Genomic DNA, 68,972 nt, shown 5'->3' with positions numbered 1-68,972 from the left:
ACATTGTCAAATGTGAACCAGCAGAAGAATTTCTGTATTAAGTAACATTGAAAGAAAAATAGTAGATGTCCGGACCGAGTGCGTACGAGAGTGAGACAGATAAAGTACACAAAAAAAACATTTTAAAATAAAAACTAAGAGCAATTCAGTAATTTTTAATATTTATTTTTGTTTATTCTCCCTTCGATCTTCATCAACTCTTCCATCCTTGTCTCTGTTCCTTTCTCTTCTTGTTATTAAAGAAAAAAAATTAATAACAAACATTATCAAGATTCAAGGTGCTAATTAAACCATCATTTTTCTCAAGAAAAAAGGACCAAGTAAAAAAAATTGATACTAAATAGTTTCACATGAAATACAAATGCTGAGATAATTGAAGGGAAATGTCCCAGTTTGCACATACCACCACATCACGGCTCTCAAGGAAAACAGAGATATTAAAAAAAAATAACTTGCGCGACGCACCAACCAACACGTCACACAAAGTATGTTTACGCGACGCCCCAACCAATGCGTCGCACAAAGTATGTTTGTGCGACGAACAAACTGTGTCGTGCAAAGGGTTTTTGTGGTCCACTAGTATAAATATTTTAGATTGATGATCGAACTAGTTCACTGTATTCATATAGGATCAAGGAGTGTAGTTGTAAAAAATCATCAAAATCAGAGTTAAAACTACAGTTAAATCATGATTTTTCGTTTATAATCGTCAAAAAGTTATGTCTCGTTACTTGATCTCCGAATATTTGTTTTTTGCAAGTTTTGGCGTATGCGATCTCGAAGTATATACAAACAAGTTTGAGGGTTGGATCATTGAATTTAGTTTTGTAGAATGCGTATCTCATCAAAACAATAGATTCAATAACACTTAGAGTTTATTTATATTTTTATTAAGTATAACATAAGATTTTGTGGTATCTAATAGTGTAAATATTTTAAATTGAAGATCGAATTCATTCATTGTATTCATATAGGGTCAAAGAGTGTAGTTGTAAAAAAATCATCAAAATCAGAGTTAAAATAAATATTAAACAATGATTTTTCGTTTATAACCGTCGAAAAGTTTTGTCCTGTTACTTGATCTTTGAATGTTTTTTTTTTTGTGATTTTTGGTGTATGCAATATTGAAGCATTTACAAACAAGTTTGACGATTCAATCGTTGAAATTAGTTTCGTAGAATGCATATCCCATCAAAACGATAACACTTAAAGTTTATTTATACTTTCATTAAATATAACATAAGATTTTGTGGTATCTACTAGTGTAAATATTTTAAATTGAAGATCGAGTTCATTCATTGTCTTCATATAAGATCAAGGAGTGTAACTGTAAAAAATCATGCAAATCGGAGTTAAAACTACCGTAAAATCATGATTTTTGGTTTATAACCGTTGAAAAGTTTTGTCCTGTTACTTGATCTTTGAATGTTTGTTTTTTACGATTTTTGGTGTATGCAATCTCGAAGCATATGCAAACAAGTTTGACGATTGGATCGTTGAAATTAGTTTCGTAGGATGCGTATCCCATCAAAACAATAGATTCACTAACACTTAGAGTTTATTTATACTTTTCATTGAGTATAACATAAGATTTTGTGGTATCCACTAGTGTAAATATTTTAAATTGAAGATCGAATTTGTCTATTATATTCATATAGGGTCAAGGAATGTAACTATAAAAAATAATCAAAATCGGAGTTAAACTACCGTTAAATCGTGATTTTTCATTTATAACCATTGAAAAAAACAATTCTCGTTACTTGCTCTCTGAATGTTTGTTTTTTGCAATTTTCGACGTATGCGATCTCAAAGTATATACAAACAAGTTTGAAGATTGGATCATTGAAACTAATGACGCATCCCGACTCGGATTGTCCACTAGGATTTCAAATTGAGTTGTGCTGGCCGACACCTGGAAGGTGACGAAGCCATAAAGTATAGTGATGTGGAATATGTGAATAAATTTAAACCTAAAAGTGCCTAAATACGAGAGTGTCCTGTGAGCGGAAATAAACTCATTTCACACGTGACGTCAGAGAATAAGTAAAGTACATTAGAGTGGATTGAAAATCATACCATCGAAGGTAATTTCCAATACCAAGATTTACCACAAATCCTCATAGATATGAAAACTCTGCTACTAGAACCTAGAGGGATAAAAAAACAAGAGTGAGTGGGCCTGAAAATAACGCTTTAATAAAGACCTTTTAAACGTTATAATCCTTCGCTGTAATACCTGTATAGTTTGCAAGAAATCATACTATGTATAAGTATGAAATCAAATGTAAATCAATAGTAAATCCAGGAATATTCTAAATCACTACATATCGGCAGCAGTATATATATAAAAAATCAGGTGATCATCAATCTATGATAACACACGAGTCGAAGTTGCCTAACGCAACCTGTACGACTCATAAATATATATAAAAAATCAGGTGATCATCAATCTATGATAACACATGAGTCGGAGTTGTCTAATGCAACCTGTACGACTCATAGGCAACCTGTACGACAGTGTCGGAGTTGCCTAGTATTGTAACTTGTACCACAGTGTCGGAGTTGCCTATTATTGCAACAGTGTCAGAGTTGCCTAATATTGCAACCTGTACGACAGTGTCGGAGTTGCCTATTATTACAACCTGTACGACAATGTCGGAGTTGCATAAAACATAAATATAGTCAAGCCATAACTCAATCATTTCAAATAATACCATAAACTCACCTGAACTTACCTGCTTGTCCCGCGTTCACCTTAGCACTTCCAAGCATTCACAACAATTGTATGCAGGTAATATGCATATGGATATGCCATGATGCAATCTAAAACTCAACCATATCATAGTATTTTAAAATATATATTAACATGGCATAAAATGCATAAATCAATTTAAAAGCATTTGTGAAACTATCAATCATATATATACTATAAAAATGAAAAGACTCACTCACCTGAGGTCCGCGCTACGATTCCTTAGCACGAATATCGAGACGTCACGAACGATCATCACCTAGAACAAATATTGAATCACGTCTCAGAACTCTTATCAATAAAACACGTAACTTACATAAAACACATCCCAAGGACTTTCTAGAATGATTTGAGACCCATTGACCAAAAGTTAACCGTCGGTCAAAGATTAACGGTAAGGTCCACAACCCTACGCAACTCAATCCGGAAGCTTTGTACCTCGGATTTCCGATCCGTAACTTCCAAAGATCCTCATTATGATTCTAGAACAACATCCTACAGTTTCGGAACAATTTAACGGTCGGATCTTCGCCAATTGCTAAAATTAAGTGGCAGCGGATATTTTATTTTACAAACTTACAAATCTGATTCGGAAAGATCCATACATCGGATTCCCGATCTGTAAGTTCCTATGGTCCCAAATATTACGTACTATAAGGTATTAATGTTTGGTGACGATCCAACAGTCCGATCATCAATTCATGCAAGGACCCCGTGACGGCCAACTAGGTGGTCAACTACGAAACTACATTAAAACATTGTAATTTCACTAAACGGATGTCAAATATAGAATTGGAGCATCCAAATTAGCCAAAGATGGTCAGTGGGGTCTCGGCCTACGCGTTGCCGCACGCGGTGGTTGGCCGCCACGGTTCATCGGAAAAATTCCACTATTTCTAAAAATTCTCAAATTTCACAGAAATGAAGATCTCAAAGAGAGGAACAATTTCATACTGGCCACGAGGTCCAAAAGTGGACGGAAGATGGTCAATTTTGCCCACAAAGCAGGCGGGTGCCTAAAGCTTCCCGGCATCGATTCGTCGTCTACGGTGGTCCAACAGGGTCAAGGTTGGTTGGAATTTTCTCCTGGGATGATGGGCTACAAAGCTCAAGTGGTTGCATCGGCCATCGGTTTGCCGATTCGCAGGAAAATTGAAAAGAGTAGCCGAAGCATTGTTGATTTTGTCAACTTTCGTGGCTTCAAACCACCACATACCGTGGTTAATCAAGGTGGTTCTTGGGTGGGTTTTGTAGAGGGGAATGAGAGCTTTAAGATGGTGGTGGTGATGTCGAAAAACTCCACCGGAGTTGGCCGGAATCGGCCTTGGAAAATGGGAGGTCGAACTGGGTTGCGTGGTGTGCACGGGTTGAAAAGGAAGGGGATGAGGTTCTTCGCTCTCCTTCCTAATTGGTTGATCCCTTTCTCTAATTTCTGATTGGCCCTCCTTCTAACATATCTAATTGCTTGCTTAAACAAAATAGCCGATTAGTCCCCTTATTCTTGCTTAAAATCTGATTGGTTTCTTTCCCACAAGGTGGGAGTTCAATTTATTTATAGCTAAACTTTAAATAACCAATTTCAAACGTCTTATAATCCAGAGTCAAACGGCTTTTGCCTATGCGTTCGTGGCAATGATTACTATGCAAATACTCCAAAAGAATGACTCATACATCTCTCTAAACAATGGCCAACGGAAGTCAAAATTCTTGCCTCTAGGGCATTTTCGTCAATTCACGCTTTTAAAATTTATAAAACGTAAAATTAGGGACAGGTTGTCACACTAATTTTGTAGCATGCATATCCATCAAGTTGAATGATATATATATATTTATTAAGTAACTTTAAATTTATTTATTTTGTATTTATAATACTTAAGAAATTGAATGGTATGTATATTTATTAAGTAGCTTTAAATTTATTATTGTAGTTTGGATTGGGTTTTTGTTAGAAAAATAGATTATTGTGGGTTTTATGTAAAAAAAAATGAATTTGAAAGGAGTAAAGTCACATTTTAGTAAATTTTATAATTTTTTTAAAAATATATATATAACTGGCGCGATGCGACAGTGTGGTCGTCGTGTATTGGATACATGCGTCGTGCAAGGGGGTAAAATTTTGGTTCTACAATTGTAAAAATTAGGCGCTCTTTTGAATTGGACAAAATGGCGTAAAATTAGGCGCTGCAATTTTCAATTGTCCTAATACCTCTCTTTCACTCGGTCTCTTGCTTCCCTTTCTCTCACTCCGGTTGTCTTTGGCGTCCTTCATCTGCCACTTCCTCGCGTGATTTTCGAAGATGATGGACATCCACGTCATGCAATACAGTGCATAAGGAATTCCTCGCCATTACCCACCCATCGTTAGACGAAGACAAAGGTAACTAGGTAATTAGGGAACCCCAATTATCATATATACACTTAATTTAGGGTTTTATTTGCTGTTACTTTGTTTTTAATTTAAGTGTAATTAGGGTTTTATTTGGTGAGTGTTGCAGGAATCTGTGTTTGCTTTAATCCTAAATTAGGGTTTTATTTGAAAGCTCTGTGTATATTGAAAGCTCTGGTTGCAAATCTGTGATTTTTTTAATTGGTTGCGGGGCAAATGCAAAGGTAACTGGGCTCAGGAAAATGGTATGAAGGAAAGCTCTGATATTAGATATTGCTATGATTATGAGCTAGAAACTACAGTACCCTTTTGTTCCTCCTCTACACACTTTTTACAGCTGCTTATTAATCACTTATTAATAACTTAAACATGCTTAGCAAACCACTCCTTTGCACACATTTTACAGCTGCTTCATCTTCAACATTGTACCTCATGGTCCAACTTTTGGAAGTATCTTCACATAGCTTGTTTTAGTTTTCAGACTACATGCTAATTAATGTAAGATAGAACTTGTAGAAAGTGGCTTGATTTTGTGCATATTTAGCATAAGCAAAACCCTTGCAAAAGATGGCATATAATTAATAGCACAAAGATGCATCTCTTCTGGTGTGATTTGATTACTTACTAGCGTAACTGAACCGGCGATGATGGGGTTGATTAGGCTTTGTTGTCTTGTCAAGTCAGCCAAAGGAATTTGTAATCCTTTTAGAAAAACATATGTATATAATATAATACATGTAAAAGAATTAGTGCATTCCTATAACAAGTTGGAGATGGACTGGAACCAAAAGTTGTTATGTTCCACTATGAGGAGAAATAAATGTATAACCAAACTCTGTAAAGCAAGCAAATGAAAATTACTAAATGAGAATTTGAAAATAATAAATGAGAATTTGCAATGCGCCTATGTCGTAAGATACACTTTTAGGATTTGTAATTGGATTAAGGCAGATTTCCATTATATAAATCATGTACCAATTGCTAATTATGATGACCTTTTATCCTTTCGAACTTTCTCTCTACCTTAGCTGGCTAGCTATGAACTTGATGATATTATCATGATGTCAATCGATTTAATCATTGAATTACTGCTTTTATTTCAAATGGTAGCTACAAGCCAAACTTGATGATATTATCATGATGTCAATCAATTTAATCATTCCATGTACTTAAGCTTTCAATTTGCTTTGAGAACTATTAAATGTAATGAACTTTGGTATTGCCTTTGTTACCTTAATCTGTATATTGCCTTTGTTTCCTATATCTTCTTTGCAACCCATTGGAGTCTAAGTGAGAAATGGCTCATTTCTTACATTATATCACACGGCAGCTCATTTAGAACAAAAAGGGTGTGCTTTACCACAAAGATATTTGTCTTGCAAAGTAATACTTTCCCATCCAAAAGTTTGGTATGTCCTGGAGTCCTCTCATGTTTTCAATTGCTCTAATTTATTATTACTTGGTCTTCTCTGAGTTCTATTTCCCTCCAAATTGCTAATGCTTTGCTTTCTAATGTTTCTTGCTTCGAACATTACTAGTGAACAATGACTGATTCCTGAACATTTCTTCAACTATCAAGGGGGGCGCTTAAGAGGGTTTGACATGTAGGTGTTGATATATATGGTTGAAAGGTATTGAGATGTAGGTGTAGATATATGTGGTTGAGAGATATATGTGGTTTGACATGTAGGTGTAGATTTTTTGTCCCCCAGTGTCTATCTTTGCTTTCTCTTTTTGAGAAGAACTTGTTGCATTTCAATGATCTAGTATTGTGATTGATGGGAGCAAAGCAAATGTGAGGGTGAAATGTAATTGCTATTTAATACTTGTTTGTGACATATGGATTACTAGATGTCACTTGGTTCCATTTTCTATTTTGGTTTGCTCTGCTTCTGTTTTTTTGTTGGTTAGTAGATATTGTGGACTGGGATTGGTTACACAGTGTAGACCATAACTTCCCTTATGCATTTGAGCTAATTTATTGATAAGGATTCCATATGCATACATCTCATTTCTGTTTCCCCACTCTAAAGAATCAGATACCTCTCTATGTTTTGGTACTAATTGGTTCAAACTAGTTAATGCCCTTGTTCACATCCAAGTTCTGTCTTGTATGTGAGTTGAAAAGGAATTTGTTGGGTAGCATCTGTTTTACTATTTTCTTCTTTCCACATGTTTCTTATGTGAACTTCACAAGAACCTCTCTTGATTGATTTTCTTCAAGTACTACTACCTCTATCTTTTTTGTTCCGTGTAATTTTCAAACCTAGACCTCATGCCATCACAATCACATGAATCATTCCACATGATTCATTTACTAGAATACTAGGATTTTCTTTGTGTATGAAACAAACAGAGAAAACATTGTAGGTTGAAAAAATATGAATGCAAAGACCTAGAATATTACTTTGTATTGATTGAATTGAATACCCATTACTTTGTATTTTTTCTTTTGAAATGATTAGTTTCAAATGCAAGAAAGGGATTAGTTTCTAATGTTACATTTTTATGGTTCAAAAAGTGTATAGATGTCACAGTTGATCACTTGTCGTCGGAGTGTGACCAATGCGCCTCCTGCATTATCAGTATCTACTGCTCCAGCCGTGCATGCTCCATTGATTTGGGAGCCTACACCCTTTACTGAGGCTGCCCCTATGGCGTCCCAGGTACCCGTATCATTGACGTCATCAGTGTCGGTTCAACCACTCAGTGCACGGCAGCCTCACCGGCATCGCCACGAGCCGAAGCCTTATGATCACACTTCCTCAACATCCAGAGTCAAGGTTGGGGCCTCCCTGCTAGGTAATTTTTTTTTTCTAATTCTCACTACGTTATATTTTTATTTTTTTCATTTTAAAACTATTATTTTTATGATTGTGAAAATTTGCTAGATTATGAAAATGTGTTGCTGGTTGTGAATTATTGTTATTTTACTGTTTTAAGGTTTTGGGAAATGATATACGGGAAGTTTTGCCGAATTTTTCGTAGAAATTTAAGTTTAGGGTTTTCACCATTTAAGTTTTTATGGGCAGCTAAAAAAAACACCAGAGGGCCTAATCGAATGCTGAAGTCGGCATAGAGCGTACTTATGTCCGCCTCCTTGATCAAGATTGCATATGACTTGCGACATCGTGGAACGGCTACCTCACAGCAGCATAGCAGCATCGCTTCTAGCTATGGTTATGTTATTCGGCATTGTTGTCCTATGCAATTGTAGTTTTTTTCTTTTTTGTTCAAACATCTTGTACTTACATTTTCATATATTTAATAATGAAATACTTTTTCATGGTTTATTAAATATTTTTTAGAATTTAATTACAATATTTATTAAAAATTAAATAACAAATATTTTTGCCAAAAAAAAAAAAAAAAAAAAAAAAACAAGGGTTTGCGCGATGAAGAAGGAACATGCGTTGCGCAAAGTGTGTTTGCACGACGAGGTTCCTACGTTGTGCAAAACTACTTTGTGCGACGCATATTCCTTCTTCATCGTGCAAAGTAGTTGTGCACGATGCAAGTCCGTACATCATGTGCGACGTATGTTACTTCTTTGTTGCGCAAACCCTGTTTTCACTACCTTGGCACAACGGTTGGTGTGCGACGAAGGTTTCGTTGGGCTAATTTTTGCGTGACTTTTTTGACTTTGAGCGACGAAGGACCTGCACCGCGCAAACTGTTTTTTTTTTTTTTACTAGTGTATGATCAAATTCAACTGTAAAAAAAAAGATCTAACTGTCCAAATTTAAATCCAACAGCTAAAGTAATTAAAAAAATTCTTTTATGTGTTTCATATTCCTTCATAGTGTTCCCAAGTTTCATAGTGTCAGTTTAGTGATTTTCAACATTTATCGGAATTTAAATATTTTTAGGTTAAAATGTTCGAAAAATTAAATTAGGCTAGTCTACGTAATTTTGATGGATTGGTGACTCAAGGTAAGGCTGGAGGGGGTTTTGTAGTGAGAAATGACCAAGGTTTGACGGTTGGTGCTGGGGCCGGCAATTTGGATGGGGCCACGATTTCGATTGCAGAGGCATTGACTCAAGGAGGGCTTTCTTTTAGCTAGAAAGAAGAATATCAAGAAGGTGGAGGTTGAAGGTGACTCCTTACTGATTATCAAACTGGTTACTAAGGTTTGGAAACCACCTTGGCATCTCTATTCTACTATCGGAGACATTAAATGGATGGCTGCTAGTTTCTAGTCTATTCGTTGGAGGCATGTTTTTAGGGAAGCTAATTTTGTGGCTGATAAGCTGGCTGATGTGGGGGCTTCGGTTTCAGATCCCCACTTTTGGGATCATTGTCTTCCCCCTTCAGCGTTACAAGCTTTTAACTTTGACTGTAATGGTTCTGGTTGTTCCAGAGGATTCTCTTTTTAATATATTCATTTTCTTATCAAAAAAATAGTCTACATAATTTTTTTTAAGTAAATTTAAGAAAATAATATCCTTAATTCATTCTTTAATAATTTCGGGTTAAAATTTTAACTTAGAATGATTGGAGGAGAAAAACTATTTATGGGTTAAATATTTTAGGTTTTAAACTAGAAGTTGGGGATGGTCCCACGTGGTAACGTCAAAAGTCGAATAATTAGAAGGGCTAGTTTGTTGTCTAGGATCATCTCGAAACTAAGAAAACAATATATATATATATATATATATATATATGTATGTATGTATGTATGTATGTATGTATATATATATGTATGTATGTATGTATGTATGTATGTATATGTATGTATGTATATATATGTATGTATGTATATGTATTGAGACAGATATTTTGGGAGTTTAATTCATAAAAAAAAATAGTAAAAAATGGAAATAGCCTTGTCTATAATTAATATGTAAATAAGTGTCCATACTACTAGGAAGAAAAGTTATGAGTAAATAATGTATTTTATCCAGCTTGATGGTGAGGTACTCTGTATTTATTCTATCATTTACTCTCATTTCTCTTTCATATTTTTCTCTAAAATAAAATAGATTTTTAGTGACAAAATAATTATCTAGAAATAGTCACTAAAGATATGAACAATCTCTTCAGTGATGAAAAATTGTTTGAAGGTTGTCACCAAAAAGCTTTAGCAACCATTTTATATTTTCTCTGTTGTAAGTTTTATTTTCTAAATTTTAAGAAACACATGCATAGCATGTGTACAATTGATAATGTTTATCAAAGAAATAAGAAATTCAAGAAAAATAACCCAGCAGTGGGTAGTGATGGCCAACAAAACTGGAATTATAGTAAATATTTAAGAGCATAAGAGCAAGTTTAGCGGTATAGATAGCCCGGTGGACAGGGAACCAAAGCAACCCAATAGCCTCCCAAACTTGCTCTAACTCATGTGGGCAATTGGGCTAAGGGGGAGCCCGTGAGAGAGGGCAAGTGCGAGTCCAAGGCCTGAGTGCCTGAGGGTTCTGTGATACAAGACTGACGTCAGGATGGTGTTAGCCACGTTATTAAAAAATTTGCGTTAAGCGCATGCATAGCACGCACACGTGGGGGCGCATCACCGACAAGATTTCAGTCAATGGGGCTTGCTGTTTGAACTCTGAAATGTTACCGTTACTGGTGCCATGTGGCACCCCTTCGGCTATTGGATTTCAACGGCTATTTTTTCTAGACCGTTGGATTTCCAACGATAAAAAAAAAATTTCAAACCTCTCTCAACGGCTAAATGACGTGGCACAATCTCAGCCGCTCGATTCCAGATCAACGTCCACATTTTTTCGACTTTAAAAAATTTTTAAAAAAAAAAGAAAAAAAATCTAATATGTTACCGTTATGATACGTGGCACAATCTGGAGGGTTGGATTTCAAATTTTCTTTAATCCAACGGCTAAATTAATTAAGTTAATAAAAAAATTAATAAATGTTAAAAATTAATAAAAAAAAAAATTTTGATTTTTTTTTTCTACAAATACCTTATCATTTTCTTCCACCTTATACCACAATTTCATATTTTCTCAAATACTTTCAACCACATTCCAATCTTTCTCAAAAAGTTTCTATATACTTTTGTTTCCAAAAAAATGGCTAATGATACAGGTATGAATTGGATGCTTACTGAAGATGTTACGTTATATTCTAACTGGGTTGAAGTTACTCATGATCCAATTAAGGGTAATGAGATGCAGTTGCGAGAAATGTAGAGCAATATTCATTCCTTTTTTCTTGAGAAAATTGGTGGTAGAAGAACGGAACAATCGCTCTCAAGTAGTTGGAGGATACTTAGTCAATCATTCACTCATTGGAGAAACATCTTGGCACAAGCTAGTACTAATATTCGAAGTGGGGAAAATTACGCGGACCAAGTAACAATATATTATTTGTTTGTTTGTACTATACCCAAATTTACATTAGCTACTTTGATTATATTTTTTTCTTCTCATGCATTTTGTAGACACTTCAAGCACAAGCTTGGTATAATGCCAAAAATAAAAACAAATCATTCAACCGGTGGGAATGTTGGAATATTGTCAAAGATTGTCCCAAAATCAGAGTTGTGCCTGTTGGTCCAGAAGTTGTCATGAACAGCACCCCTCTACACTCTACGCCAGATCACGACTCACATGTTCATGAAAGCGACACAGCACAAGTGCCAGAAGTGACCCCTGAACAAGTGGAGATGGTCGACCCGTTATCCACTTAGGCCTCAAGATAAGAAGGCTTCAAAAGAGAAAAGGGAGTGTTTCCAAGAATGATTATGCAAAATATATGGAAGAACTTGCTCGCTAAGGTGAATTGACTTTGGCGCTAGAAATGGCTAAATTTGAGGCTGATAAAGCTAGAGATAAGGCAAAACCTGCAGCTGCTGAGAGATTATTTCAAGCTAATGAGAGAGAAAGAGAGCTACTTAGGCAAGAAAGTGAAGAGCTTAAAGAACAAAGAAGGGCTCAAAAACATCGTCACATTATGAAGGAGCCTGTAGATGCGATGGTCCTAGCACCGCAAATTGGTTAGGTGATGATTTTCCATTCACGATGGACTAGAGAATTTGTTTTATAATTGGAACCCATAATTTTCCAATCACTTTGAGTTGTAATTTCGTATTTATTGAATTTGGTACTTTATGTAATTTCGTATTTATTGAATTGAGTATTTTATGTAATTTCGTATTTATTTAATTTAGTACTTTATTTAAACTAAGAGAATCTTTATTCAAAGAACATAAACACACCAAATTAAAAATAAAAAAAATAAAAAAATAAAAAAATAAAAAATAAAAAACACTAAATGAACTTGAAAAACACACCAAATAAAATTACATAAACACACTAAATGAACTTAAAAAACACACCAAACAAATTAAGAGCATTCTTCTTCCACCACAAACTTGTTTTTAAGTTTTTTGAGCTTGTTTCAATCCCCACAAGTGCTCTATCAAGTAAATTTGCATGGATTTGTGATAGTATGAGGATTGGAGTAAAGTATATCGTTCAATGAGCCTTTCATTGTAACGTCCATCCCTTTCTAATGGCTCGTGTTGCACTGGTTCTTCAGTGACTTCATGAGACCATCTCCAATGGTTAGGCTAAAAGCCAAATATTTTAGCCCGAAAAATTTAGCTTTTAATATTTGGCTTTTAGCCCAGAAACAACTTTTCTACTCCAACCGTTCTGACCTAAAATTTTAGCCCGGGATTATTAAACAATGAACTTAGGCTATTTTTTTTTCTTAAATTAATTTTTTTTTAAATAAATATGTAGACTGTCGTAAATTAATTTTATGAACATTTGAATCTAAAAAAAATTTAATTCCGATAAATATTGAAAAATCACTAAATTTCTCACAAAGCAAGCCTTCAACTTTTACCAATCTTTCAACCCTAGGCTAACTTTCAATTCACCAACCTTTCAACACCAAATTTTCAATTCATCAACCGTTCAACACCAAACTTTCAACTTTCATCAACTGTTCAACAAACTTTCAACTTTCATCAACTGTTCAACACCAAACTTTCAACTTTCACTAACCATTCAACACCAAACTTTCAGAAATCATCCTTTATATAAACATATGTCCAATATTTGTTGATCACACAACTTTTCAACCTTCAATCATCCTCTATATTCACCAATATTTCAACTTTCAAAGAGTTTTTGTTTCCTAAAAATCCTCAATATCTCATCAATGGGTGATAGAAGAAGGAGTAGTATGGCAATGCAGATGGCACAATACCAAGCAAGGATGGAGATTGAGGATGCAGAATTGTTCAACGCCGAAGTTGAACTTATCAACTCGTTTATGCAATCTGAGCACCATGGCGAATCTAGCCATCGTGGTTCTGTCACGGGACGTTTATATGTGCAGCGTGATAAAGAAGAGTGTTATGAACACCACCACCATCCCGCCTGCTACCATTGCAGTTTTCTTGAAACTTTGCAATGATTTTATCCCACAAAACCTTCTTATTTTGATTAGTGCCAACTGCAACATCTTTGCTAATAGAAACTCATGCCAAGCATAGAGCAACATCTTCCTCATAAGTCCAATTACGACCTCTAATATGCTCTCTTGCCATGTTGAACAATTTGGAAATGGAAAGAAATGACAGAAAGATAAATTGGAAAAATTGTAAGAGAAATTTGAGTTTTGTGTGGATGTTTGAACAAATACATAGGTATTTATAGAGTTTTTGGGTGAATTTTGAGTTAAATTATTTTTTTAAATTATTTTAACCGTTAGATTTAAATTTGGGCCGTTAGATCTTTTTTTTTTTTACCGTTAGATTTGATTATATTTGATCTCAGCCGTTGGATTCAATGTATTTTAAAATAAAGTATTTTAAAAAATCAAATTTGAATCTGGACCGTTGGATCAACCAACAGTCCTTGAAAAGCAGCCATTGGATTGAAAATGTAGCCGTTGGACATAATTGAACAATGGGGATTGGGCAAGGCCATTGAGATCATTTTGAGCTCCTGGAACACCAAAAAAAGCATGTCAAATCCATGTATCAAATGATACCACCGCCTACAAAATTATACTTTTTGCTCATTTTCTATCCCCATAAGCTCATTGCCGTGCACTTGGACAGTTTTTCTAGGTCCAGTGCATACTGTCAATGCTTCCAATCATGCTAGGAAAACCTCGCATCTCATCCTTCTTCAGAAGCCTTTGCAAGTCCATTGTCGTAGGTCTCATGAGGTATTCTTTGGTGTAGGTAGATTCGATTGCGGAGCAAAACCTCATCAGGGACTCAAGAATGGTTGATTTCCCCATCCTCGCTATCTCATCCACTTGGTCTGCAGATGCTCCATATGCATGCATCCACAAGGCATTAGTAATTTTTTGCTCATAAACCAATGACACCAAAAGCATCCTTCTTTTGCACAAAGTAAGAATCATGGTTGCAAACAGCAATCATGATTTTGTTGAACAAATGTCGTTACATTTTAAAACGACGTCTAAAGTACGTATCAGGGAATGCACTGTTACAAACAAAATAATCATCCAAGAGATCTTACCTCATTGTTGCCTGCTTTTATCAATGTTTATGGAACAGCTAGGCCTGGAGATCTCAGCCATAGCTTGGATGACTCGATGGGAATGTCAGACACTTTGGCTTCTTGCTTCGTCATCTCTCATTCTACGCTCCTCATCATCTTCCTCTTCCATCTCATTTTCACCCTCCTGGAGATTGAAATTTTCTTCCCCTTACTTAAACAATTATTTCTCTTGCTCATCGATTTCCCACAACATCCTTGAAGAAGACATTGTAAGAAGAAAGCAAAAAGTATGAATAAGGATAGAGATTTTGAGAGATTTTGATTTTGGTGTGTGATTTCTCAAGATGGATGATGGGTTATATGGAGAAAAAAGAAAGGATCAGGTTAGAGATAATGTCACATGGCACACCGTGATTTGTTAAAAATTCTTATTGAAATCTATCCTTAAAGATTCTAAATAGATTGTGACATGTGGTGTGATGGGATTGGTTAAAAATCTTATCAGAAATCGATCCTCAATGATTCTAAAAAGGTAACAACACGTGGTGTGACGGAATTGGATAAAAATCTTATTGAAATCTATCACAAAAAATTGTACTTTCAAATAATGACAAGTGGCGTGACGAGACCGGTTAAAAATCCTATTCGAAATTACAAATAAAATTATTTTTTATTATTTTATAAAATAAAAATACTAATATTTAATTGCCTATTGTCATGGCTATTCAGTTTAGGAGTGGAAATAGAAAAGGCAATTACTGTTCATTAAAGGCAGTTACTATTCAATGGAGGGTATTCAATTGCCAATTGCCCTGGGGGGCCTTCCCACACTGGAAGTGCTCTAATGGGCAAGAAAAATGGATATAGGGTTCCTCCATATATCCGGAATTGAAATATGACCTCTAATTATGACATCGAATTCCTTCAAAATGAGGAATTGGATTCCTTATTTTGTATAGGTCTCACCATTCATTTTACTCTCTAAGTTTAGTAAACGAAGGCATATCCTATCATCGGAATCCAATTTTGTATTTTAATTTCGATTACGGATTCGTAAATACACCATAAGAGTTGTTTTCCGAATCTGAAAAAGGATCCTTAATTTCAACTAAGAGGGTGCTTGATTTCAACAAAAATTTAAAAAGTGAATCATTGCCTTAATCTAACTAGAGAAACGATAGTTGATGGAGAAAAGCACACTTATACTTGTGAGATAAAGAGTTGATTTGCTTGACATCTACTAATAAAATTTAAGTCTCATCATGGTCCACCACAAACGTCATCAATGTTGTACAAACTTAATTAATCACCTATTATTAGATGTTGAATTTTATCACAAAAGATCTCAATGATATTAAGTTCATGGAACAGATATAATGTTGTTCTATTATCGCGCTCAAATACTGATTCATTTTCTTTTCTCTTTAGTTGTTCATCAGGGTCCCGATTCTTTCAATAGTCTCATAGTTGTATATGTGGTTTTGTAAAATTTCTTCTAAAACTTTTCCCTTTATTTGTCAGCATCATTGCCTGCAATTAAATTCCATATTAGCATGGCACTATTTTGCCCAAAAACATGCATGCCCATTGAGATAGAAAGGCTCATAACAGCCACAACAAGTTTCACAAATTTTTATTGCCAACCATCCGAAGACTACAAGGCAGACTACAGAAAGCAAGACAAAAGGACCACAAAGTAAATTTAAAATTACAATGAAACACTTATTTGAGACACTAATTCACATTATTAACTTTGTGCTTGTTAAATTCAATAAAGTAAATGCTGGAGGAACAACAATTTTTATAATCACGTTAGTTTTGTTGATTTCATATGTTGAACACTCGTGAAAAAAAAATCCATTACTTCCATTAGGACTGTAGCAAAGATTCAACTACCCAATTTTCAATATGTATTAAGGGAGACTCTGTCTATTATTGATGTATCTTATTTACGGGAATCAACTAAGAGGGTGCTTGATTTGAACTAAAATTTAAAAAGTGAACCATACCTTAATCTAACAAGAGTTGACGAAGAAAAACACACTTATAAAATTTAAGTATCAGCATGGTCCACCACCAACATCATCAATATTGTCTCAACTTAATTAACCACTTATTACTAGGTGTTGAGTTTTATTACAAAAGACCCCAGTGATATGAAGTCATGCAAAAGATATAATGTTAATTCTATTATCATGCTTAAATACTGATTGGTTTTCTTTTCTCTTTAGTTGTTCGCTAGGGTTCCGATTCTGTCAAGAAAACTAATCCTTCACAGATATTGCATATGCCACCTATTTTAACGTAAAACACTTTCTTGCTAATGACCAGTCTTCTGTGGCTGCTTTAAGCAGAAGAAAACCTTAAACTTTTCTTCTTTTAATGGTACTAACCCTCTTAAACGATGACAAAAGTTCAAAGTCACCTCTGAAAGTCCAAAGTCATGTTATGTTTGCAAAGAGATTGGTCAACTAAGGAAAGATTGCAATGGTTTTAAAAACTGGCTCGTTAAGAAAGGTGAAATCAATGTTTTTGTTTGTTTTGAGTCCAATTTCATTTGTGTTCCTCCTTTTAATTGGTGGTTTGATACTGGTTTCTCAATTCACATCACAAACACCTTGCAGAGATTCACAAAACTAAGGGAGAAAATAAAGATGTCTACAATGTTTTCATTGGGAATGAAAGCAAAGTGGTTGAGTCCATTGGCAGTGTGCAACTTAAGCTTTCATCTGGTTTTATTTTTTCATTAAGTCCAGTTCTTTATATCTCTTCCATGAGAAGTAATTTAATTTCAATTTAAAGTTAGTCCAGTCTGGTTATACCTTTGTTGGGAACAATGAAGGGGTAAAACTTTTTCATTCAAATAATTTACACATTGTACTTGGCATTGCTTTACTTCAATCTGATATGTGGCAATTACAATGTGATTATGTTCTCGATTGCTTCACCGTCTGTCATGTTGGTTCCAAAAGAATCTTTCATAATGACAAACTTTGGCATAAGAGACTAGGCCACATTTCAAAAGAAAGATTAATTACACTAACCAAGCAAAATCTCACCCCTAATCTTGATTTTAAAAGTCTTCCAGATTGCACCGATTGCTATAAAGGAAAACTAACTAATACAAGAATAATGCGATCAATAAGAAGTAAAATTCTTTTGGAGATCATACACATTGATGTGTGTAGTCCTTTTCCAAATAAAACCATCTATGGCAACTCTATTTTGTAACATTCATTGATGATTTCTCACAGTATTGTTATGTGTTCTTGGTTTCAGAAAAATCATACGTGCTTGACTGTTTCAAAATATATAAAACTGAGGTGGAAAGAAAACTTGAAAAATATATTAAAATAGTGAGATCGGATAGGGGTGGTGAGTATTTTGGCAGGATCACAGAAACTGGTCAACATAAAGGTGCTTTTGTAACATATCTTGAAGCATATGGCATTGTAGCTCAATATACAACTACGGGACTCAACACCAAAACAGAGTTGCAGAAAGAAAGAATAGGACCTTAAGGGACAATGATTCAATCCATATTTTCAAGGTCTCTGTTACCACTTTTTAAAACAGCCAATTACACAGTGAATAGGGTTCCCAGCAACTCATTTTAAGTAATACCTTTTGAAGGTTGGACAGGTAGGAAGCCTGGCTTCAATCATATTCACATTTTGGGCTGCCAAGCAGAGGCTCGTTTTTATAACCCTCATGAGAAAAAGCTGGATCCAAGAGCTATACAAGTTGCAGATTCATTGGATATTCTGAGAAATCAAAGGGTTTTAAGTTCTACTTCCTTAATTCCCATACCAAACTACAAGAGACTAACAATGTTGAATTCTTTGAGATTGGAAGAGGAATTGGTGCAGCATTCAAGTTCTGAGTTTGAAGGAGAAAGCAGCAATAAAGTACAACATCCAAGTATCGAGTTTGAAGAAATAAGATGTGGTGAGAATGATTTGATTGCAGCATAAGACTTTTCAATTACCCTCCCTGTCGTATTGGCCCCTGATAATGCAACTCTACCAAATGTGGATATGACAACGAATTTGGAAGAACTGATCCCTACAAACATTAATGATCACAACCTTGCAGCACAAGTCATTGAAGATCACTCAACTATGCAACCTGCAGAACCAGCATAAGTGACATTAAGGCACTCGACTATGCAAAAGAAACATGTGTTATTACCTGATTTTGTGTATTGGCAAGAAGTGGAGTATAACATTGGAGATGAAGATGATCCATTGTCATTCAAACAAGCTTTCAACAGCCATCAAGCTAATCTTTGGCATGCTGCCATGACAGAAGAACTTGAAGCAACAGAAAAGAATCATGTTTGGACACTGATTCCTCTTCCACCAAATGCAAAACCCATAGGCTGCAAATGGGTGTTCAAAACCAAAAGAAATGCACTAGAAGAGGTTGAAAGAGACAAAGTCAGGCTTGCGGCTAAGGGATTCACACAACAAGAAGGCATTGATTACAAGGAGACATTCTCTCCTGTCTCATCCAATGCCTCCATGAGAGTAATAATAGCCTTGACAACTTAGAACTGCATCAAATGGATGTTAAGTCAGTCTTTCTTAAAGGTGATTTACATGAAGATATAGTCATGAATCAACCACCTGGTTTTACTGAGGAAGGAAAATGATCCATGGTTTGCAGGCTCAACAAATTGACCTATGGTTTAAAACGATCCTATTGGCAGTGGTACATTAAATTTGATCCAGTTGTAACTACTTTTGTTTTTGAAGAAACAAGATAGATGACTGCATCTACCTTAAGGTCAATGTTTCAAGTTTATCTTTCTAGTACTATATGTGGATAAAATCTTACTTGCAAACTCAGATTTTTCATTACTGCACTCAACTAAGGGCATGCTTACTGAGAGTTTTGATATGAAGGATCTTGGTAAAGCTCATTTTGTACTAGGTATTGAGATTGAGAGGGACATATCAAAGAGAATGCTAGTTTTTTTCAAGAGACCTATATTGATAGAGTAATGAAGAGGTTCAATATGGACAAGGGGTGCAGATGGAGAGCTTTCCATTGCAAAAACAGACAAGTTCAGCACTAATCAATCCCCAAAAAAATGATTTGGGGAGGGCATGGATGAAAGACAAGCCTTATGCATCACTTGTTGGCAGTTTTATGTATGCTCAAGTCTGTACTAGGCCTGACCTAGCATTTTCTGTGAGTATGTTGGGTCGTTTCTAATCCAATCCTAGTGTTCTTCACTAGACTGCTGCAAAAAAGGTACTTAAGTATCTTAAAAGGACTAAAGACCTTGTTCTAGTGTTATACACAAGTTCAAAATCTTGAGTTGGTTGCTTACTCAGACTCTGACTTGGCTGGCTGTGTGGATAATTGAAAATCAACTAGTGGATATGTTTCCTTGTTGGCTGATGGCGTTGTCTCATGGAAAAGCTCCAAAAAAAAGGCAACAGCTTCCTCAACCATGGAGGCTAAATTTATTGGCTGATATACTGCTACTAAGCATGCAATTTGGTCAAGAAACTTTATCAAGGGACGACTGAAAGTTGTTGATTCAGTTGAGAGACCAATAACTATATATTGTGACAATAGAGCAGTTGTCTTCTTTTCAAAGAACGACAAGAGACCCATTGCTTGCAGGCTGATGGATATCAAGTATCTGCATGTTAGAGATGAAGTGAGAAAAGGGTCTTCTGAATATTGAACATGTAGGCACTGATCTCATAAGGGGTCTTCTGAATATTGAACATGTAGGCACTGATCTCATGACGGCTAATCCCATGACCAAGAGTTTGGCAGTTGTAGTGTTCAAGAAGCATAACTACAATATGAGTGTGCGAGAGACTTTTGATCTGTTAATGAGTGGGAGTAAAACACTTACATGTTCCTCTTCTCTCTTTTATTGTTATGTTTCCTTAAACTGATATGTTGGATTTGTTATACTGATTGTTTTGTTCTCACATTTTTGTTTTATTTGACAAAATATGAGCCATGCTTGCATGAGGCTCAGTTCAAGAGTTGGTTTTCTGCTTATCAACCTGAATTAACGAATGATGTCAGCAACATAGTGCTCATAATTTGATATTTGTGGTAATAGAGGACACATGTGGAAGCAGTTACATGTTGTTTTCTATAATCCAATATTTAAACTACTAGCGATAGGTTGTTAGAGGTATAGTTGCAAATTTTGAGGGACTCAATGATCATCTATCACTTAGCCAAGTAAGGATCATGTTTGGATACTTAAGTAAGAGAATGTAAGTTGTGAGTGTCAAAGAACATGTGCTCGATGTTTCTTGACATACAAGCAACTGAGCCAATCCGAGTAAATAGTTGAAGAAATCATGGAGCCTTATCTGGTTAGGTCTAAGAGTCCTTATTTAGTGCAATTAATCTTAAAAACCTTAATTAGTTGACAAAGAAATCATTACCATTTAGGACTATTATGATACCTTAATTGATATGGAATGTCTCATATAATCAGCTAATAGGTCGGATTATAGGGATAGTCATTAATATATGAAGAAGTCCCTGCACTCACAGTAATCATCTTTGTTTTGTGCTAAACCCTATTTCCCTAGCAAAAGGACTTGCGACTGCTTCAGTGGAGAAGACTCTCCATGGCAGGACTCAGGTAAGTTCTCCATTCATTCTACGTTTCATGCATGCTCATGGTTGTCGTTCTTAATGTGTCGTGTTTTAATATACGCCTTACAATGATACCCTAAATTCTAAAGTAGATAAAAGCGAAAAGGCGAAGGTCTAATTTTTGATGTACATGTTGGAGTGTTTTTACTCCTCAAGCTTTTAGTCTCATAGTTGGATAAGTGGTTTTGTGAAATTTCTTTTAAAACTTTGCCCTTTATTTATCAGCATCATTGCCTGCAATTAAGTTCCATATTCGCATAGCACCATATTGCCCAAAAACATGCCCATTGAGATAGAAAGGCTTACAACAGCCACAACAAGTTTCACAAATTTTAATTGCCAACCATCCAAAGACTGCAAAGCACACTACACAAAGCAAGACAAAAGGACCACAAAGTAAACTTAGAATTACAATGAAACACTTATTTGAGAATACAAATTCACATCATTAACTTTGTGTTCGTTAAATTTAAGGAAAAGCTTGAATAACAGAATATTGGATAGCAGCAACAGGTGTGATAGTGTGTCCACTAAAGCCAGCCCCCCCAAGAATATATTCCCATTCCTTCAAGCTCCTTTCTTTGCCTTTGTTAGTATGGGCAATCATCACCATATCTAACATCAATTTCAGATTTGCTAGCTTCTTGTCTTCATTCTCATATTTTTCGTCGATAACGGCATCTATGATTATCACCTTCCCCGTGTCCTTAGGAATAGCTTCCCGGCACTTTTTAAGGATAAGAATGCAGTCATCGTCACCCCAGTTATGAAGAACCCCCTACAATCAACCAACTCGCACTGTGTATCATAACACGAATTTGTTGAGCAAGAAAATTTATAGAGAGATAATAATAGAGTAAGGCTAGAAGAGCCACCCTTAACATTATTTTTTTTTCTTCTCAAATGCATTAGCAGACCACTCGATATGTGAACGTTGACGTATTAATTAACATATGACGAATTCTATTAGTATTACCATAAAAAAAAGTATAAATGCTTATTGCTTACCTTGATGATTACTGCATCAGCCTTTGGAACGTGATCAAACATGTCACCTCCAACATTCTCAACGCGATCACAATCCTGAGCAGCAGAGACAACATGCGGAAGATCAAAGTTAATGCCTCGAATCCAAGGGCAACCCTCGACCAACAAGCGCAACATAGTCCCATTTCCCCCGCCGACATCTACTATTGTCTCAAGGCCTTTGAACACCTCTATACAACTTTTAATCACTGCAGGCACAGCTGCCTTTACATCACAAGTCATTGCTTCATTGAAAAGCTTGCTGTGATCAGAATTGGCCGCACCAAAGCTCCATATGTCCTCCCCATGTACTTCCTCAAACAATTGATTGCTAATATTTCCTCGAATTCGGGCACTTAAGCCATGCCATGGTGCCAGCATTACCGGATTACTCTCCAGCAAGATCAGCGCCGCCATGCTATTTTCTCCAGATTTCAGTAGCCGGTGAGACAGAGGTGTTTGTGCATAACCTTTGGAGCCTAATTGGTTTGTGGTTATTTCTTTGAATATTTTGAGGTGGACTAGTATCCTCATGACGCGGTAAAGGTGAGAAGGATCACAACTTAGAGCAGATGAGAGTTCTAAGAGTGTCATGGGGCTTCCATGGCTTTCAATTGCTTCAGCTATTCCGAGTTCAATGGCACATTTTACCACCGCGATTTCAACAAACCCGAAAACATATTTCCACACATCCACCTTGGCATGTTCTTCCTCCTCTTCCCATGTTAACACTCTTTGAGTATCTTCCATCTCTCTATGTGTGTGTGTCTTGGGCTATAAGCTAGCACTGTATATATAATATTTTGGAGAAGAGATTGCAGTTTATGCTTTGGTTAATTACATGTGATTAGCATTGATGTAATCCATCAATTTGATTGGGTTTTACCAAAGATTCAATTAATATATGTCTAATATAAATTTCCTATCATAAATAGTGTATATCCCATGGAATCCTATGCGCGGTTGGTTCAAATACTTTTCCACAATTGCTCAATCTTTGATACAATTTTTGCCAAAGTACTAGGTACATATGGAAAATGTGCTTGCTGAAAAAGTATGTGGTCTAAGAAAGTTGGATTAGTGTCAATTAGTTAAGGCACTTTATATAAGCTGTAACATCAAGCTCCACGAGATACATGTGTTGAGGTAGATGTTTTGGGAGTTTAGTAAATTAAAACAACAAAAAGGAAGGATCTATGTAGATACGATACCGACTAGACATCACTAAATTGTAAATAAAGCTGATCAAAATAAAGCTGTTTCATGTTTAAAGCCTGAAAATTATAACCGGTCCCCTCCCAATAATTTGTATATGCTATTTTGAACGTGAAGCACTTTTTCGAAGATGCCTAGTGTCTGAAGAGAAGGGTTAAAATAAAATGCAATCAATGTAGATTTCGAAAGATATTACCACTGAAACTTTTAGTCCCAAGGAGAATGGTTAGGCATAAACTACAAGAGGAGTGAAATAATAACGAATGGATCAGTTCCTACAAATGAACCTAGTATTGGCGCCAAGCAACCAGAACAAAAAATAAGCATAGATGCGCAGGGCTTTGTTACTTGACATCAGTTAATGGATCGAGCTACACGTGTTCGGATTAGGGTTTGGTAAACTGAGTGCTTCCTTCATTCACCAGCAGCTAGATTGTGGGGGAAAAAGAAATCAAAACCAGCATCTACATTGTGCAACGGAGCAAGCTGAGCTTAATTAGCGTCTAGAAAATAACTGTTGAAATCAACTTCACGCTCACAGCCTCATATCAACATAGAAAGCCTTCTGTTGAGTTTTTATCATGACAAAAGTATGAAATAAATTTCATCCAAAACGTCGATATTCTTGGGCAAAGGAAATCCAATTTTGCTAATAATAACTCCAAACTGTTAGATAATAACGGCTCATGACGCATTACTATGAAAGCTTCTAACTAGGTATATCAAATAGAACAATTACCGTAAGGCTAAGCCTTAAAAGACAAGGAAAAGTTAAGTCGCCAAGTAGATCACGTTTCATCCTTTGATTTTGTCTCAAAGGACATCAAAAGACCAAGCTAACGCAAAAAGACATTGGAGAGCTAAGAACTTGGTTTCCCAAAATATTCCTACTGAGATAGAAAGGTACATAGCAGCCACAGCTCATTTCATAAAATTTATTGCCAATCTTCGAAAAACTACAAACTGGTTACACAAAGCAAGAGTAAAGGTAATTAACTTAACAATTTTGACAATCTTACAAGTTTCAACAGGAAAAACACCAAAAAGTAACTAGAAAAATACAAGCAAACACTTATTTGAGAATACAAATCCACACCCTTAACATTGTATTCTTTAAATTTAAGGAAAAGCTTGAATAACAGATTGGATAGCATGAATAGGTGTGATTGTGTGTCGACTAAAGCCAGCCTCCCCAAGAACATATTCCCATTCCTCCATGGTCCTTTCTTTGCCTGTGCCTGTATGGGCGATCATCACCATGTCCAGCATCAGTCTCGCATTTGTTAGCTTTGAGTTTGCTTTCTCATCTTTTTCGTCAATAACAGCTTCTACGATGATCACCTTCCCCTTGTCTATAGGAATAGCTTCCCTGCACTTCTTCAGGATGCGGATGCAATCATCGTCTCCCCAGTCGTGAAGAACCCACTGCAAATGAAGAAAACGTAAATTAACGTAACATGTCTTGTTGAGCAAAAAAAATTGTTGAGGAATCACCCTCTTTTTGAAGCTCATGATGGAACAGTTGATGTGTTAATAAATAATGTTTATATGATCTTAATAAGTAAGCATTTAAGGACACATCATGTGATCAACGAATACGTCAATTTAGGTCTAACATTTCTTTTCTCTGTCTTTCTTTGTCAGACCATTCTTTATTCCTTTATCATGATTTAAATATTTATTTCACAAACTATAAACACTAACCTTGATAATTACAGCATCAGCCTTCGGAACACAATCAAACATGTCGCCTCCCACATTCTCAATGCGGTCAGGCTTCTGAGCATCAGAGACAACATGAGGAAGATCAAAGTTGATGCCTTGAATCCAAGGACAAGCCTCAACCAACAAGCGCAAAGCAGTCCCATTACCCCCTCCCACATCTACTAGTGTGCCAACCCCTTTGAACACCTCTACACAACTTTTAACCAATGCAGGCACAGCCAACCTTGCATCACAAGCCATTGCTTCATTGAAGAGCTTGTTGTGATCAGGGTTGGCCACGCCAAAGCTCCATAGGTCCTTACCGTGTACTTCCTCAAACACTGGATTCCTAAGATTTCCTTGAACTCGGGAACTTAGGCTGTGCCATGGTGCCAGCATTGTCGGACTACTCTCCAGCAAGATCAGTGCCGCCATGCTATTTTCTCCGGATTTCAGTAATAGGCGGGACAAAGGTGATTGTGCATAACTTTTGGAGCCTAATTGGATTGTGGTTTGTTCTTTGAATATTTTGAGATGTACTAGAACCCTCATGATGCGGTAAAGGTGAGAAGGATCGCATCTTAAAGCAGAAGAGAGCTCTAAGAGGGTCATCGGGCTTCCACGGGTTTCAATTGCTTCAGCTATTCCGAGCTCAATAGCACATTTTACCACCGCGATTTCAACGAACCCGAACACATATTTCCACACATCCACCTTGGCATGTTCTTCTTCCTCTTCCCATGTTAGCACACTTTGATTATCTTCCATTTCTCTGTCTGTGTCTCTTTGGCTATGAGCTAGCACTGTATATATAATATTTAGGAGCAATGGCGGAGCCAGAATTTTGTAATAATGGGGTCATGAGAAATAAGCTTTTCACAAGGAAAAAAAAAACTTAATGAATTAACCTACTTGTAAGTATTAATGCATGTCTCACTTAATACTACTATCTAATACTATTACTCTTCACTTGTAAGTGAGAGTTCTTAGGTTCGAGTCTCGTGAATGATGAGTTCACAGCCAATTCATTCCCCCACCCTTGAGTATAAATATATCGTTGTATTAAAAAAGTTACCAAATATATGTGATCAGTTGCCATGAGTCTTACAAATGCTCAATTATTAGATCAATTCAATCCATTGAAAAGAAAACTAAAACTCCATCATTGATAGTAGGCATGATAATGTAAATTGTGATCAATTTCAAGACTTAATAAGAAGATAGTTGCTGAAACAATTAATGAGAGACGTAATTAAATGAATTCTTTAATATTCTAATTGGCAAGCGAAAGATGAATTAGGAAGTAAAATTCGTATCTCCAGTCCCATTGATGAAGCCAAATTCCAATTGGATGGTATGCAAAATACCTAGCACCACTCCACCTACACCCTCAAATTTGGTCTTCTTTGAACTAATTATGAGGTCAAGACAACAAAATACAAGGAGGAGCACTAGGTTATTGGGGTCGTAAGCATACATTGCCCCCAGTGTAGCTCCGCTATTGTTTAGGAGAAGAGATTGCAGTTTTGATGTGACTCTAAGCTATTGGTCTTCCACTAGGACCAATTGGACATTGTAGAAGTCTAATAGCTTAGAGTCGCGTCAATTAGTAGAAGCCAAATAGTTTAGAGTCGCATCAAGTTTATTCTTTGGTTAATTACATGTGATTAGTGTTGATGTAATCCATGAATTTCATTGGGTCTGTACCAAAGATTCAATTACTCAATATTTAATTTAATTTTTTTTTTATTATAAATGTATCCTGTGGAATCCTATGCGCGATTGATTCAAATCCTTTTCTTCAATTACTCAATCTTTGAAGCAGTATCTTTACAAAAAGTACTAGATACATATGGAAAATGTGCTTACTTTAAGTATCTGACCTAACAATGTTGGATTACTGGAAATTAGTTAAGACACTTTATCTAAGCTGTAACATCGACCAAGCTCCACGAGATACATGTGTTGAGAAAGATGTTTTGGGAGTTTGGTAAAATAAAACAATAAAAAGGTGTTTGCATAACTTTTGGAGACTAATTGGGTTGTGGTTTTTTATTTTAATATTGTGAGACGTACTAGAACCCTCATGATGCTAAAGGCGAGAAGAACCGCATCTTAGAGCAGACGGTACTAGAAAATAGTCCTTGCCTTTCGAAATGTGGCCCGGCGAACCACATTTCGTCGGGTTAAGCAATTCTACCGGACAAAACTTTCATTTGATCGAGCAAATCTGGTCAACATTTAGGGTTTTGCCAAAGTCGTTACACGATGAAAAGTTTTCGTGGGGCAAGGATCAAATCGTTAAGCAAATTTTTTGTCGGTGGATTTCTTATAGGTCAGTGTGGCCCTTTGCCCAATGGTATAAACACTTTGCCCGACGACACATTTCATCTAGTAAAAAACCTCAAGCAACCAAACTCATATTTTGTCGAGCAAACCTTTACAATTACGCTCCATTTTTTTAACTCTCTCTCTCTCTCTCTCTCTCTCTCTCTCTCTCTCTCTCTCTCTCTCTCCCAATTGATTTAAGGTTAATTTCCTATTTGTTAATATTGTTTTGTTTAATGTGTTATTCATTAATTTTTATTTTGTAGGTTTGTGATTGGATTGGAAGAAAATTAAAGGAAATATTTGTCTTTGTCTCTTAGTTATGAATTAGTAAGTTTTAATTATATATGTGTGTGTAGGGCTAGAAAAAAATCTGGAAAATTCTGATCCCGACCGAACCCGAACCCGAACCGAAACCAACCCGAATTTTTCAGTTTTGAAACATCTTTGGTTCGGCTTTTATCCGGAACCAGCCAGTTCGATTTGAAACTTGGTTTAGAGCTTGTGAATTTTTGGTTCAACCGAACCAAACCGACATTTATACATTTTGATATTATTTAAAAATAACGTAGGTTAATTACCTTGAAAAGTGAAGCTAGATGGACAAGAACCCATGACATCCGATCTTAGCCAATAGCCACTGAGCCAGCTGTCAACTTTTGCTGTTATAATATAACATATATTTATAGGGATATGCTATTCACACATCCATTTTTACTTCTCACACACTTTTTGTTAATTTATATCTTTTGATCTTATTCAATTCTTTGATCCGACAGCTGAAAATTAGAAGGGTGTGTGAGAAGTAAAAAAGGGTGTGGATATCACACCCCATATTTATATTGTTGGATAACTATTAGTTACGACATTTTTTTCAAACCCTAGCCGTCACTCTCTCACGATTTCACTTAGCCATCAACCATCTTTTCCTTTTGAGCAATACTTGGCTACTTAAAGATGAGTAGGAACTCCTACTCAAAACTCTTAGGTGCAGTTTGGAATTGAGGTGATTAAAAAAAAAGCTAGGATGAAAAAAGCTAGTAGGGGTTTTGGTGTTTGGTAAACATCCCAAAACAGCTTTATTTCAAAGTTTCACATGAAAAAAAAAAAGCCAAAAAGTGGAAGCTGCATTTTGCAGCTTCAAGAAGTCGCTTATTATTCAAAACACAGAGCTACAGTACCAAGTTAATGAATTTTTTCAATTTGCCAATATTGCCCCCTCCTTTCTCCTTTCTCCTTTCTCCTTCTCCTGATTCCTACACTCTGCACTCTCTCTTTCTCTCTCGCAAAACACTCTACACGCCCCTCTTCCCTCCTACCGCTGCACCTCTTCCTCCTCCTCCTTTTCCTTTCTCTCCGTCGGTCTCAGCACCACACCGCCATCACCTTCCAGGTACCAAGTACTCGACTTGCTTTCAATTTTTGCTGTAATTAATTAATGAAACTTTCACAATCTCATAAATACCCTCCTCCATTTCTCCTAGAGCTCTTCATGAGTCTGTCTCTCTCTCTCTTCTTTCTCTCTCTAGAACCAGAAGCTCCGAGTCTTTAAGGTTCATTTTGGCTTTGGATCGGGTCCTGCTTTTGTATAAATCAAAGCCGTTTGATCGGCGCTGGAAGGGATTCGGATAAAAAAAAAATTAAAAAAAAAAAAAAGGTGATTTGAGCTTTTCAAAGAGAGAGGATTTGGATGGAGTGCTTGCAAATGTATCATTGAAGAAGAAGACAAGAGGATAATGGAATGGAATAAAAAATGGCAAAGTGGTTAAAATATCGTAAGATTAATGACTAGATAATGTTGGAATGAAATTAAAAAAAAATGGCAATAGTGGATTAAAAATTGTAAAGAAAATTAACCTATATTTGTTAAGAAAATTAAATTAATAGCACATCTAGTATTATATCATTTTTGGTCATTTCGCACAATCACATCTGTTTTACATAAAAGTTCACCAAACACTATCATACTGCTTTTTTTTTTCTTTTTTTTTTTTTTTTTTTTCCAAAAACACTTTTACAAAAAAGTTTACCAAACACTCTACTGCTTTATTTCACAGCTGCTTATTCTCACAGCAGAAGCGGCTTTTTTTCAAAGTACAGCAATATCAAACCAGCCCTTAGTAAAACTCTTAGTATTTTAATCACTTAGCTTTATGTTTATGATCAGAACCGTTTATACTATGAATCACACTGTAAAGATCATCTTTGCAAAAAGCAAATTAAAACTAAGGTCGTTTAGTCAATCTATTGGAGCAAATACATAGACAGTTTCATTTGTTTTTAAACAATTTGATGACTAAACAACCTTAATTTTAATTAATTTTTTGCAAATGTGATCTTTACAAGGTGATTTATAATATGAATGGTTCTGATTATAAACATAAAGTTCTATAAATTGACAACGAACAATTTTGAGAAATTTTAAGTAGGAGTTCCTACTCATCTTTGAGTATCTAAGTATTGTTATGAACTTTTTATATCATTTTATCACTCTCTCACGATTTCACTTAGCCGTCAACCATCTTTTCCTTTTATACTCTCTCTCTCTCTCTCTATCTATCTCTCTCTCTCTCTCTCTCTCTCTCTCTCTCTCTCTCAAGATTTCACTTAGTTGCAACATGCATCTTCTTTCTCAAACTCGTTTTCTCCCTCTGTCGTTCTGCCACGAACGACTCAACTTACCCTTCTCTCCGCTCTCCTTTCACTCACCTCTCCCTCATCTCCTTTCATTCGCCTCACATTCTATTCCCTTAAAGAATTGGAATTTGTGGTGCAACTGCTGCAGATTGGGCATTTGGAGGAAGCTGAAGGACGGGTATCTTGGTTTTGAATTCGGGTTCGATATAAGGATTTACAAATTCGGATTTGGGATAAATTTTTTATTTAGGGTTTTTATTTTGTTGATCACCAATTTGAGAGTCAGTTAGATGTGTTTGTAGATGCAGTTTGTGACTAGTTCGGTCAATTCAGAAGTGCACTAGTATGTATTTGTTGTTTGCGATGAACGTAGCCTAAGTTTGGATTGTGCAAAATCTTGTTCTATCCCCTTATGCTCTCCAAGTGCATACTAGATATTTGTTTAAAATATCTAAGTCGTGCATCTAGGGAATCTAGGGATATCCTGCCAAATTTTTTACAATAAAAAATAGTCGTGTGAATCGCAAACCGCAAAAAGTGCACTTTATGGGATAAGATCATCACCGGAGGCATAAAGGGGCTCTCAAGCGTGTGTCAAATTATTATGATGACTAAATTCTCCGAAAAAATGCACAATGGACAGAGAGTGGAGCAAGTTGCAAGATAGAATTTGTGATCAATACTTGTATGGGATGGACAAATTTATTCAATTTACAAGCAACCCTTGCAATGCTTAGAATCGTATGAGGTGTCTGTGTGTGAAATGTACCAATTGTGTTTGGATGACACTGGACGAAAACTGAGATCATTTGTATATGAATGGGATGGTACACACTTACTCTAATTGGACTTATCATCGAGAATCACCCATTACAATGTCAACATCCTCCGGCAGTGGGCACTTAGGCATGAACCTTCTTCATCTGGCCTTGTTGATGACGACAAGTGATATTGAATGATGTTTACCCTAATGCTTTGCTCAATATGGACAAAAATTCGTCCACAGGTCCCGAGAAGTACAATAAATTGTTGAAAGAAACTCAGCAAGAATTGCATCCTAGTTGTTAAGATTTTCCATCCTAATAGTCGTCGTAGAGTTGATGCACATGAAAGCATAGTGTCCTACAACCAACCGGAACTACGATATGATGCTACAAATTGTTAAACGTATGCTTCTAAAACCAAATTCATTGCTTCTAAATCATTCTGGCTTGAAGAAGATGTTGAAGGATCTCTGGTTGGGATATGACAAGATCCATGCATGAAAAAAAAAGAAAAATTGTGTATTGTTTTGCGGTTAATTCAAGAAGTTACACAATTGTCCCGAGTGCAATGAGCCGAAATATGTCTAATTTTTCTTTAGAAAGTAAAAACGCCAAAGAAAATTAAAAAAGAACAGAAAAGAAGAAAGCCACCACGGGGACAAGCGGCTTGTGGCTGCGGGAAGGGAACTACGGAGGAGGTGGGGAAGGGATGGCGGGCTGGGCACTAAATTGGCAAATCTAACTCGAAAGAAGTTAATGATTTTCGTTTTCAAATTCAAGGCGAAAACTGTAGATACTTGAACTTCAACAACTCTCTGAAGGAGCCTCGTCTTATTTGGCCAAAATCCAATGCTATTTCATACTGGATTTACAGAAGCTGGATCGAGGGTGTCAAAAGAATTCCTGTTAACTTTATTATGTACAGACGTTACCGGAGTTTTAGTTCAGTCGTCTACAAGTTAGAAAATTGATCAATCTATGCAAACACATTTGATTGACCTAGCCGGCCTCTCTCACATACAAAAAAAAAAAAAAAAAAAAGCATACTAAGTGCAGAATTGCTCACGACAGATTGTTCTTTAAGGATGACTTTAGCTTCTCCACAGCAGCTAAAAGTGAGGAATTTAATTCACAAGTTTCGTTCAGTAACTCGAACCTCTTCTCAACGTCATTCCCCAGAGGCACTCCATCCTCATGCTTGGTCTCATGAGGTATAGATGGCTTGTTATATTGAATAAGGTTCAGCATCATAGCCTGCAATTACATTCCACATTGCATTAGATTCTCTCTCAAATGTTGATTCGTGGAGACGAGGAGAAAGCAGTTTTGATATGAATAGTTATTATGGAATTACGTATTTATAGTATCGTAATATGGCACAGTCCATAATCATTTTCAACACAGAGGGAGTTCTGAATGAACATTCATGCTATACATTCAGTGTAAGAAGGCATATTTTGTACATTTATGTTTCACCCACTTGGTAGACACAACCTACTCTCTAGGCAGACTTACTGCAAGATGAACACGGAAGGGTTTTAACGATTGTAAGAAAAATATGCATACCTCATGTTGCTGCTTCAGAGAGAAGTCTCGCAAAAGAGACCTTGAAAGCTTATTCCTAAGCAATAGCTTGTCACCAGCGTATGAGTTGAAAATGAAAGCCGAAAGGTGGTGGATAACCATTTTATATGCAAGTGATCCTCGACTTGCAGTCCTATCGAGGGCACCAGAAGTCCATGACTTAACGTACGCCTCCAAAATACCTGGATTATCCTGCACAAGCACCAGATAAATTTTTATCACCTTTGTCATAATAAGGCCACTAATTTTCATTCTCATTATTATAATTTTTATCTCGCACACAACATTCAAAACTCAAAACTGAATAACAAATCACTCAATTCTCATATCAAGTAAATACTGAATAGCACAAACAAGTCAATGACTAATCAGCGTACCTCAGCAGGTTCAAGGTACCCCTCTGCATCAGTAAAGCATTTCTCAAGAGGTGGCAGAAGTTCAAGAACACGAGAGTTGGTTAGTGTATTCCAGGCAGCAAGGCGCACAGGAGCTTCCACACAACGATGCAGATAAACTGCAACTTGCCGGGCATATATCAAATCACCATAAGATACAGCAGAAAACTGATCCACAAGAGTTTCAATAAATACTGAGTAACTCTCGTGAACCTCTGATTGGAATGCCAGAACCTCCAGGTTGTTTTCGTTTCTAGGTTCTGGCAATAAGGTAGAGGGCCTTGCCTGATGAACAAGATTCCCATAGAGATCTTGTAAAGCTCCAAAAACAACCCTACTCTTCTCCTCCTCAACCACACCCATTCCAACGAGTAAGATCACAGATAGAGAATGCAATTTCCAAACCAACGAAACACTATTAACTGGGGATGGGACGTCAACTGGTAAGAAACTGGACAGTGCTTCAATACCCAAAAGGAAGAAAAGCCCAGATTTGGCAACTCCAAGAAAATCACCTTGATCCTGCATGAGATCTTGTAAATTGGAGAACTTCTTAAGACCTGCATGCTTGCTATCACAAAGGGTCGAGATTGGACTGAGAAACCAGGAAATGGGTAGTGGCAGTCTCTGGTGAGCCCACTCTGCAACTAAAGATGTGCAATTTTGACTGATCATAGGTGGTGTGTCCGATTCCTCGTATATGGTATTGAGGGAAGCTTTACCCTTTTTCAGTGATTTACTATCAGAGGATTTCATGCCATCACTATCGTTGAGCTTTTTCTTTACAGATAACCATCTGTCGCTGAAATGAGAAGCTAATGTTTTACTAAAGAGTAGGTAATCCTCTTCTTTATAATCCCAATCAAACAGTTTCATTCCCCCATTTGAGGAAAGAAAACGTTGAATACAGCGATCAAGATACTTAAGAACAGATACATCAAGCAAAATATTTAACGCCTTTGTCACATAACGTCTGTTGGTCCAGCACCTACACATGCTCCTAAAGATGAATTAATTGCCAGCATAGTAAAAGTCATTTCTTCTTCTGTGGGGCTATCAAAATTGGACACAAGCTTCCAAGTTTCAAGTAAGTAAACGAGAAATCTTGCATCTGCCTGTGATAACAAAACAGTACCAGACCAATATCCTCCACCAGAGGCACCCCAGCCAACTCCCACCCCGGGAGCAGGTCCTCCCCTGCCGAACATCTCAATGGACTGCACACGGGGCCACTCAGAAGCAACTAACTTCATAAAAGTATTTTGCACACTTCTCAATTCAACCAAAGACCCCTTAAGTAAACCGTCCTTGAGTATTTTCTCTTCTCTAGATGAAGTGTAATTTTGGGGAGGTGTTTGGACCCCTGTCCTGGCTAACACTATCAATTTATCGATGCTAACGATAATCCCCACCAACCCCTGTAAGCAACATACAGAAGCTAATGATGTTTCACAGTTACCCAGATTTCTCAAATGGCACAGTTTCTCAATGAAAGAGCCATCTCCCTTGGGATCTATTCCATATTTTGCATCAAGAGTATCTGAATGGCCCATAAACCCATTTTTAATCATTTCAAGTCCCATTTTAGGAACAAACTCTGGAAGCCATGGCACATGACCACCACTTTCAAACGAGTGGACAGAATCATCCGGTATCACCCTTTCAAGCACTCTGAAAAGCATGTGTACTACAGCTGAATACACCCATAACAAGGAAGTGACTGATAAATCCTGGGCAGTAAGACCACCACGACTTCCATTTTCTCTCTCAAAGAACTTGCATATGCTGGGATCATTCTTCAAAACTATCCACTTTAGAGCTATATCAACCATTGGACCAACCTGGCTCCAAGACCAGAATTCAGTTCCGTAACCAGAGTGCTCAGAGATTTCATTACTCAGACGCATCTGTGAGAACTGACTTGGGAGCCTTCTAGCCAAAGCCTCCAGAACAAGGTATCCCTCAGCAGAGATGGATGCAAATTCACAAAGTACATCATTCTCAATAAGTTTTTCAATTGTAGGTGGGTTCAGCCACAAGCACAAGTTACGGAAAATATCAGAGAAGTATGACACGCAATAGCCATGCTGAATAAAAACCTTCCAAAAACGCAGTTGTTCAACCTTCAAAGCCGAAGAAAGTTTACAGTTTTCCTTTCCAGATTTTACCCAGTTGTCAAGGAAGGAAATAGATTGATACAAATGCCATGTCATAGTTTGGAAAGTCCCATTCTTTATAAAAGCAACACAGTTCTTCCGATCACATTGAGCCAACACCTTTTATATACACAAAAATAAGGATAAAAGTATTAGTTTTATCCAGAATTAAATGCAGGCATAATTCCCTTATAATAGTTCACCAGGAACAAAACATGCGAGACAATTGGACATAAAAGTTGTACAGAAACTGCTTACCTTTAGAAGTCTAACAGACTTTATTTTAGAAGGCTGGATATCTAAAGTGTCTTTTGCAATAAATCTGCTGATAATTGCTTCAAGAAGCCTTTCACAATTCATGATTGCAACCGCACATTTTGGGGAATGCCTTGCAATTGCAATAAGTATAGAGATTGTGTATTCTTCCAAAGCCGCCATAGGGTCTGACTGAAACCACGTAAAACAATACACTTTAGGAGGTAATTGCAGGTCTTTCCTCAAGTTCATAAAAAGTCCTTAAGTATAAAACTTTTCTAGCAGCATCTTACTATATTTTTAACACTATTAATTGTTGAATCTGTGTTCTGTCATATACCACAAACCGACATTTACATCCATCCAACAATGGGAACTAAGAATGTAGTTCAGCCCTCGTTACCTTGATAGAAGAATCAGAAAAAAATTGTGAAAAAAAAAAATGTATGCGCACACACACGACACACCAATAGCCTTGTGTTAAGAGTTTAGGAATCCTTCAAGCTTGGCACTTATGCACTTTCTGATGTGTTACACTCATGTTTAATGTTAAAGATGCTGTGCAATTTAGTAACATTAAACAAACTCTCTACATCAACTAACAAAAGATTACAGACATGCAGTATGAATGTCAAAGTCCCACTACGAGGGAAGGAGGTGAGGGTCTGAATTTAGATTAGTATTTGGTTCTCTATTATAAATCTTGGGAAGCTTGAGTGACTATCAAATCCCTGCATAGCTCTTATAGTTGTCCTGAATAGAAAGAAAATAAAGGACTAACCTCCAAAACATAGCGAAGCCGTGGAAGGATTCCCATCCGCACCAAACCTGCCACAAAATCTTGTCCAGCAACTACAACATCATCCTGAATGGTACGTTTCCCTTCAGTCTCATCATCAATAATTTCCTCATCAAGAGCAAAAACATTAGAAGGCTTGGCATTGTACTTCCAAAATCCACCACGAAGGAAACCAACATCAATCTCTGGTTTGCTTCTGAATACAGGGGCGGTAAATATATCCATATGCAGGGTTGCTATTTTCTGAGAGCAGAATATATTAAGCTTGAAGTAATAAAAAACTGATAGATTAAAACTTCATAAAAGTAGAAAAAGAACAAAGAAACGTATTACCAAATCATGCTCCTATTGCCACAGCTGTAGATATCGGTTGCACGATTAGAATAAGAATAAGAACAGAAAAGAAAAACCCTACCTCTGAGACGTCAAAGAAGCTCTCATTCACATCACAGCTTAATATGCGGTGAAGAACTTTGGCACAAGCCAGAACTACATTATTGTGGTTATCATCCAGACATATCCTACAATAAATTAGAGGTTAAATTGCAAAAATATCCAGTAAAAAAAACTCAGATAATCAGAAAGGTGGCATAATCGTGTTTGAAATATCAACTAGTATGCAATAACACCACAAAACAATCGAACATAAGAGTAAGTTTATGAGATGAAGGTGGACACTTTAGGTATGGCTGGTTTCAACAAAATTTTGGAACATAAGGATCCAGATATTATTCACCTAAGAGATAAAATAAGCTCAGGTTCTGGGCCAAGTGCATAAGCCCAAACGGCTTCCCAGTCAGCAGATTTGTCGAGTTTACTAGCATCTTTTCCAATAAACTGATCTTGTGCTTGAATATTTTGTAATGCCTTATCAAGCACAGTTGAAAGGAAATGCAAAGCCAGTGTCCGCTGTCCAGGAATCTAAAACCACCAAGCAGCATATGGTAAAACAAGATAATTGAAATCAGGACACAAACTTTACCAGTAGCAACAAGATTTGACACATAATATAATAGACCCAGGGTCATGGACATAGTATATCATCAAATTTAGAGAAATTAAAAAAAAAAAAATTACATTATCAAAACAGTTGGTGTACTATTGTAGCAATCAAGAATATAAACTTACCATACTCCTAGTAAGAGACACTGCTTCTTTAATTGTATAACCAGCAGCACTGGGATCCCCCTCAGTACGCAGGTAGTCACGCTCAGATAAATCACCTGTACAATGGGAGAAAATTTTACCTGTTGCTCTATTGAGGTATATTCATCATTTTAAAAGTAATATCATTCAGTGCAGTTGTGCTTCCCATACAAATAAAAATTAAGATGCTACAAATTTCATATTAAGAGAAAATTCAACTACAAAACTAAGTCCCATGTTTGGAGAAAATAAAACAGTAAAAATAGAAAACAAAACAGGAGTGATGAGGAGACCATAATCTCTTCAAATATGGAATGAAAAAGAAAATTAGCTTCTGCCGAAAAATCATATAAACAAGCATTAAAACTTACTACTCTGAGATATCTGGTGGAAGCCATTTATAATAACAGTTCCATCCAAGGAAAACCTTAAGTCCCTAACAGCCTGGACTCTCTCACTCCAAGCATTCCACAAACTGCCACTGGCTTTGCCTGAATTCTGCTCCAATCTATCATTAACCGAAGTTTGTGTATCATTTGAAGTAATTTTTGTAGCCACATGAGACGGCCCACTGTGAGAGCTAGAGGAAGCTTTTGGTTCATTGTTATCTGAGCTGGGGCTTCTTTGCTTCCTCAATTTCTCTTCACCCCTCCTTTTGAGTACTTGGAGCAATGCAGGGTCCAGTCTCCCCATGATCTCCTCCTGTGCTTCTTCAATCTCATCTGCAGACATCCCTTGCAACCGTGCACGGTTCTCTTCATCAATCTGAGCCTCAAGTGACACAGACGCCCCTTGTTCATTTCGAATATTATCAGGCATGGAATTTGCATTCACGTCCGCTTCAATTTCCATGTTGTTAAACACAGATTCTTGTTCACTCTTCGAGTTACCCAACACAGATTCTTGTTCGCTCTTCGAGTTACCCAACACAAATTCTTGTTCAATCTTCGAGTTACCCAATGCAAATACATGTTCATTCTTTTGCCGGGAATGCAATTTATTTGACTCAATTTTTCTAGCACTAAATTCCATTGTTTCCCTTAAAGTTCTTGAGCTATTATCATCAAGCTCCTTCTCTGCCCACTTACTGAAGTCCATATCCTTCTTCTTCTTCCTCTCAACCCGTATAGCGAAATCCCTGATGTGTTCGAAGTCCATAACATCTTCATCATTCTCATCATCCCCTTCACCACCATCCTCCTCACCACCCAATTTACTATTCACCGGACCCCAATGCTGTAAAATCAACCAAAAACAATCACAATTCATGTATATATTCACCGTTTTCCCTAAATTATCAAACTTTCTTATCAACCAAACAAAAAAATCAAAACTTTTCACCTATGTGACCAAATTATCAAATTTTAAACTTTTCACAGTGGTGATCAAAGTAACAAACTTGCAGGGGTTACCGGGCCGGCGGAACGGTGGCGAGCGACGGGGAAAGGAAGAACCGTCGGCCGAGGCGGTGGAGTGGGGCCCGACAGCGGCATATTGGAAATACCTTTCTCGACTATGCCACCGATTAAGCTCGAAGCTCCATCGCCGTCGCTCGTCTGAAGTGCTTTGGTGCCAAATATGACCTTCGGCTTCCTCTTGGCTGGACCGCTTGCTTTGGTGCTTTCCTTCTCCGCCATGGCTATGAGCTTCACTCTCAACTCTCAGAAAGTAGGGCTGGAAATTTGGGCGGGCTCAATTTAATATATTAACCAGCAAGTCTTGGAGAATACACAAGTTAGCAATTTGATTTATTTTTATTCTTTGGAATTAAATAAAAAAGAATAGTTAACCGAATTTTTTCAATAAATTTGAATAGTTTCTATTATAGTCTTAAATAAAAAGGGGTTTTAACAAAAAACTTCTGGTACCGTTCAATTTAACGAAAAATCATATTTTTACATTAAAAAGTCAATCCTTATATTATTCACTTTATCTTTTATTTTATCTTTATCATTAAAACTTAAAGTTTTCAAATATTTTTTATTATTTTTCCTTAAATAAAATGATGATAAGAATATAAATGAAGGGGTTAAATAAGTAACAATTTATCGGAAAAAAAAAAATCTGAATGTTGCTCATAGTGTTTGACGATAATCTAACGAAAATAAAGAATTATACAATTCTCAAATATCATTTTAGCTAAAAATGCCAAGTTCAATGTCGAGGATTGACCTCCGCGTAGTAGCTCCAATTTTTTTTCCTTTTCAATGTTTAAAGCCTTAGTGGAGATAGCAAGCAGATGCTAAACTCTTGACTCCCTATTTTTCCAATTTAATTAAAAATTCGACAACTTTAGTGAAGCTGCATACAACCCTCAGGCCTCGTTTGGTACACATAACAGAATACTATTTAATACAAATACGATGTTTGGCGCGTGATGTATCATTTTAGTACCCGGACTAAATCTTCGGGTCCACTACTTCAGTGCGCTCCAGGCCTGCTTAATTATCCCACCCAAAAACCCATGGATAATTAGTCGGGAGAACAACATTATGCTCCTTGAATTCTTTCCTCCTTCCATCGCATCGGCGTTCGCGAATTCTTCATCCGTTCCATCGTCTTGGCGTCTGAACTCCATAAATTGTTCTTCTTCTCTATGCTCTTTCTCGCACACAGTTTCTCTCTCTTTCATTCTTCCATCTCTCAAATTTTCATGCAACTTCATGTTTTTTCTTGCTTGATTTATGTAATAAATCAAACTAATAGTATTATTATCCCCATTTCAATTTATTTGTAATCTTGCTTTTTTTTTTAATTAAAATTAGGGTTTCTCATTTATTTCAAATCTGAAAATTTAAGACAAATTGAAAAATTCAACATTGAATTGTTAGGTTTTTCTTGTTGCTTGTTATGTTTTTCAATTGATTATGTCTTCGTCCTCAATTTGCTTCAGATTTATATTTTGTATTTGTTCGTGTGTGTGTGAAAGAAGGGGGACAGGTCCTGGGCATTTGTTTCCTGCGGTGAAGATAATTTGCCTTGTGAGGTTGTTGCCGGACCTCGTTAACATTTCAATTTTGATGTCTGGACTCTCAAGTTCATTATTCTTCTATTATACATTTGTGTGGTTTTCAATAGGTATAAATTTGAAAAAAAATTTGTTTTTTTTTTTTTTTCTTATCCGGTATAGTACCAAACATAGAATATATAATACAATCATAATTAATTTGTAATATCCGATGATTATTTATCATATTCGATTGAAATAGTCATTACAATTCGAGCTGCCAAATAAGACCTAAGTAGAGATGAGAATGGTGAATATCAAGGCAATTTGTGTGTCTAATCAAAGTAATTTGAAATGTTTGGGGTTCACTATTAATAAGAAGAGTCAAGATATTAAACTGAATGAAAAAATTGTACCTTGAAAAGCTTCAATAAGAAGAATCCCAACAAGTTCCAGTATCTCTCCGTCATATTTGGTAGCTCGGACTGTACTGATTATTTCTATCGGATAAGATAAATAGTCACCAGATAGTACTGACTAAATTAGTCGGGTGTTTGGTGCAGTATCGGACTAGTGACCATATTATTTATATTGTGTTTAATATTATACTAGATAAGAGGAATTAAACTTAAAAAACAAATTTTAAAAAATAGTGAAATCATTTTTTTGTTCCCAGATCTCTCCGCACCCCCCAAACACCCTCCCTCTCTCTCCCTTCTTCTTCCCCGACTGCAGAAGAATCCCAAATAATTGTTCCTCAGCTCTCTCTGCCACACCCCCCAAACTCCCTCCCTTTCTCTCTCATATTCTTCTTCCCCGACTAAATAATCCGGGCGTTTTGGTTGGTTTTATTAAGCGGATGTATACAGTGTTATTCTATCTAACCGGTTAAATTAATCCGGCGCTTATTTAGTACGAGTGAACGCCAAACACCCGAGTCCTTATAACTAATCATATCCGATCCTTTATCCGATCTGCCAAACAGGGCCCAAATAAAACTGAAATGAAATATAAACAGCAGCGCATATTTCCTAGCGTGTAAACGACGATGACACCTGTCGTTTCGACCAGCATATGGTCCCTACAAGTTCCAGTATCTGTGTATCTTGAATTTTCTCGCCAATTTTCCCAAACTTCCCCGGGAAACTGAACTGAAAATCCATGGCCGACTGGTCTAAACTTCCCAAAGACCTCCTAGAAGAAATCGCTAGACGCCTAGAGAGCGCCTTCTACTTGCTCCGTTTCCGATCCGTCTGCTCCTCATGGCGGTCCTCCGTCACCTCCCGACCTCGCCGTCTACCTGGCCGATTTCCCTTCCTCACAAACCACGGTATCTGCGCCACCTCCCTAGGGTTCCACCTCTCCCAGCGCAGCATTTTCCTGATGGGTTTGCCCAATTCCCGCAACCAAAGAGACCCAGATCGCTGGCTGGTCAAGATCGAAGAGGACGTACCGGGTCGGATGCACTTGCTGAATCCTCTCTCGCGGTTTCAGCTGAAGCCGCTGCCCGAAGCATTTCCGAAGGTATTGGATTTATCGAAATTTAGTGTTTTTGAGTTGGGTGGAGAATTTGTTTTGCATTATGTCCATTTTAGGCCTTTTGGGAATGGCAATTCTTTGGGCGATGATGGCAATTTGTATATGGAAAAGGTGGTTTTTATGTGTTCGGGTTCCGAAAGCAACGATTTTGTGCTTCTTACGATTCATGTGTCTGGGAAATTAGCAATGTTTAAGTCTGAGGATAAGAGGTGGACTATAATTCATGATATGCCATCGCCTTACGATGATGTTATAATGTTTAAAGGACAATTTTATGCTGTTGATGGCACTGGCCGGAGTGTGACGGTGGGGTTGAATTCGAATTTGAGCTTGGTTGCGAATCCGGTGTTTGGTGGTGATAAGAAGTTTTTGGTTGAATCGAGTGGCGAATTGCTGGTGGTTGATATGTACTTGAGCATCGCTGCGCCGGGGGATTTGGATGTCGATGATGAAGTTTTACAAATGCAATTCAGTGGTTGTTTGACTGAGAGAACTGTTAGGTTCGAGGTTTTTAAGTTGGATAGAGAGGGGAAGAAGTTGGTTGAAATGAAAAGCTTGGGGGATAGGGTGTTGTTTTTGGGGGATGACTGCACATTTTCTGCCTCGGCTTCCCAGTTATCGGGTTGTAAAGGGAATTGTATACTTTTCACGGATAATTTCTTCTATATGGGCAGTGAAGAAGAGTGTGTCTTCAAGGCCCGCGATATAGGTGTGTTTGACTTGGATGATGGTGGTATTGCACCGTTATCTGATTACCCAGAGTATTCAAAGTTGTTTTGGCCACCCCCTGACTGGGTTGCATCGACAACGTCAGAAGTAAGTGTAGTTTTGTTTGCATTTAGAATTTTGTGTCGTGTTTTATGTCATTCTATCTGGTGTTTTCGCTGCTTAATGACATCAATCTTGCCAAGTTGTGTTTGACATTTGACCATTGTTACAAATTCATTTCTTACCCTGCTAGGTGTAGTTCTAATTGAAAAACTAGAACTAATGCGACCTTGCAGTGGTAATGATTTGTTGTATGGTGCTGTAGGCAGTATATTATTCTGATAAATCCCCAATTTTCTAGACATCAGTTATGCCTTTTAGGTTAGTGACAGATTTTTATTGCATATCCAATTATATGTGGTCAGATTTTTAAAATCTCTGGGCCCTGGCTCAAGGGCTTTGACAACATAATGTAGTAATATAGTTGTTTTAAATCCGTGATATGAAACAACTAGTATATTAGCAGCTAACCGATACTGAATACTTACAGAGAAACCATGATGGCCAGCTGCTATTGCTACTAGGTGTACTATGGTTCAACTCTGTTGAAATCTCTAAGTTGGGTGAGGAGACACACGTACATGTGTTGATTAGCCAAAATATGTTAGAAGCGTGTCCTGATAAACCAATCTTGCCTCTTGTCAGCCAGGAAGCTGCTTAAGGGTGGTTCTTTCTCAAGTTTTTATTTAGTCCATTGCTTCAAGGTTCCAATTGTTGCCGTTATATGGGCACCAGGCAACCAGTCTTTTGAGTAACTTTTTATTAGGTTTGAGAACTTTTACAGCTTAGAATCGAACATATTGAGCAGTCAAATAGTGCTGTTAGATAGGCTTGTAGATTACAATAAGTGCTACTTTAGCTTGCATATTCCTGCCTTATGCGTTCGTATTTTCATCATCAGTATTCCGATCCATTTTCAATTATCATATCAAGGCATGCAAATGCTGATTTAGTTGATGCAACAGGTGCAAACTCAGCTTGAAGAATTGGCTATATGAGGTGAAGATGTAATCGATGCACGACACTAATAAGTCGTGAATGCATCTGAAATCCAAGGAGTTTCAAGCTTAGCTGTTTTATTTAGTCTAGTGCAAGGCGAAAGCAGCTGCACCAGGCGGCTTTAAAGGACAGACTTTGCCTGCTCTTCAGGAATTTCTCCATGATTTCTTCGGCATCAACGAGTTCAGGTGACGTAGCCAGCCATTGCAAGCAAAACAAGTCAATCCAAGTTGCCGTAGACACGAGGAGCTTTATGAGTGAAGGATTTGTACTTTCTGCAAGCACCTAAACCTACAAGGGGGGTTGTTAAGAGACCCAATTCCTTGTTTAACTGAAAAGTAAATAACGAACAAATAAACTAAGTCTTATTTTCTTAAATTATGAATCTTTTCTATGTATTTTACTAAACTTGTAAGTTAATGAATGAATTATCAGTGTTCTTGGAGACATCTATCTTGTTTTCGTGGTTGACATTTAGATAACAATAAAGTTTTATCCCACTAGTGTTGGCTGTATGAATCCTAAAATGTTACCATGTTCGATTTTGCATTAAGTCTTCCGTTATTTAGCTCCAACTACTCCATATCTTTTCTTAAGTCTCTTTTCAAGTCTTCTTAAGTTTTCCTCTACTCTTTTTTCAAGTCTTCTTACGTCATTTCTTGAAGTAAAAGAGTGCATCGGATACGTTGTGCTTCACACTATCTCGGTGTTAAATCTGGTAGCAGAGATATAATCAAAACTTGTGAATCCAAGAATTTTAACTTTCGATACAACAGATATTAGGGGACTTCACATAAATCGATAGAAGCTTTTAACAACTTGAGCTACAAGTACCATACGGCATGCGAGAATTTGAGAACCAGCATGAAACTAAATTGTCCTTTCTTCATCTACTACCAGGTCAAAACTATAGAGACCAACCTATTTCTACTGCTAATAAAGAATATACAATATTAGATCTCAACAGCACCACGGGGGTTAGGCTTTAGACCCATCTCTGCACCTTCCTTTTGTCACATTAACCTACTTAATCTTAAACCGACCTAACGTTATCTTAGTCAATCCCGTTCAGGAGCATCGCCGGTAGTTCTTCTTGAGCTTAGGCTTCCGGCATACGACCACACCCTCTCAAAATCAGCTGCGAGTAGTTTCTCTGACTTCTCGTCTACTATAATGCTGCGCTTTACACACAGAGGTGTCCTTCCTGGACTTCCAATAACTGGGGTGGAGGAGCAGAAAGTCGGTGTTGCAAGCGGAGACGCGTAAGGAGTGTGTTGAATGGAGAAGGGGCTTGGCGACATCCGCTTCTGGATAGGAAGGCCACTCAAACCTCCCCTGCTGAAGATAGACACTGAATCCGCTGCAGCACATCGCTTGGTAGCATCATCAACGAAGAGGACATCATCTATTCTTGCCATGATGTTAAAGGCCAGACTCTCCATAACTCTTGAGTAACTTTCCAGAATTGACTGCCCCACGTCCTGTAAAATCAACAACGAAAAATCCTTCAGAAACTTCATCCTCCGAGGATTTGTTCTTTTAAATATAGAAATCCAGAAGTTATTGCAGTGTGCAGGAAGTAACTAATAATGCGCAATAAGGAATTCGGACAGTCAAAATTTCCCAAACCAAGGAATTTAACATATTTGTCAAACCACTGTTTAAAAATTGATGGATGAAATACTTCACAACATCCCAAGTTAAGGTGACATGTATTAAGTAATGTAACGTAGATGGATTATGCATTTTAACGTAGATGGATAGGGAAAACATGCGATCAAATGTACCTTGTTATACTGTATTTTGTTCATATCTAGTGAAGTTTGTGGGAGGCCAGGGAAACGATGCCTTAGGCTGTGTAAGAGGGTCTCTGCTCGTTGGGCCAGAAAATTGTTCTTTTCAGTATCAGCAACAAGCCCCTTGACCTTGCCACCCCAAGATGCCCGTTTAGCTTTATGATTGTTGTGTTTCTTCTGGTCTTTCTGCTTCCAAACATGCACAGCTGCCTCGATTCTATTGGCTATCTCTAGAGTTTGATGTTCTGACGACAAGTCCAGGCAATCAAGAAGATGTTCGGGTGAGAACTGGTCTGCAGTTATGTAACGATAAATGATATCGCCCAAACAATCCTTGCCATTCTATCAAGAATTGAAAAACAGATGGTGTCAAAAGAAATTTAAGATCAACTAAGTGAAAGTTGTATGCAGAATATGCAGCATGAACTGAAAACTACAAGACAAGATACGTATAAATATACTGCGAAAGCTAATAAAGCATTACTAGTCACTAATATAGTTAGCATACGAGCAAAATAATGAAAAGAGATGTAGAAACCCATACCTTGGGCAACGTTTCCATGTATGCTCTCGGGATTTCCATCTCAACAAGCACACTACTATTAATCGCCATGGCCGCCTTCAATATCTGGTTGCAGCAGTCCCTACACTGCTGCAACTTCTTCCTTGTTTCACAGGACAACCCATTTGGTGGAACTTTAGGATAGGGCAACCACCACTTCTCTTCCTGCCTAATCGAAGGCCTTCCACCCATAAACCCCTCACCCTCTTTCGAATCACCCAAAATTATCCCCCGGTCAATATAGCAAAACTCTGTCTCACAAAACCCATCCAGCATACTAAGCAGCATTGCATCAAGCTTCTTTATGGCGGGTAGATTCACATACAAGTCAGAGCGCGGCCGCATCTCCATGACTTCATATGTACCCCCACCTGGAAACTGTTGTATTGAAGGCACAAGCTCAACAATTGAATCACTCACACACAAGAGCCACTCCATTTCCCGGCGCCACATTGCCTTTCTCTGCGCTTTCAGCGGCTCTAACCTCCATAATTCGCCAAACACGGTTGCTGCAATACCAACATAGAAAATTGAGTTCCGAAAACAGAACCTCCACATAAAATCGAAAAAATCTCGGCCAACATTACATAAAAATATGCATATTCCAAGAGGGATGTGACTTACCAGAGAGATTGGTGATGGCATTTGAGATAGCAAGGGCAGTGCAGACTCCTTTCCCTCCTCCGGACATGTCTTCTCCGAGCAAAAGCTTTGAGAACCTCTCCTTCATCATTTCAACCTCTGCAATCATAGATAATTACAAAATAATTAAAATCTACAAAAACAAAGCAAATTATCTTAATTAGAACAGAATCAGATCTGAGCAAATTTTTCTCAGCTGCAGAGAAATTAGTACGTATTTTCACTCAGTTTTCAGGTTGTATGTATTAAAGGACAATAATTTTCAGTACATTTTTCAATATTTTCCCCTAAATTTTCTCGGAATCCAAACAGTGAGCTAGAATCTCCGTTAGGGATGTATTCAATTGGAATTTTGAGGGATTTTAATTCTTTTAATGAATCTAGGCGTACTCAATCAAGATTTGAAGTGATTCTTTGAAATTCACAAGACGTATTCAATTAGAATTTTAAGATACTTTATTAAAATCCAAAATCTGGTGTATTCAATTAGGATTTGAAAGAAGTTTATAATATTTAAGGTATATTCAATTAAAAATTGATTTTAAAAAATTTGAGAAAGTTAAGGAATTAGAGGTAATTAGAGAGATTTTGTAGTGTATTTTAAACATCCACAAATCTCACATCTTTTCATAAGATTTTAAGAGAATTGAATTAAAATTTTATATCAAATCTCTACAAATCAATTAAATAAAAATTATTTATAAATCTATTAAACTCCCTCAAATTCTCAATTGATTACCCTAAATCTAGAATAAAGTTTAAACAAAAAAAGGAAACAAATAAATAAAACAAAACAAAATGAAATACCAGATAAATCAGCATCTCGCTTCTCCGGTTTCTCATCCCAAGCCACCACATCCTTCCCTCCGATCACCGGAAGCATCACCGGCGGCTGAAAACAGAAATTTCCGGCAACCGGGTGCGGAGAGGACGTCATGGAGCTCGAAGCCCCTTCCGCGTCGAACCTCCTGCACGAGAAGCTGCTGCAACTCTCAGACTCGCTCACGTCCGCGCTCAGGCTGTAGCTCCCGCACCGCTCGCTCTCCTGGTCCAAGCCGTCCTCCGACGACACACTCCCCATTGTCGTCCAGGAGATCCAAAACGAGCGTCGTCCGTACAAGCTCAGATCTCAGCCTCACATTCGCTGCCGTGAAGCCTTCCCCAGAGGATAAGAAGCGCAGAAGCAGCAGCAGTCGCGTGGTCGGAAGATTGCTGCAGAGGCAAAACTGATAAGTGATGGATAAAAAAGTGCTTTCAGGTTTACTCACACCACACTCTTCCACTCTCTCTCTCTCTCTTCAACTTTCTCTCTCTAGAATTGCTAGTGTGACTGTCCACGGTGGGGTTGATGATGGAGGAGATGATGATGAGAAAGGCCCCAAAAAGCAAAAGTAACGCCGTTTGGTCTGCAGAGCCAGAGCACCCGACACGGTACTTTTTCCACGGGACCCACCTTATGCGTTATGAGGATTACTGTGCTTGAGTGACGTGGCGATTTCTGCTGACGTGCAGGGGCATGGGGTGGGACCCGGAGGGACTTCAGAAATTTCCCGTGGGAAAGATACCAAACGGCGGTTAGAGCTGTTTTGTTTTCTTGTCACGGGAGAGAAAGTAACGGTGTGGACGTCCCCGGTTTGCTTTCAGTGCGCTCGCATCCAAAATATGACTATTATTCTCGATATACGACATCGTTTTCTGTGTGCGACTCTTTAATTGCAGTCATTAGTAATTCGATCTGGGTAACTACGTTATTAAACAATTATTTTCGCGCAGTTTATTAATCTTAATCCTACTTTACTGATATTTAAGAGGACCTAAATTAACGACTCCCGTATTTTAATTAAGTGGTACCACCTGGACCGTTGATCTGTTTTTGTAAGAGGAGTGGGGCCCCGCATGACCAACGCCATGGCGGAGGGAATCTTCTTGAGCAGCGGACATGTCTCAGCCGTCTGACATTGTGTGAACAACAAGGTATCCGGTCGGGGTCGTATACGTAACTGTATACTACGTTGTACAAAGTCTATAACGATATACTCACCCGAGGGACAGAGCATCTGCGGACACTTGGCGATAACTATTTTCCACGAAGTATATATTTGTGTGACTTCGTCGAAAGTGTCGAATCGGAGCGGGTCGCCACTGAACAGTCCATTTGCGTATTGTTTTGACCCGTGAGAATTTTAGGTGAGGTCCCCCGTAGAGTGTGTACTGCACGTGACCGACATGTAGCCCGCAAACACTAAGTCGGCGGGTCGTGTACGTTAATTTGGATTGACCCACTTTGCGTGCTGGACTACGTATAATCTCGTGATTGCGAGCTCAATGCATGTTGTAATTTTCGGATTTGGATTCTATTCACGTTTAAATTATGGGAATTCTAAGGATTATCACATTTTAACTATTTATCACGAGGTCAGAAATTATTTTAAAATTTTTATTTAAAATTAAATATAAACAATACCTAATGAAAATTAACCGCATAATACACGATAAACAGTTAGAATGTAAGAATCTAGATTCTCACAAAGAGGATCCTCATCCGTAATTTCCGATAGTATGGTTTTGTGTTCGTCGTGAATGACTTTTTGCACTTTTTTAATGGATAATTAATTTGGTTTTTTATTTGTATTTTTTAGAGAGTTTTAACGAAAAGCCTGTGGTACTGTTCACTTTAACGAAAAACCACATTTTTACACTAAAAAGTCAATCCTGGTACTATTCACTATATCCTTTATTTTATTCTTATCGTTAAAACTCAAACTTTTTAAACTTTTTTCATTAGTTTTCCTTATTTTTTTTAAGGTGGTATTGGCAGGAATATTAATTGGTTTGAAATATTTTAGAGATTTGGAGTTAATGATGGGAAGATTAAAATATTAACGATCCCAATGACATATGCAAATTAATAATCTTGGGTTGTTGATTCACATGTAAGATGAACCTAACCCTTTGAATTCTCCCAACATTTAAAATGCGCGTAGATTAGTGCTAAAAACTTCCCTGATTGTTTGTTTAGGTTTTTTAAAATTAAATGATAGTGGTTTTATTAGAATGTTATTAAATTTGAGGGCCTTTCAAACCAAAGCGATTTAAAAATAAATAATAATGCTGCAAACTTGACCAATTTCCTAGCAACCATATTATTGAATATGTAGGGCGTGATCAGTACCACACACCTTGCCATAGTAGAGACTTTGCACACAAAATCACTTACAAAGTTTTGGATAGACTGCACCAAACAAAAGACACATGCCCACGAGAGCAAATCTAAGACGAACAACACTAGTACCTAGAAAGCTCACATAAAAAATATTGTAAATTACATAAAACTACCTTCACTATTAGGTCAGTCACAGTTTCATACCTCATCTTTAAAAAATATCAATGTCATACCTAATCTTACGAATTTATTACAATTTTATACCTTCTGTCAGTTCGTCTGTCAATGTTTCCTTACCTCTCTGCAACTTCCACCCCCTCTTACACACCCATCACCCTCACCACTACCGACGGCGGAGATTAGCGGCTGGAAGTACCGTGAGTGGCAGTACACCTTCGCAAAAGCCCCACAACCCAGAAGCCTCCCAACCTCGAACTTCCCAAATAGGTTGACCTCGCGGGCACTGGAGTCGTCGCTGTTGTCGACGACGACCTCAATCTCCGACATGGCTCCTTAATTGTATGAGGGGGAGGGAGTTTTATTAAAAGTCACGAATCGTACGGACGACGACGGCGGCGAAGGAGAAAGGGTGTACATGGAGAGGGTGATGGGTGTGTAGGAGGGGGAGGAGCGTCATGGGAGGGAGGTGGAGATGGAGGAAGAGAGGGTGATGGGTGTGTAGGAGGGAGTGGGAGTTGCAGAAAGGTGAGGGGGAAGCAAAAGGGACCTGGGTGTAGGTTGGGTTTTTTTTTATATTTTTTTTAATATTTAATTAATTTTAAAAGTGGATCTCCTCAAGCTACGTCTTTATTTAACGGAATAATTGACAGACAAACTAACGGAAAATATGAAATTGTAACAAATTCGTAAGATGATGTATGACATTGGCATTTTTTAAAGATGAGGTATAAAACTGTGACTGATCTAATAGTTGAGATAATTTTATGTAATTTATCCTAAAAAATAATTAAGTCCAATCTTTTGCCAAGCCCATTCAACCGAAAACAAACTCAAAATCCTAAATCATGAGTTAAATCACCGTTTGAACAATATTATTGCTAGCCCATTATGAGACTAAGTCCACCCCTCCCCTTTAGTGTAGATAATATCGTTTGTTAAAAAAAAAATCACCATCTTCATAACAAGCGTCGTCATCAAACTACCCAGCATACAGTCAAGATACAATTGTAGAACATGGGGTTGGATCTTTAGGGGGTTTGGTCTCCAATTATCCAATGGATAGTGCTATTTTTTTGTACACATATTTTTATCTCTCACAAACCTTTGTTAATTTTTCGTCATTTATCTTCTTCAATTCATTCGATTCAATGCCTAGAAAAATGAAAAGGATGTGTGGATAACATTGCCCTTATCCAATATCATAAGCAATGTGACATTAAATTTAGAAAATAGGATAAAATTTAAGGAAAACTAATGAAAATGGTTTAAAATTTAGGGGTGGTAATTTTGGGAGAATAAACTGGATTGAAAATGGGGTAAAAATAGTAAGTGATATGGAACTTAGATCTAAGCATGACTTAAACAAATACTAAGGTCCATTTTGGTATTGGATTTTTTTTATCAAAAATTACTTCATTTTAAAGTTAAGTAATAAAAAAATGTTCGGTAAAAATAAAATATACTGCTTATTTTAAAAGTAATGGCCTTCAAACAGCAGCTTCTAAAAGCGGCATATAGGTTGCTTTTAAAATTTGCTTTAATAAAAAGCAGAGTTGAGCCTTTAGAATATTTTTAATTCCTGTAACAAGCTTATTAATTTTAAACAACGAAATTATTTATCCTTCTAGACATTGTTTTTCATACTTATGTTTTTCATACTTATAACATTTTAAAAAATACAGTTTATCAAATGCCCAATTGCTTTATTTTGCAATTGATTATTCTTGAAGCATCAAATGCTCAATTACTTTATTTTGCAGTTAATTATTCTTAAAACATAGTATAAGAAATTTATTAAAAAAGAACATCAATTCCAAACTAGCCCTAGGTCGCTAAAAGATAGAATAATATTCACCAATCACCATAATAGACTAGAAAAGAAGAAAAAAAAAATGGGGGAGGAGAGGGGAGGAGGGAAAACAGAGGTGGTTGTCCTACTTTCTTCCCTTATGACAACTTTCTCTTTTGATCCTCTAGTCATTGCTTGGCATTGGTTTTTCGATTCTTATCCATTGACTTATGTGTTAATTAAAGGCAAAATCCGAACATGTTAGAATCCTTATTAAAAGGGATTATGCGACCTGCACATGATATTAGTGATGAAAAAAAAAAAAAAATTAAATACCCAAACTTAACCCGAAAAAAATCCAAAATATCAAATCTCAAAAAGTGCAGTAACCGATACAAGAGCATTTCAATCTCTCCATATCATTATTTATATAAAGAAAAAGGTTCCAACAAGATCACCATGATGGCAATTCAATATTATGCCAAAGATGTTACGGCTTAATTAGGCACTTGGAGAGTTGGAGAAAATTGTAGCATGGTTATGAAATAATCGATTCGTATGTGTAGAGACATAAAAAGATCGAAATGCTCTTAAGTGATTTTGACGGAATGTAACAGCAGGAACAACATTGATGTTTAAAGTACAACACGTGAGATGACATTTATCGATTTTCAACATAAAGGAACCAACATAGAAAAAGCCAGCAACTTTGTTACCCATCAACTCATTTTACCAACGTAAACGTTAAGAACCATTTGTCAACGGGCCGATGTAATTTGGGCAGGCCTTTTGTTTCTTGACCAGCAAGCGTCTGGATTTATTATTTTGGGCCATTTGATTTAACCCAGTAAAGGCCCACTTAGTTTGCTAGCTGCCACCCAAAAACCGTAACCGCTTTTGTTTTTGTTCTGTTTCTGTCTGTGAACGGAACACGTTACCAGAGTCCCAGTAACTCTTCCCATCACATCGCTTTTGAGCGGAGTCGGAGAATATCACCACCGTCGTCGCAGACTCGAAGACGATCAAAACCCTAAAGCGTGTGCCCGAACAAGATGCCGAAAAAGATGGGTTTGAATAGCAAGGCGGAGGCCGCCAAGGCTCGGAAGAGCTCTACCGAAGCAGAGCGCAAGGAGCGCGAGGTTCGCGAGAAGGAGGAGCAGTACTGGCGCGAGGCCGAGGGCAGCAAGTCCCGCGCGGCAAAGAAGCGCGAGGAAGAAGCCGAGAAACGAGCGGAGGCCGCCGCGCGGAAAGCCGAGGCGCGCCGATTGGCGGAGCTGGAGGAGAAGGAACTCGAGAAGGCGGGGAAGAAGCCCGATAAGAAGGCCGGGCGAGTCACGATCCCGGTTCCAAAAGTGACCGAGGCCGAGCTGGCACGGCGGAAAGAGGAGGAGCAGGCGGCGTTGGAGAAGAAATCGGATGAGGTGAAGAAGAAGCAGAGCCGTACGGCAGAGGAGGAGGAGTATGAGAGGATGGTGGTTGTGGAGAATAGGAATCGGGATGATTCGATTATTGAGGCAAGGACGGTGGAGGAGGCGGTTGCGAAGATGTCGGTGGCGGAGAGTTTGCCGGTGGATCGCCACCCGGAAAGGAGGCTCAAGGCTTCGTTTAAGGTACCTTTTCTGTGTTATTGGGAGAATTTAGGGTTTGTTTGGTTAGGGGGATTGGATTGCATTGGTTTCGATTAGCTTTGAAATCTAAAATCTGATGCATTTACATAGAATTGTTGTCATTTGTATCGAATAACTGAGCTTTAGGAATTAGGACTAGTACTGTACTAGCTTGAAGCTCTAGCTATTATTAGAGTAACAAATCGACTCGGCATTGAAAATATACAATACGAATGCACGCAAATGAAAGCCTTCTAGAAGACAGCTTAGTGTGTTATATGCCGCAATGATTTAACTTCGCTCAAATGGTCGTGATCCGCTACTCGAAAGTTTGGGTGTGCATTAGTGTGCTTGATTGCTTGTGTTGGCACTGAAATCTTTGCAATGTGTTAGTGGAGGACCTCTTTTAGACAGACGGGTTGCCTCTTGAGTTCTGAGCGTTTTTCATTTTCTCATGGATTACAAACGTAGATTAAAGCTATGAACTTGAACTTTTACATCATTTCTTTACACTCGTGATCTCAGTAATTTCTAGCTAGCATCCTATAAGAGGAATTCATGTTGCACAATTTATGATGTAGCAGTGCTCTGTTGGTTTTTTGTAGCGGTCTTATGAGAGAAATTCATGTGTTCTTTTTGTAGACTGTCGTAGCTGTTGCGTCTCTCAAAACAATAGCTGAAGTTTTGTAGGTTTTATTTTATTTGTTCATGCACGGATGTATCTCATATTTGATGCCTCTTGTGGAATGGCTGCTTAAATTTTGATGATTCTTGTATTTATCGTTGCTGCCTCACTTCGATTGTACAGTATTGTCAACTGCTGGTGAAATATAAAGTTAATTGTTGTCGTTTCCTGAATAATAGTAATTGTAGGGGCTATTGGTAGACGCTAAGTCATATTCTTAGGAGCGCTAATTTCTTTGGTTAACAGCCACGGAACTTTTCCATCCATGTCTTTTTAAACTTTCATTGATAATTCAACCGTTGTTAATAATCAATTTTAACTTTTGGTGATTGCTTCTTTGATCTTATTAAATATTGACATTAGTCATTTCTTCTGTGTTTATAATGTGACAAGTTCGGGTAATAATTGTAGGCTTTTGAAGAAGCTGAGCTCCCCAGGCTGAAGGAAGAGAAACCAGGTCTTACTCACAATCAATACAAGGATATGATATGGAAGCTATGGAAGAAATCTCCGGATAATCCTCTAAATCAGGTTTAGTTTTGTCTCGGATATCACACAGTCACAGTCATTGTTTGTGTGATAATTACTTGCATTAGTCAACGTAAGTAAGTTACACACTTTATACAAAGAACCTTCAATCCAATCATAACATGGCAATGCCAACCTAATAATAATGTCTAACCCCCCCTGCCCCGTCACTAGATGCTAGGACTTACTTATGCCGTTTTCTCTGGTAAAGTAAAATTTATTGTTCCTTTACAGTGATTTGCGACTTAGGTCTTTGAATTGCAATCCTCATTCATATATTGGTTGCCCCAGTGTATAGTGTTTTGTTAAATACGTTGACGCATGGTGATGGCATTTGATATGAGTATTTAATGGGAATTTGTGTTTAGCGTATGTCTGTGCTGTCAATCATCCAAGCTGGTAGATTCGTGTCACATGTTCGGATGTGTAGAGTGTTACTAATTAGTTAGTTAATCATTGGTTAGGAAATCTTTTATTTTTTGGTTAAGTGTTCGGACTTACGATATCTTTTTGTAACAATGGAGCCAGCCTAATTTCTGTGTTCAAATTTGCAGCTTGCTGAGTGATCGCCTCGCATCCTCACCATGCACGGGGCATCTGAGCTTTTTCTCCTGGGCTGGTTTTCTTGATTTCATCATCCTGTCCGCCAACGTACATGTGTAATTTGAAACGCATATATGGTTTCTGCTCTACTGTATGTGCTACATCCGCTTCTTGAAACATAATCTGAATAATATGCAATCTTCGCTCGATTAGCCTAATTAACTCCCTACATATTCACAGAACTTTTGTTCAGATAGAGTCTGCTGTAAAACTGGTAATTGTTATTTAACATTTTCATCTTCTTCTGTTCCGTTAAAAATCCAAAAGTAACAACCCGATTTTCGGGACATCACACCGTGGTCGAATTGTTGTGGATGATGTGTATGATCATATTTTTAGGTGGTAGTGTCTTGTATTGTAGACATGCTAGCGAAGCAGGCATATTATTGGACCCTTATCTGCTGGTTTATTGGGACCAAGCCTTTAAAGAAGCTCTCCATCTTGTCTTTTGATTTTTTTTTTTTTTTCACCATATCTTTCTGATTAATTCCTGTTTTGCAATTTATTTCTTGCTGCACCAACTCTTAAAACTGTTCAACTTTGCACACACAATCATACAGGAAAAAAGACAAAAAGAAAAAAGAAAACGAAAAAGAACGCTGGAAAAGGCGCAACCTTATAATACGGTTTGGTTTGGTTCGGTTTAGGTTTCCAATCCTACTCGAGTTGGTTCGATTTAGGCCGTAGACTTAGGTGGAATAAAATTGGAGAAATTTCTTGCGGTTGAAGAGATGAAATTTTGAAAGAGTTGACGCCAAACTCAAGTGGTTTAAAATTTTCAGTATAAAACCCGAATCAAACGTAACGACCGTTATAAACAACGCTTTCCGCCTTGATTCATAATATTTGCACGTTGAAAGAGATTTCTGCATGTTCGTTTTCTCCTCTGCAGATTCCAGCTTTTTGAAGTATTGTGAAAGAGGATGCGGTCCATTCACCGCACTACAATAAAGGCTTTGCAATTATTCTGTGATTTTTAGTTGGCCACTTTTGGAGCTCTCATTTATGATTTTAAGCAAACACCTAATTACCGCGGCTATTCAATTTTAAAATTACAGACAAAATCAAACAAATTCCAACCAATATTTAATTTGATGCCGTTACCGCCTAATAAATATTTGTGTTATAAAAGTATCCATCTATTTATTTAGTAGATGATTGACACGCAGTAAATTAGTGACATGAGAGAATCTCTCGTCTGTTTAAGAATATAACACGTGCTAATAATGCATTTTATCATCTCGTTTTTTTATCCTCTGAGAGAGTACAACACTTGAACAGTTGCTAACTCCCTTTGGAAATGGTTGTATTCTGCCATTAATATCTAACCACTATTGGTAACCACTTAAACCCATTACCTACTTCAACATTATCTCAGAAAACTCAAGCCTCAAGGTGGAAGGTGCCATAACCAGAATTGAAAGCAAGCTACTCTTCGGTTGTGCAATGAAGTGGTGCTGATTTTTTGGCCCCAAATGTTGTCGTTCAGGTCCAAGAAATCGAAGAAGAGGACGATAATTGTCGGTCTGAAATCGGATAATTCAAGCAGAGAAATGCTTCTGAGATTGCTCATTGCTGTTGTAAAACACAGGGACAGTGTGATTGCTGTTCATGTTCAAGAGAACGATGATTCTTTTGATCCCAACACTTTCCACATCCATGAAGATTTCTGCAAATCCAAGCAGGTAAACTCCTTTTACTTGGGAGCTTATGGCATTGGCTTTTGGCTTTTGGCTTATGGCTTTTTCTTTGCAGGTGGATTTCCAACTAAAAGTGTGCATTGCAGATTCTTACATTTCTGAATTAACCTACCAAGTCAGGATCGGCTTTGCATCAATCCTTGTACTTGGTTGCAGCCTTTCAGGGTAATGAAACTAATAACTCCGATCTCTCTCTCTAGCGATATTGTAAACTAATCTAAATTACGAGGAGGGGGACTTGAATGAGGGTGTGGAGGGGAACTTGTCGTATCCCTGCACCCACCCCCTCTCTCCCTGATGCAATATTCTAATCTAATCTAAATTATGAGAGATTAAAACGGTATTCTAAATTAATCTAAATTAATTTGAATTACAAGGAGGGGTTTGGAACTAAGTTGCGGGGGTAAACTGCTCTAGCCAACTTAGTTACACATGAGAGTTCTCTCTCTCTCTCTCTCTCTCTCTCTCATGGATGTTAAATTGCAATGCAGGCCAAGTTTTTCAGCTATCCATACGTGCTTGAAAGGGTTACCTCCAACATGCACACTACTGGTGATGAATACCGTGGGAAGAGTCCTAATGGAGGGGCAGGGGACTTGCCAACAAGGCTCTGTAAGGGCAGCAGCCCTACAATTTTCTCACTCATTTTCCTCAACCTACACTTGCCATGACCAATCAAATACCACCCGGCAGTTGCAAAAGTCCTTAACAACTCCGCCTTCCTCTACAGTGTCGTTGATGCGGCCAACGACTACTAGAAGAGCACTCTCTGCCGTAAATAAAATGGTGGAGGTCGCTGATTTGGTGTCCGAAAAACTGTTTCAAAGATTGGAAGTACTACAAGCAGAAGGTTCAAGCAGGCATTTCACGCCGAAAGAGCTTCATGATGCAACTAACAATTTCAGCCCAGCCACAGTGATTGGAGAGGGTGGACATAGCAAGGTGTACTGCGCCAAACTTGGAAATGGTGAAGCTGCAGCTGTGAAAGTCCTCCAAACGACACGGTGCTCAACAGCGGATTTTTTTCGAGAAGTAGATTTGTTATCTGGTATGAAGCATGACAACATTGTGCAGATAATCGGGTTCTGTCGTAGTGGGGAGATGCAAGCAATTGTGTATAAACTTTTGATGGGAAGCTTGAGGCAGAATTTAAGAGAGCTAAAGTGGAGTGAGAGGATGAAAGTTGCAATCGGCATGGCAAAGGCGTTGGACTACCTTCATGATTCTCACAGTCCTCCCATCATCCATAGGGATGTGAAGTCATCTAACATTCTCCTCTCCCACAATTGCGAACCGATAGTAAGTTCGATAACAATTTCTTATACTTGCAGAAAGCTAAAACTCAATTAGCTTCAATTGCTAGAACTGTCCGAGCAAGGGCTTTATCTCAATAGGTCTACATTTGTCTCTGATCACTTTGGCTTTTGATGCCAGTTATCAGATTTTGGAGCAGCAATGTTACTTCAAACTCATCAATCTCAAGCAAACACAAAGGCGCCGTTCCATGTTGTTGGGACGTTTGGATACTTAGCCCCGGAGTACATGATGTATGGAAAGGTTGATGAAAAGATAGATGTGTACTCATATGGAGTTGTGCTCCTAGAACTTATCACCGGGAAAGAAGCGATTCAAACTCACCAGGAGATTCGCGAAAGCTTAGTATTATGGGTAAGCGAAGAAATCAATAAGCTATAAAACTGATTCTGAAAAATTGTATTTTCCTTTGAATTTGTGTGCACTTGCAGGCAAGGTCCTTGCTGAGCTGTGGCATATGCGAACGTCTGATCGATCCTCACTTGATCGAACACTACAACAAGGAAGAGATGGAAATTATGATGATAGCGGCACGCCTCTGCCTTATGCACTCATCTTCTAGAAGGCCAACCATGAAAACGGTAATCCTTGTTTTCTTCTTTTTCATACAGAAAAAGAACAAAAACCGAAATCTGCTACACAATAATTACACCGAGAAGGTAACTTCTGTATCAAGTTATCAACATGGCGGATGACAAACTGCAAAATGTTTACTATTCCGCAGACCACTTTAATAAATTATGTTGAGACTCTGTTGCAAATGTATCTTGAAACGTTGTGTCAAACTGTTCGGGCTAACATGGCTCCAATTATTGTTTCTGTTTGCAGATACTGAAGTTACTTGAGAAGCCAGATAACTGGTTAAGGATGCAGAGAGAAAGAGACGAGTTTCTAAACGTAACTGAAAGAGGCAAAACAGCCCTATCTTGACAACCGATCACGTTGATATAACCGTGCAGTCAGCAGCTCGAGGGGATTGCATCCTGCTATTAAAAATTCGTGTACACGAAATACATATCAAAATTTTATTTTATTTTATGCAGGATGACCAACAAGAAAATTGATTCCAAATGGATTTTCCTGCTGGTCACCTAGTATCAGAAACAATAATTGGCTATTATTTGAAACAATAACTTGGATGTGCATCCAAGGATTTTCACAAGCTTCTGCAAAATAAAGCTTCTTAGATTTATATTATCACTTAAGCTTTTTGTAAATTGAGATCTGTTCACATAACTTATCAATCATTGCAATTGTTTTCGTCTAATACAAAACAAAATTTGAAAAATTGGTGAAAATAATTTGCTTCTGGGGATACAATTGATCACTTCAAAATGGTTACTCCATTAAGCCATGGCCAACTGAGCGAAATTTATCGGGGTTACGAATTGTGGTCCACCATTGAAAAGGGTAACAGCTGCTAACTTAGAAGCAGCCTGTGTTGGATGAAATAGATCCCAGAACAAGTAGTTGTCACGATTCAAACAAAGAGTGGAAGCTGCGTGTTGCGGAGCTGGGAAGCTCAACGGTGAATCCTTCTGCAGAAAATCAGCACTATTGAGGCCATTGCTGAACCTTCCAGTGGGTTTTGAGGAAGGAAAGTCAATGCCATTGTGTGGAAAGTTAGCCCTAGCCGTGCTGGTGGGCAAGAAGTTATTGGTTCCAACGTCCCGTTGAGTCACCTAGTACGAAGATTAGTGGCGCACCTGGTCTGATGAACTAACAACAGCTACAGCCACACAGAGGACCAGAGAAACAACAACCCATGATTTGTTTGCCATGAGAGATTTAGATATAACTAAAAGAAATAATTAAGTTAATCAAACAGTGTGTACCCAAAAAATTTAATGTTAGTGAAAGCTTCACTTTCCCTTTCGAATCAATTAAGATCGAAAGGGGAATTTATATGCATGGAAATGCTTTAGAATATGCATGCAAATGCTTTGGATTTGTCATACTGTGTTTACCTATGGCCGGTTTGAGCATTGGCCAAATATTTAATTGCTTCGTTAAGTATTTAATAATCATGAACTTCATGTTAAATATGATGATAAGAACTATGGTGCACTACACTTCGCTCACGTGTTCGATTTTGTTTAAGTAGTAATAGTTACTAACTCAACGCTTTGAGACACAATCATATGCAACATATCTTTAATAAAAGCGAGACCCATATTATAAAATAGATTAGGGTTTTACAAATTAATGTTTAATTACTGATCACTTTGTAAACGCATAGTACTAAACGAATTTGGTTGTTTTATTAGTGATTACTTTGTAAACACATGATACTTAAGTCCATAGTTGTCTGACACAATCAAGGAGGACAGTGGCCTGTTTATTTGTCCTCACCAATTTGCAATCAAATTTCTTTATTTTTCTTCTTTAATAATGATAAATAAACTACAATATGTTTGTTCCACTTGGCTTTTAATACATGAAGCACAGATTAATTACATGCCAAAGAATTAACTGAAAGCTTCATTTTTATTGCCAAAGTATAAATGTTACAATTTCTGTAGCAAAAGAATGTGATTAATTTATATAATTGTAATGGTTAATCAATTTTGTGTATAATCATCCTCAGCAGCTTGTTGATTAAGGTCTGGTTGTTCTGCCAGCAGCCCTACCACAAAGAAGGGCATTTCTGGGAATTGGGTACTCATCCCTAGTTGACTCCACAGGCGAGTAAACTCGTAGGTAAAATTGTTGTCCAAGGTATTGCCTCGCCCAAAACTCACTCCTCACATTCCACATACCAACATTGTCCAAAGCAATGTATATTGCAGTCCATGACTTTGGATACACCTGTCACATAATCAAAACCAAAACTTTAATCACGTGTAACACGAATTATTGTATGTGCCGGTTATATATAATATATGCTTCAAAATACAAATGAAGATTATATTGTTATATGATAGGGTTATGTTCATGCTCTACTTCCTACCTTGATTATACCACATTTAAATATGTGAAGAGTATAGCCGGAATTTAATACGATTCACTCTTATTGTTCACCCTTCTCACTTTTTGTATATCGTTGAACCAATTTTTAGCATCATTAGGGCAACTAACCTGTGTGGTACTTCTTGAAACTGCATCTCTAAGGTTGTATTCGTTCCGACTAGCTGGTGTCCATTTACCTCCATCCATTCTGAAATTCAAGTAAAAAAAAATGTGAGAATTACTAATCAAATTTACCATCTTTAAACTCATTGAATTATGCAGATATATATATATATATATATATATATTATTATTATTATTACTGTGTACTTACCCAACAACCCAGAAGGAGTAACCATCCAAGTGAAAACTTTGCACAATGTTTTCCTTGTTCTCAAACACAATCTCAACAAAAGCCCTAAAATCAGCACCCATGACTGAAGTGTCAAGGTACATGTTTTGGTGAGTGGGATAATACATATCAAAATTTTATTTTATTTTATGCAGGATGACCAACAAGAAAATTGATTCCAAATGGATTTTCCTGCTGGTCACCTAGTATCAGAAACAATAATTGGCTATTATTTGAAACAATAACTTGGATGTGCATCCAAGGATTTTCACAAGCTTCTGCAAAATAAAGCTTCTTAGATTTATATTATCACTTAAGCTTTTTGTAAATTGAGATCTGTTCACATAACTTATCAATCATTGCAATTGTTTTCGTCTAATACAAAACAAAATTTGAAAAATTGGTGAAAATAATTTGCTTCTGGGGATACAATTGATCACTTCAAAATGGTTACTCCATTAAGCCATGGCCAACTGAGCGAAATTTATCGGGGTTACGAATTGTGGTCCACCATTGAAAAGGGTAACAGCTGCTAACTTAGAAGCAGCCTGTGTTGGATGAAATAGATCCCAGAACAAGTAGTTGTCACGATTCAAACAAAGAGTGGCATTTGGACTGCAGAAGGATTCACCGTTGAGCTTCCCAGCTCCGCAACACGCAGCTTCCACTTGTGTAAAATCTGAAAAATGAAAAGGAGATTTGTTGGTTATTAGATTGTTCCTTTTCCTTCACCATTCTAGCTGCTGAGAGCATATGAATATGTACCGAAATAAGAAGGGAAGTGATTTCCCTGCATAGCCTTGTTTATTTATAACCTTTGGATTTAATAAATCAACGGAGAATCAAGGGATATAAAGATACAAGGGTGTGCGGAAGTCTTTTTCCAATAACAACTGTCGAGTATTGACTTACTGAACGGAAGAGGGTTCCGAATGACATTTATTGTCATCTCAAATGCATTGCCAAGTGCATACTTGACGTCCTTGTATTCTGAGCTCAGCTTGGACATTAGGGCATCCAACCTTGAGTGGAAAGTTACAGCAAGATCATTTAAATCTTCCAAACACCCGCCAGAGGCGTTGTGAACCCTTTGAGATGGACAGCATCCGATTGGGGCAATGCTAATGATGCCAAACTTCCTCGCTCCAAGATCGATTAAGCCCTGCCATTTCAACACAGGGATCAGTTGAGCTACTAAAACTTGTGCATTTGATACAAGTGCTAATGATAGAGAAAAGTATTACCTTCAAGTGGTTTTCATAAGCAAGTAATAAAGAAGATAAGAATTCTTCCTTTGGTATGGAACTGTTTGAGTGGTAATATCCGAAAAGGTCATTGCTACCAACGCTGATGAAGAACAAGGACCTCTCAGTTACTCTCCTCCCCCCTTTTATGGCGGTAAGATTGCTCTTGACAGTGGAAAATTGTTGTATCTGCTCTGCTAATGGGACAACATTTTTCTGACTGACGGATGAGGCATCAAACTGAGTTTTCTTTGGCATTCCATACTTCATAAGAGCCAGCTGAAACAAGAAAATTGAGAGATCTGTTACAAAAAAGTATCTTCCTCTCATATCAGGCTTATGATGATAACAACTTTTTGCAAGATAATAAGGCGCGTACCACTGATTTTTTTCCAGTTATGTCAAATAGGCCTGACCCTCCAGAAGCAAAGTTAACACCACCAAATGTCTTGTTGGAAAGATACGCAGCGTTGAGAGAGAAAAATGGCGGCGGACTTCTCTTGAGACCGAATGTCATAGCTATAGATGATCACCACAATAACAGAAATAGGTTAAGTTAATCTTTGTGATCGATACACTGCTTAGGGTTTAGGGTTTAGGATCTGTTTCGTTATTGACATGTCATCCATATATAATGATAAAGAAACGGACTTCCTGTCCAGAGAAAAACTTTATATATACTTACAAAGAAAATCAGCACTGTTGAGACCATTGCTGAACCTTCCAGTGGGTTCTGAGGAAGGAAAGTCAATGCCATTGTGGGGAAAGTCAGCCCTAGCCATGCTGGTGGGCAAGAAATTGTTTGTTCCAACATCAGCAGTTGAGTCACCAAATATGAAGATTAGTGGCGCACCTGAGTCTGCTGGACTAACAAAACCTATAGCCACACATAGAACTAGAGAAACAACAGCCCATGATATGTTTTCCATGGGAGATTAAGATCTAATGTGAAAAGGTTAAGTCGGAATCTGTGAATTTCCTTGATGACCCAGGGAAGCGCAGGCCACGTCAGTGCTAGAGCAACAAAGGAGAACAAATTTTATGTTGTTTTTTCAAGTAAGAGCTAGGTAATGGGGAATTTATGTTGCATGGAATGGTTTAGAATTGTAGTCCTGGAGCGTACACTTACAAATACAAGAGGTTAATTGAGGGGGGATTTTGCATAGTGATTACCTATATATGGCCGGTTTGATCGTTGACGAAGTTCTTCCTTTGTCAAGTATAATGATGATGAACTTACAAACACAAGAGGTTAACTAAAAGCGGATTTGGCACTTTCCTCACTAGCTAACTTTGCTTACGTAGTAATAGCTACTGATTCAATGCGTTCAAACACAAATACTCGCAGTGACATCTATAATAGAGGTGAGACTCATGTAGAACTGATTAAACTTGCTGCCGCCTTTCCAACTCTTTCGTACATTCGTTTCGAGTTTTATACAAAATTTGGTTGTTTATGGGAATATACTTTGTAAACACATTCTCTAACACAAACAAGGAGCTTAGTGGCCTGTTCATTTGTCCTCATTGGCCTAATTAAATACACCAATTTGCAATTAAACTTCTTCTTCTTCTTTTTCTTTCTAAAATAAGATAGTTGTACAATATGTTTGTTCCCTTGGCTTCTCATACGCGAAGCACAAATCGATTATGAGCCAAAGTAACTGACTGCATTTTGTTGCTAAACTGTATAAATGTCACAATAATAATGTGACAATCGAAAATTTTATGCTCAATAATTCCACTTTTGAATTTGATACGTATGAATCTACTTGCACACAAAAAAAAAAAAAAAAAAAAAAAAAAAAAAAAAAAAATCGAAGTTTCCATTACCAGTGATTTACCTTAACTTTCAATCCAAGTTGTCTGATTTTGAAGCAGCAATGATGCTTCAGCAATCTCAGCAAACACAAAAGACACCATCCGATGTTGTTGGGACGTATAGATAATTAGCCTGGAGTACACGTGGTATGGCAACTGGCAAGGTTGATGGAAAGATGGATATCTACTCCTATGGAGTAGTGCTTCTATAACTTGTCACTGGGAAAGAGGCGATTCAATCTCACCAGGAGATCCGCAAAATATTGATGAAAACTGCACAACTCTGCCTATGCATTCATCGTATACCTAGAAGGCCAACTACGAAAACACTGACCCTTGTTTTCTACTCCTTCATGCAGGAAAAAAGAAGAAGAGGAAACACCTAATCTGGTATTCAATACTTTAATTCTGAGAAGATAACTTGTGTGACATCCCACATCGCCCAAGGGAGTGATCCTTAAATGTATATTCCCATCCCTACCTAACACGAGGCCTTTTGGGAGCTCACTGGCTTCGGGTTCCGTTGGAACTCCGAAGTTAAGCGAGAAGGGGGCTTGAGCAATCCCATGATGGGTGACCCACTGGGAAGTTGCTCGTGAGTTCCCAAAAACAAAACCGTGAGGGCGTGGTCGAGGTCCAAAGTGGACAATATCGTGCTACGGTGGAGTGGGGCCCGGAAAGTGGTTCCGCCCGGGCCGGGATGTGACAACTTGTGTACCAAGTTATCAACACGATGCGTGAGAAACTCAAAACATTTACTTTGCAGGCAACTTTCAGATTTTTGGTTAAGAATTTGTTTCATTGATAGTTGTATACAAGTTTTCCAATGTTTCTTGAAACTTTATTGTGCCCAATTAATTGTTCTAATTAACTGGCATGACTCACTGAATGAAGCCACATATCAAATATTTTAATGTTTATTTTCACTTCTTGTATACAAGAAATTGTATTCTTAATTAGAAATTCATTGATCATGTCATATGATTCCTGCAAATAAAAACATGTTCATTACAGATTGGAGTTTGAAGAAGCAGAAAATTTAAAAATCTGCTTACGTAACTTGTCAATTCAATTCCAATTGTTTTCTTCTCATGGATACAGTTATCACTTCAAAATGGTTACTCTGTACCATTAAGCCATGGCCAACTGAGCAAAATTTATTGGGGTTACGAATTGTGGTCCACCATTGAAGAGGGTCACAGCTGCTAACTTAGAAGCAGCCTCTGTTGGATGATATAGATCCCAGAACAAGTAATTGTCGCGATTCAAACAAAGATTGGCATACGGACTGCAGAAGGATTCACCGTTGAGCTTCCCAGCTCCGCAACGTGCAGCTTCCACTTGTGTAAAATCTAAAAAATAAAGAGGAATTTGATGGTAATTAGATTGTGCGTTTTCCTTCAACTCCTAGCTGCAGGGTCTCGTTTGCTAACTGTTTGGAAGTTGGTTGGTAATAACTATTTTTAGAAGGTACAAAATGAAAACAGAAAACGAAATAGTTATTAAACGGGCCTTAAGAAAATGTACAAAATGAGAAATTACTGAACTGACAGAGTATTGACTTACTAAATGGAAGAGGATTCTGAATGACATTTATTGTCATCTCAAATGCATTCCCAAGTGCATACTTGATGTCCTTACATTCTGAGCTCAGCTTGAACATTAAGGCATCCAACCTTCCATGGAAAGCTACTGCAAGATCGTTCAAATCCTCCAAACATCCGCTGGTAGTGTTGTGAATCCTTTGAGACGGGCAGCATCCAATCGGGGCAACGCTAATGATGCCAAACTTCCTCGCTCCAAGATCAATTAAATTCTGCAATTTCAATACAGGGCTCAGCTAAACTACGAAAAGGTCATTGCTACCAATGCTGATGAAGAACAAAGACTTCTTAGTTACTTTCCTCCTCCCTTTTATGGCGGTAAGATTTCTCTTGACGGTAGCAAATTGTTGTATCTGCTCTGTTAATGACACAACATTTTTTTGATTGATGGATGGGGCAGCAAGCGGAGTTTTCTCTGGTGTTCCAAACTTCATTAGACTCAGCTGAAACAAGAAAATGAGAAAACTGTAAAAAAATGTTTCTTTTCCAACATCTCATGCTTACAAAGATAACAATTTTCTGAATAATGCACCGATGTTTTTCCAGTAATGTCAAGAAGGCCTGACCCTCCAGAAGCAAAGTTAACTCCATTAAACCTCTTCTTGCGAAGAGATTTAACTTTAAGAGAAAGAAAAGGTGGCGGACTTCTCCTGAGACTGAGTATCTGAGCTATGATCACCACAAGAAAAGCAATGGGTTAAGTTAAGCTTTATAATCCATGCAGGGTTTAGGGTTCATTTTATTATTGACATATCATTCGATAAAGATAAAGACATAGACGTTCTGTCTAGAGAATAACTGTATATACTAACCGAGAAAATCAGCACTATTGAGGCCATTGCTGAACCTTCCAGTGGGTTTTGAGGAAGGAAAGTCAATGCCATTGTGTGGAAAGTTAGCCCTAGCCGTGCTGGTGGGCAAGAAGTTATTGGTTCCAACGTCCCGTTGAGTCACCTAGTACGAAGATTAGTGGCGCACCTGGTCTGATGAACTAACAACAGCTACAGCCACACAGAGGACCAGAGAAACAACAACCCATGATTTGTTTGCCATGAGAGATTTAGATATAACTAAAAGAAATAATTAAGTTAATCAAACAGTGTGTACCCAAAAAATTTAATGTTAGTGAAAGCTTCACTTTCCCTTTCGAATCAATTAAGATCGAAAGGGGAATTTATATGCATGGAAATGCTTTAGAATATGCATGCAAATGCTTTGGATTTGTCATACTGTGTTTACCTATGGCCGGTTTGAGCATTGGCCAAATATTTAATTGCTTCGTTAAGTATTTAATAATCATGAACTTCATGTTAAATATGATGATAAGAACTATGGTGCACTACACTTCGCTCACGTGTTCGATTTTGTTTAAGTAGTAATAGTTACTAACTCAACGCTTTGAGACACAATCATATGCAACATATCTTTAATAAAAGCGAGACCCATATTATAAAATAGATTAGGGTTTTACAAATTAATGTTTAATTACTGATCACTTTGTAAACGCATAGTACTAAACGAATTTGGTTGTTTTATTAGTGATTACTTTGTAAACACATGATACTTAAGTCCATAGTTGTCTGACACAATCAAGGAGGACAGTGGCCTGTTTATTTGTCCTCACCAATTTGCAATCAAATTTCTTTATTTTTCTTCTTTAATAATGATAAATAAACTACAATATGTTTGTTCCACTTGGCTTTTAATACATGAAGCACAGATTAATTACATGCCAAAGAATTAACTGAAAGCTTCATTTTTATTGCCAAAGTATAAATGTTACAATTTCTGTAGCAAAAGAATGTGATTAATTTATATAATTGTAATGGTTAATCAATTTTGTGTATAATCATCCTCAGCAGCTTGTTGATTAAGGTCTGGTTGTTCTGCCAGCAGCCCTACCACAAAGAAGGGCATTTCTGGGAATTGGGTACTCATCCCTAGTTGACTCCACAGGCGAGTAAACTCGTAGGTAAAATTGTTGTCCAAGGTATTGCCTCGCCCAAAACTCACTCCTCACATTCCACATACCAACATTGTCCAAAGCAATGTATATTGCAGTCCATGACTTTGGATACACCTGTCACATAATCAAAACCAAAACTTTAATCACGTGTAACACGAATTATTGTATGTGCCGGTTATATATAATATATGCTTCAAAATACAAATGAAGATTATATTGTTATATGATAGGGTTATGTTCATGCTCTACTTCCTACCTTGATTATACCACATTTAAATATGTGAAGAGTATAGCCGGAATTTAATACGATTCACTCTTATTGTTCACCCTTCTCACTTTTTGTATATCGTTGAACCAATTTTTAGCATCATTAGGGCAACTAACCTGTGTGGTACTTCTTGAAACTGCATCTCTAAGGTTGTATTCGTTCCGACTAGCTGGTGTCCATTTACCTCCATCCATTCTGAAATTCAAGTAAAAAAAAATGTGAGAATTACTAATCAAATTTACCATCTTTAAACTCATTGAATTATGCAGATATATATATATATATATATATATATTATTATTATTATTACTGTGTACTTACCCAACAACCCAGAAGGAGTAACCATCCAAGTGAAAACTTTGCACAATGTTTTCCTTGTTCTCAAACACAATCTCAACAAAAGCCCTAAAATCAGCACCCATGACTGAAGTGTCAAGGTACATGTTTTGGTGAGTGGGATAATCTGAGATGCTTCCAACCTTAAAAACTCCATCAATCTTGAAGTAATCCGCAAGCTTCAATGGTGTGTCAGCAGGGATGAAAGATACACTGTTCACTGCATATCTTTGCTTCCCACTTACTTGAGCTGCTGAGCTCTGTAGCATGATTGTTCTGCTCACATTCACAAGACCATAGTGGTAGGAGCCTTGTGGGTTTGGTCTTGGTCCACTTGCTGTCAAATTAGTCCTGAAAAATGTCCA

General features: G+C 37.5%; 10 protein-coding genes and 1 pseudogene across 12 annotated transcripts in view; 3 read left to right on the top strand and 8 right to left on the bottom strand.

Annotated features, from left to right (window-relative positions):
* Nucleotides 1-21,504: 21,504 nt before the first annotated feature.
* LOC137725233 (acetylserotonin O-methyltransferase) lies at nt 21,505-23,130 on the bottom strand. 2 transcript variants are annotated; one of them, XM_068463858.2, is made up of 2 exons: nt 22,245-23,130; nt 21,505-22,014 (listed from the first exon to the last, which is right to left on the bottom strand). In XM_068463858.2, the coding sequence occupies exons 1-2, from the start codon at nt 23,010-23,012 to the stop codon at nt 21,706-21,708; spliced, it is 1,077 nt and encodes a 358-aa protein (XP_068319959.2). In that variant the 5' UTR covers nt 23,013-23,130; the 3' UTR covers nt 21,505-21,705. The 2 variants fall into 2 exon arrangements, with proteins under 2 accessions (XP_068319959.2, XP_068319960.2); XM_068463859.2 differs by having other exon boundaries at nt 21,505-22,034; nt 22,245-23,119.
* A 1,251-nt stretch (nt 23,131-24,381) lies between these two features.
* Nucleotides 24,382-25,980, bottom strand: LOC137727081 (acetylserotonin O-methyltransferase-like). Its single transcript, XM_068466020.2, has 2 exons — nt 25,182-25,980; nt 24,382-24,902 (listed from the first exon to the last, which is right to left on the bottom strand). Exons 1-2 carry the CDS (start codon nt 25,947-25,949, stop codon nt 24,597-24,599), a joined length of 1,074 nt encoding a protein of 357 aa, XP_068322121.2. The 5' UTR covers nt 25,950-25,980; the 3' UTR covers nt 24,382-24,596.
* Nucleotides 25,981-31,799: 5,819 nt separating this feature from the next.
* LOC137725517 (transcriptional elongation regulator MINIYO) lies at nt 31,800-38,962 on the bottom strand. The gene is given in 11 exon segments (XM_068464231.2): nt 31,800-32,164; nt 32,477-32,686; nt 32,872-33,860; nt 33,863-35,165; nt 35,304-35,492; nt 36,082-36,342; nt 36,515-36,620; nt 36,836-37,020; nt 37,228-37,322; nt 37,617-38,481; nt 38,658-38,962. Coding segments are annotated over 11 exon segments (4,620 nt in total). The 5' UTR covers nt 38,883-38,962; the 3' UTR covers nt 31,800-31,972.
* Nucleotides 38,963-41,222: 2,260 nt separating this feature from the next.
* LOC137726046 (F-box SKIP23-like protein (DUF295)) lies at nt 41,223-43,947 on the top strand. Its single transcript, XM_068464905.2, has 2 exons — nt 41,223-42,547; nt 43,465-43,947. The coding sequence occupies exons 1-2, from the start codon at nt 41,354-41,356 to the stop codon at nt 43,495-43,497; spliced, it is 1,227 nt and encodes a 408-aa protein (XP_068321006.2). The 5' UTR covers nt 41,223-41,353; the 3' UTR covers nt 43,498-43,947.
* Nucleotides 43,948-44,260: 313 nt separating this feature from the next.
* LOC137725544 (rop guanine nucleotide exchange factor 1) lies at nt 44,261-47,908 on the bottom strand. The gene is made up of 5 exons (XM_068464270.2): nt 47,306-47,908; nt 46,481-46,597; nt 45,839-46,365; nt 45,286-45,636; nt 44,261-44,979 (listed from the first exon to the last, which is right to left on the bottom strand). The coding sequence occupies exons 1-5, from the start codon at nt 47,577-47,579 to the stop codon at nt 44,557-44,559; spliced, it is 1,692 nt and encodes a 563-aa protein (XP_068320371.2). The 5' UTR covers nt 47,580-47,908; the 3' UTR covers nt 44,261-44,556.
* Nucleotides 47,909-52,517: 4,609 nt separating this feature from the next.
* LOC137725905 (uncharacterized) lies at nt 52,518-55,502 on the top strand. 2 transcript variants are annotated; one of them, XM_068464744.2, is made up of 3 exons: nt 52,518-53,240; nt 54,334-54,453; nt 55,005-55,502. In XM_068464744.2, exons 1-3 carry the CDS (start codon nt 52,683-52,685, stop codon nt 55,014-55,016), a joined length of 690 nt encoding a protein of 229 aa, XP_068320845.1. In that variant the 5' UTR covers nt 52,518-52,682; the 3' UTR covers nt 55,017-55,502. The 2 variants fall into 2 exon arrangements, with proteins under 2 accessions (XP_068320845.1, XP_088550690.1); XM_088694564.1 differs by lacking the exon at nt 55,005-55,502 and having other exon boundaries at nt 52,544-53,240; nt 54,334-54,459.
* A 707-nt stretch (nt 55,503-56,209) lies between these two features.
* On the top strand, nt 56,210-59,264 carry LOC137727120 (protein CYTOSOLIC ABA RECEPTOR KINASE 9). Its single transcript, XM_068466055.2, has 6 exons — nt 56,210-56,738; nt 56,809-56,918; nt 57,245-58,052; nt 58,188-58,421; nt 58,499-58,648; nt 58,896-59,264. Exons 1-6 carry the CDS (start codon nt 56,529-56,531, stop codon nt 58,995-58,997), a joined length of 1,614 nt encoding a protein of 537 aa, XP_068322156.2. The 5' UTR covers nt 56,210-56,528; the 3' UTR covers nt 58,998-59,264.
* Nucleotides 59,265-60,422: 1,158 nt separating this feature from the next.
* Nucleotides 60,423-61,486, bottom strand: LOC148696868 (protein SKU5 SIMILAR 14-like). Its single transcript, XM_088694563.1, has 3 exons — nt 61,351-61,486; nt 61,146-61,224; nt 60,423-60,875 (listed from the first exon to the last, which is right to left on the bottom strand). Exons 1-3 carry the CDS (start codon nt 61,470-61,472, stop codon nt 60,666-60,668), a joined length of 411 nt encoding a protein of 136 aa, XP_088550689.1. The 5' UTR covers nt 61,473-61,486; the 3' UTR covers nt 60,423-60,665.
* A 291-nt stretch (nt 61,487-61,777) lies between these two features.
* LOC137724410 (GDSL esterase/lipase At4g28780-like) lies at nt 61,778-63,541 on the bottom strand. The gene is made up of 5 exons (XM_088694562.1): nt 63,298-63,541; nt 62,995-63,131; nt 62,613-62,891; nt 62,281-62,530; nt 61,778-62,047 (listed from the first exon to the last, which is right to left on the bottom strand). Exons 1-5 carry the CDS (start codon nt 63,539-63,541, stop codon nt 61,827-61,829), a joined length of 1,131 nt encoding a protein of 376 aa, XP_088550688.1. The 3' UTR covers nt 61,778-61,826.
* Nucleotides 63,542-65,564: 2,023 nt separating this feature from the next.
* Nucleotides 65,565-67,090, bottom strand: LOC137724426 (GDSL esterase/lipase At5g55050-like; annotated as a pseudogene).
* Nucleotides 67,091-67,664: 574 nt separating this feature from the next.
* The window catches only part of LOC137725679 (L-ascorbate oxidase homolog), a 4,384-nt gene continuing 3,076 nt past the window's right edge, over nt 67,665-68,972 (bottom strand). Inside the window, exons 6-8 of the mRNA XM_068464449.2 lie at nt 68,593-68,958; nt 68,388-68,466; nt 67,665-68,117 (exon numbers count right to left, since the gene is read on the bottom strand). Coding sequence (XP_068320550.2) covers nt 67,908-68,117; nt 68,388-68,466; nt 68,593-68,958 — 655 coding nt within the window. The 3' untranslated portion in view covers nt 67,665-67,907. The remainder of the gene's footprint in view (nt 68,118-68,387; nt 68,467-68,592; nt 68,959-68,972) is intronic.

The sequence above is a fragment of the Pyrus communis genome, chromosome 5, assembly GCF_041283825.1.
Source record: "Pyrus communis isolate YQ-2024b chromosome 5, ASM4128382v1, whole genome shotgun sequence".
In the NCBI taxonomy this organism is placed as follows: domain Eukaryota; kingdom Viridiplantae; phylum Streptophyta; class Magnoliopsida; order Rosales; family Rosaceae; genus Pyrus; species Pyrus communis.
The sequence above is the reverse complement of the archived record's forward strand: the minus strand, read 5'-3'. Positions and strand labels throughout refer to the sequence as shown.

Excerpts from the sequence above, each read along its gene's own strand:
- LOC137725233 (XM_068463858.2), bottom strand. The coding sequence starts at position 23,012 with ATGGAAGATACTCAAAGAGTGTTAACATGGGAAGAGGAGGAAGAACAT. Across the intron at positions 22,015-22,244 it reads CTGATGCAGTAATCATCAAG|GGGGTTCTTCATAACTGGGG; the intron begins GTAAGCAATAAG and ends GGTTGATTGTAG.
- LOC137727081 (XM_068466020.2), bottom strand. The coding sequence starts at position 25,949 with ATGGAAGATAATCAAAGTGTGCTAACATGGGAAGAGGAAGAAGAACAT. Across the intron at positions 24,903-25,181 it reads CTGATGCTGTAATTATCAAG|TGGGTTCTTCACGACTGGGG; the intron begins GTTAGTGTTTAT and ends CTTCATTTGCAG.
- LOC137726046 (XM_068464905.2), top strand. The coding sequence starts at position 41,354 with ATGGCCGACTGGTCTAAACTTCCCAAAGACCTCCTAGAAGAAATCGCT. Across the intron at positions 42,548-43,464 it reads TTGCATCGACAACGTCAGAA|GTGCAAACTCAGCTTGAAGA; the intron begins GTAAGTGTAGTT and ends TTGATGCAACAG.
- LOC137725544 (XM_068464270.2), bottom strand. The coding sequence starts at position 47,579 with ATGGGGAGTGTGTCGTCGGAGGACGGCTTGGACCAGGAGAGCGAGCGG. Across the intron at positions 46,598-47,305 it reads GCGAGATGCTGATTTATCTG|AGGTTGAAATGATGAAGGAG; the intron begins GTATTTCATTTT and ends CTATGATTGCAG. Across the intron at positions 44,980-45,285 it reads ACAAAATACAGTATAACAAG|GACGTGGGGCAGTCAATTCT; the intron begins GTACATTTGATC and ends TTGATTTTACAG.
- LOC137725905 (XM_068464744.2), top strand. The coding sequence starts at position 52,683 with ATGCCGAAAAAGATGGGTTTGAATAGCAAGGCGGAGGCCGCCAAGGCT. Across the intron at positions 53,241-54,333 it reads GGCTCAAGGCTTCGTTTAAG|GCTTTTGAAGAAGCTGAGCT; the intron begins GTACCTTTTCTG and ends TAATAATTGTAG.
- LOC137727120 (XM_068466055.2), top strand. The coding sequence starts at position 56,529 with ATGTTGTCGTTCAGGTCCAAGAAATCGAAGAAGAGGACGATAATTGTC. Across the intron at positions 56,919-57,244 it reads CTTGGTTGCAGCCTTTCAGG|GCCAAGTTTTTCAGCTATCC; the intron begins GTAATGAAACTA and ends ATTGCAATGCAG. Across the intron at positions 58,053-58,187 it reads CCCACAATTGCGAACCGATA|TTATCAGATTTTGGAGCAGC; the intron begins GTAAGTTCGATA and ends TTTTGATGCCAG.
- LOC148696868 (XM_088694563.1), bottom strand. The coding sequence starts at position 61,472 with ATGTACCTTGACACTTCAGTCATGGGTGCTGATTTTAGGGCTTTTGTT. Across the intron at positions 61,225-61,350 it reads TACTCCTTCTGGGTTGTTGG|AATGGATGGAGGTAAATGGA; the intron begins GTAAGTACACAG and ends CTTGAATTTCAG. Across the intron at positions 60,876-61,145 it reads TTTCAAGAAGTACCACACAG|GTGTATCCAAAGTCATGGAC; the intron begins GTTAGTTGCCCT and ends ATTATGTGACAG.
- LOC137724410 (XM_088694562.1), bottom strand. The coding sequence starts at position 63,541 with ATGGAAAACATATCATGGGCTGTTGTTTCTCTAGTTCTATGTGTGGCT. Across the intron at positions 63,132-63,297 it reads CAACAGTGCTGATTTTCTTT|CTATGACATTCGGTCTCAAG; the intron begins GTAAGTATATAT and ends GATCATCTATAG. Across the intron at positions 62,892-62,994 it reads ACATAACTGGAAAAAAATCA|CTGGCTCTTATGAAGTATGG; the intron begins GTGGTACGCGCC and ends TTCTTGTTTCAG.